General features: G+C 32.5%; 2 protein-coding genes, 1 long non-coding RNA gene, 1 other non-coding gene and 1 pseudogene across 4 annotated transcripts; 2 read left to right on the plus strand and 3 right to left on the minus strand.

The window, feature by feature from the left end:
- Nucleotides 1-22,252: 22,252 nt before the first annotated feature.
- LOC112416123 (uncharacterized) lies at nucleotides 22,253-22,333 on the minus strand (annotated as a pseudogene).
- Nucleotides 22,334-24,579: 2,246 nt separating this feature from the next.
- Nucleotides 24,580-26,494, minus strand: LOC11440660 (uncharacterized). The gene is made up of 3 exons (XR_003012779.2): nucleotides 26,089-26,494; nucleotides 25,469-25,587; nucleotides 24,580-24,742 (listed from the first exon to the last, which is right to left on the minus strand). It is a non-coding gene; the product is annotated as an uncharacterized lncRNA (long non-coding RNA).
- Nucleotides 26,495-46,235: 19,741 nt separating this feature from the next.
- Nucleotides 46,236-46,829, plus strand: LOC11444430 (putative disease resistance protein RGA1). The gene has a single exon (XM_003619391.3). The coding sequence runs from the start codon at nucleotides 46,236-46,238 to the stop codon at nucleotides 46,827-46,829; it is 594 nt and encodes a 197-aa protein (XP_003619439.2).
- A 1,434-nt stretch (nucleotides 46,830-48,263) lies between these two features.
- LOC112416163 (U6 spliceosomal RNA) lies at nucleotides 48,264-48,364 on the minus strand. Its single transcript, XR_003006474.1, has one exon. It is a non-coding gene; the product is annotated as a U6 spliceosomal RNA (small nuclear RNA).
- Nucleotides 48,365-48,530: 166 nt separating this feature from the next.
- On the plus strand, nucleotides 48,531-52,664 carry LOC11445459 (disease resistance protein RGA2). Its single transcript, XM_003619392.4, has 2 exons — nucleotides 48,531-52,007; nucleotides 52,280-52,664. The coding sequence occupies exons 1-2, from the start codon at nucleotides 48,713-48,715 to the stop codon at nucleotides 52,381-52,383; spliced, it is 3,399 nt and encodes a 1,132-aa protein (XP_003619440.2). The 5' UTR covers nucleotides 48,531-48,712; the 3' UTR covers nucleotides 52,384-52,664.
- Nucleotides 52,665-72,089: the final 19,425 nt, after the last annotated feature.

Raw genomic sequence — 72,089 nt, forward strand, 5'->3', positions numbered from 1 at the left:
AAATGAGTTGTTGGTGGTGGTTTTGTAAAATGGCTTGATAAAGAAGAAGTTTGATTTTGATGATGTTGAATGAGATAAGGAAGTTGTTAGAATGAATTAGGATGGTATGATTTTCTGTTTTAATCACTTGGTTTTGGAGAGAAATCGTTTTGGGAAGAAAACGGGTTTTTGAGTAAAAGTGGTTTTTAAGTGCTTTTGCAAAATAAGTCATTTTGGGATGAGTTTGATTAAGTTGTTTTAATGTTTAAATGTCAAGTTTTCAAGTGTGGTATGTATGGTCTAAGTGTTAGGAATGCATTGGCGAAAATGGAACTGAAATCGGATTCGAAAACAAGATTTTATGCGCAAAAACGTAAAAATGCATTTTGCTGTACTGGTGAGGTGACACGACCGTGCGTCTAGATGGCACGACCGTGTCAGTTTCTCCTGTAAAGGGAGCACGACCGTGCGTCCTGATGACACGACCGTGTCAGTTCTGCAGAATTCTGAAACCTCGTTTTTTCGTGTTTTTGTGTACTTTTAAGCATGCCAATTGATTCCAAACACCTAACCTTATTCAATCAATTTATAATTAAGCTTCTAAGAGTATCATAGCTTGATTCTAACTTGGTTTTGTTTTGATAATGAATTCGTTTTGCAATATGGAAGAAATGATATGAACTTGTCGTAATTTGGTAATTTTGATGATTTTGTCGAAATGAACTTTTGTGAACTAAATAGGATTACAAGTTAAACCTACAGCTCTTATAGACTTAGGTAAGACTTGTATGGTTGGTCAAACATCTTAATCATGTCAAAAATGATATTTTGGGTGGGAATGTGAAAGATTGTGAAATTGGGTTTTCTCATACGAACTTAAGCTATTCTTTGAACTAATGTCTAATAGTTTGTAAATGGCTTAAGCTCAAGACTACATGATTGATTAAGATTGTTTGAGAGCTTTTAACATGTCTAAGTTGCTTTGTCTTGGAAATTATCAATGTTGGTCGTTTGCCACTTGATACGGTTTTTGTCGGAAATGTTTCCTTTGAACCAATTTTCTTATAATCTATTGTGACTATCCTTATATGACTAAGTGAAGATGTGTGAATGAATGATTGTATTGGATATGATGTTTATCATGAGATGTGTATGCTATCTTACTTAGAATGTAAGGAATGCTTGAATGGTGAAACTATATGTGATAGTTGATGTTGAATGATTGTATTGGATATGATGTTTATCATGAGATGTGTATGCTATCTTACTTAGAATGTAAGGAATGCTTGAATGGTGAAACTATATGTGATAGTTGATGTTGAATGATTATATGTTGGATATGATATTTGTCATGAGATGTTGTATGTTCTCTTACTTGGAATATGAGAATTGTTTGAAATGGTGAAACTATATGTGATAGTTGATGTTGAATGAAATTGTTGATTATTGATAATCATGTTGAGGTGTGATGGTGAATACTATGATTTAATTGTGTATGGGCATGTTTCTTGATAATGCAATGATGTGGAGATGAATAATATAATTGGGTGTCGTCCTATATATTGTGGAGAAAATTGTGTTTGTTGTCGCATTATCGAGTTCTTATACATGTCCATGCATCATAGTTGTGTTGAGATACGATGTTTTATTCGTTATAGGGCTTCGGCCTGACAGAGATCTTTTGAGATCTAGTTTTGGACTTCGGTCTAGCAGAGATCTTTTGAGATCTGGATACGATATTTTATTCGTTATAGGGCTTCGGCCTGGCAGAGATCTTTTGAGATCTGGATATGGGTGACGACCTTTTGGAGATTTGGTACCACATGCATTTATGTGTCAATAAGTGCATATCATGACATGAGTCATATTTGAAAATGTGATTGGTGATTGGTGATTATGTGTGAATAATTGTGAATTGATGTTTGACACATGTGATTAATGATTGTCCATGAAATGTGATTAATGAATGTTCATAGAATATGATTGGTGATTGTTCATGAAATGTGATTGGTGATTGTTCATGATGTATATGATTGGTGATTGTTCATGAATAACTGTGAATTGATATTTGTTCATGACACATGTGATTGGTGATTATTGATGTGAGATATTGGGGTTTTGATGTAAGTATATATATGAGAATATTATTTGTTGGAACAAAATGTGTTTCACAATAAACCTTAATGAGTTTTGATGATAACAAGGTATTAAAAATTGTCAATTGGTTATTGCTAACAATTGTTCAAGTGTACAGGACCATAGGCAAAGTTAATCAATTTCAAAAGGTCTTGGAAGAACAATGAAGAGCAAAGGAATCCAAAGCATCTGAAGAAAACTGCGTCTGAAGCTAAGAAGTGCTTCTGAAGTAAAAAGTGCCTCTGAAGTAGTGACGTCATCAGAAGCAGAAGTTCATCAGAAGCAGAAGACCATCAGAAGCAAGGTTTCATCAGAAGCTATATCATCACCAGAAGCTACAAGTGATCAGTAAATTTAAACTGAAGATTCAAAGGAGCTGTTTTTCGTTTCAACCTCGTCTAGAAGAACGAAGAATTGAAAGGGAGGTATCAACGGTCATTTGAAGAACACTGGGTACTTATCCTTCGTTATCAGAGTTGACAAAGTACAAGTGTACAACCACTACCTCCACTACTCTGTTTTTGTCTACGCTACAAGACAAGACAACAGCTCTGCCTGCAGAATTGTTCCTTCAAGATGGGAATGAATTTGAAGTTGATCCTTCAAAGGACTTTACCCAAATCAGGCAAAAGATTACTGGTGGATGATCAAAGGAACTCAACGACTCTTTAGACGTGCTAAAAATCTCAACGTCTCTTTCACACCTCTATATAAAGGAGTGAAGACTTGAAGATTGGCAAAAGACATCAACACAAGTTAAAAGTGCCAAAACTCTGCCAAATTTAATTCTACAAAGCACCTTGAATTTCTGCACTGATTTGATACATCTTAGAAATTCATAAGTCTAGAGTCTTTATTGCATTGTATTGTGAACACCACTGATTGTATATCAAGTGTTCAAATCAAACATTTTCTCTGTATTTTTGTTTGAAAAGAAGTCTGTCGCCTGTGTGCTTGAGTATTAGAAGACTCTTGCTTTAGTGCTTGAGCATTGGAAGTCTCTCGCCTGTGTGCTTGAGCATTTTGAGAAATCTCATACTTAGAGAGTATTGAGCATTTGTAATCTTTGTGATTATTAGTGAAATCTCCTTGGAAGTGCAAGGGGGACTGGACTACTTCCGATTTATGGAAGGAACCAGGATAATTGCTTGTGTCTCTCTTTCTTTTCTCTGCTCTGTTTTATTCCGCTGCATATCTGTTGTTCAGTCAGAACCTGAAGCTTCTGGTTCTAAGGCTAAGATTACATCAAAGCCAGAAAAACTCAAGTCTAAGGTTATGACAAAATCTGATCCTAAGACTACAAAGATCAAAATTCTGAAAAGATCAGAACCTGTTCCTCAGAGTCTGATTAAACCAGAACTTAGAATCCTAAAGTCAAAGGATCAGAAGAACAAAACAGTTACTGCTTCTGAGAAAACAATATCCAAAGGTGTTAAACCTAAAGTATTGAATGATCAGAAGCTACTCAGCACTCACCCCAAGGTACAAGGGAGGAAAAGTAAAACCTCCAGAACTAACCCAAAAGGACCCATGAAGATATGGATACCTAAGTCTGAATTGATCAAAACTGCAGGTATGCCTAAGGGCAAGAGAGAAACAAAGGTCATGGTACCTAGACAGCGGTTGTTCAAGGCACATGACAGGAGAGAAAGCTTTGTTCCTCACCCTTACCATGAAAGATGGAGGAGAAGTGAAGTTTGGTGGCAACCAAACTGGAAAGATCATTGGTACAGGTACTATTGGTAATTCCTCCATTTCAATTAATAATGTTTGGTTAGTAGATGGTCTGAAGCATAACCTATTGAGCATCAGTCAATTTTGTGACAATGGGTATGATGTTATGTTCAGTAAGACCAACTGCACTCTAGTCAACAAGGATGACAAATCCATCACATTTAAGGGAAAGAGAGTTGAGAATGTCTATAAGATTAATTTCTCTGATCTGGCTGATCAGAAGGTAGTTTGCCTTCTGTCAATGAATGATAAGAAGTGGGTATGGCATAAAAGGTTGGGACATGCTAATTGGAGATTAATTTCTAAAATCAGCAAGTTACAACTTGTCAAAGGCATGCCTAACATTGATTATCATTCAGATGCACTTTGTGGTGCATGTCAGAAAGGAAAAATTGTTAAAACTTCTTTCAAATCCAAAGACATTGTATCAACCTCCAGACCCTTATATGGAAGTAAATATGGTTTAGTCATTGTTGATGATTACAGCAGATGGATTTGGGTAAAATTCATTAAAAGTAAAGATTATGCATATGAAGTGTTTAGCAGCTTCTGCACTCAAATACAATTTGAAAAGGAAATGAAAATTTTGAAAGTCAGAAGTGATCATGGTGGAGAATTTGAAAACGAGCCATTTGAATCTTTTTGTGAAAAACATGGGATTCTCCATGAATTCTCTTCTCCTAGAACTCCACAACAAAATGGGGTTGTAGAGAGAAAGAACAGAACTTTACAAGAAATGGTCAGAACCATGATCCATGAAAATAATTTAGCTAAACATTTCTGGGCAGAAGCAGTTAATACTTCATGTTATATTCAAAATAGGATCTATATCAGACCTATGTTGGAGAAAACTGCATATGAACTCTTTAAAGGAAGAAGACCTAATATCTCTTACTTTCATCGGTTTAGATGTACTTGTTACATTCTAAACACTAAAGACTATCTAAAGAAATTTGATGCCAAGGCTCAAAGAGGAATCTTTTTAGGTTACTCTGAAAGGTCAAAGGCATACAGAGTGTATAATTCAGATACACATTATGTTGAAGAATCTATGCATGTTAAATTTGATGATAAAGAGCCTAGAAGTAAAACTCCAGAGCAAGTTGAAAGTAATGCAGGTGCAAATGATTCTGAAGATGCATCAGAATCTGATCAACCTTCTGATACTGAAAAGAATTCAGAAGATGAATCAAGTCCAGTTGCTGAATCAAATCCAGAAGCTGAATCAAGTTCAGAAGCTGAACCTAATCTAGAAGCACAGAATGAAAATGCTTCTGAGGATATTCAAGATAACACTCAGCATGTGGTTCAACCAAAATTCAAGCACAAATCTTCACATCCTGAGGAGCTGATCATTGGAAGCAAAGACAGTCCTAGAAGAACAAGATCTCATTTCAGACAAGAAGAATCTTTGATAGGATTGCTGTCAATAATTGAGCCAAAAAATGTTGAAGAAGCTCTCTCAGATGATGGATGGATATTAGCTATGCAAGAAGAGCTAAATCAGTTTCAAAGGAATGATGTGTGGGATCTGGTACCCAAACCTATTCAGAAGAACATTATTGGAACAAAATGGGTATTCAGAAACAAGCTGAATGAACAAGGAGAGGTAACCAGAAACAAAGCTAGACTTGTTGCACAAGGTTATAGTCAACAAGAAGGCATTGATTACACTGAAACTTTTGCTCTAGTTGCAAGATTGGAAGCAATCAGGTTACTTCTATCCTATGCAGTTAATCATGGCATAATATTATATCAAATGGATGTCAAGAGTGCTTTTCTTAATGGTGTCATTGAAGAAGAAGTGTATGTCAAACAACCTCCTGGGTTTGAGGATCTTAAGCATCCTGACCATGTTTACAAACTTAAGAAATCACTATATGGCTTGAAACAAGCTGCCAGAGCTTGGTATGATAGACTAAGTAATTTCTTAATTAAAAATGATTTTAAGAGAGGTCAAGTTGACACAACACTCTTCAGAAGGACTCTTAAGAAAGACATTCTGATTGTGCAGATATATGTTGATGATATAAGATTTGGTTCTACTAATGCATCTCTTTGCAAGGAATTTTCTAAGTTAATGCAGGATGAATTTGAAATGAGCATGATGGGAGAATTAATGTTCTTTCTTGGAATTCAAATTAATCAAAGCAAAGAAGGAGTATATGTTCATCAAACAAAATATACAAAGGAGCTTCTGAAGAAGTTCGAGCTAGAAGATTGTAAAGTGATGAACACTCCAATGCATCCAACCTGCACCTTAAGCAAAGAAGATACTGGAACTAAAGTAGACCAGAAGCTATACAGAGGTACGATTGGTTCTCTGTTATACCTCACTGCATCTAGACCAGATATTTTATTCAGTGTATGCTTGTGTGCAAGATTTCAATCAGATCCTAGAGAATCTCATTTAACTGCTGTTAAGAGAATCTTCAGGTATCTGAAAGGAAAAACTAATCTTGGACTCCTGTATAGGAAATCTCTAGATTATCAGTTGGTTGGATTCTGTGATGCTGATTATGCTGGTGACAGGATTGAAAGAAAATCAACCAGTGGAAATTGTCAATTCCTGGGAGAGAATCTGATATCCTGGGAAAGCAAAAGACAAGCAACAATTGTTATGTCTACAGCAGAAGCAGAATACATTTCAGCTGCAAGTTGTTGTACACAACTACTTTGGATGAAATATCAGTTGGAAGATTATCAGATTAATGCTAACAGTATTCCCATCTTTTGTGATAATACTGCTGCTATTTGTTTGTCAAAGAATCCAATTCTACATTCAAGAGCCAAGCATATTGAAATCAAACACCATTTTATCAGAGATTATGTTCAAAAAGGAGTTTTAGATATACAATTCATTGATACTGAGCATCAATGGGCTGATATATTTACAAAGCCTTTAACTGTTGAAAGATTTGATTTTATCAAGAAAAATTTGAACATGCACTTTGTGTCTGATTAAGATTTGCTTGCCTCTGAATAAGAAGCTTGGTTCTGAAATTTATTCAGAAGCTTTGGTCCATCATAAGCTCTTAACTGAGGTTCTGAGGAAAATGTGCTTCTGAAGATGACGTCAGCACTAAAACTTCAGAAGCTGTATTCTTTACTACTAAATAGCAGGGTTAGTGGGATCGTTGGCAGTTACGTTTTAGTAACACCTGTCCCATTAACCAAGGTTATTAGTCTGAAAAGTTTCTGACGTGGTCTATTTGTATTGGAGTATAACAAAAAGGGCAATGATGATTTATATGCTTTTAAACGTACTAACACGCGCCCCCAATTTGTCATTAATGCTATGTTTGTTTGTTCCCTCTTGAATTGCAAACGTTTTTACTAAAAACACTTAGACAAACACACACTACTCACTTCACAACCAACACTTTTGCTTTCCAACCTTCTCTGCGAAGTAAGCGCATTTCTTCTAAAACCCTAGAAACCTTTTCTCCTTCAATCAATCAAATGGTTTCATCAAGTTCTGCTCCTGGATCATCATCAAACAAGTAACAACAAGAAACTCCTGCATACGAGATAAAAGGAAGAACCATGTCCTTGGAGGAATGGGATTTGAAGATTCAAACTGAATGTCCGGTGGACTTCGTTTCACTAGCTGCTAATAATTGCGACATTGGGAAATTCTACGATGTTAAAGGATTGGGGAGCTACTTCAACTTTTTGAATGGTCCAACTTATCAAACACTGGTGCGACACTTCTGGGTCAGGGCCAGTATTTACGATAAAGAAGCTGCAAAAATTGAAGAAGATGAGAAAGTTCTTCTTTATCCAAAACTGAAAGGGAAATCCAGAAAAGAAATGGGTTTAGAACCTTTCTCAGGGACAGAGATAAGATCAAGTGTAATGGGAATTCCGGTTCACATTACTGAGGATGTTATTGCTTTTGTTCTCAGAAGGCCAGCTACAGGGGAATACAAAGCTGGTATTACGAAAGTCAAAGATAGTCCTTGGAATGAACTTGTAAATCAGACTATCTACAACAAAGCAACCAAGGGAACGTATTCTGATATGACACCTGAAAACAGAATGATGCTGAAGATTCAGAATGAAAATCTGCTACCAAAAGGTGGTGGTAGTGATCAGCCTTCATTGGAGCACAAGATTCTCCTTCACTTTGTCATAACAGGTGTAAAGGCAAATGTGCCTAGATACATCTTCAGGCACATGGTACAACAACTCAGAGAAAACCAGTTGAGAAATAGGTGCTGGGTACCCTATGGGAGGCTTCTCTCTGAAATCTTTCATCAAGGAGGTCTTCTCAACCTTCTTAAGGAAGTGGATTTCTTCACTGATGAACAGCTGGGCACTGTTACAGGAAAGATCATCAATGGAGAAACTCTAAGGTCTAAGCATCTGATCAATGTAAAGGATCTTAAGAAGCTAAGCACAGATATGACAGAATCTGATGCTAAATCAGCTATGATGAAGGATTTTCCTCCAATCTGCAAACAAGACCCTCTGGATGTTCAGATGCACTACATCAGGGAACATTTTGAGAGAACTCAGGTCAAGATCAGCTTGAAGGAAGTACCTGAACAAATGTATGGAGGAGCTCTTCCTGTTGCCAAGAGCAGGAAGACAAAGAGCAAAGCCTTATCCAAGGAAGAGTACTTGGTAGAAGAAGCTCCAAGAAAAGCTTCCAAGAGATCAAAGGCTGCTGATAAGGATGGTGAAGCAGCACCTAAACCCAAGAAGGCTAAGACTGTCAAGACTGAAGGTTCAACTGTTTCTACTTCTGAGGAAGTTATTCAGAAGAAGAGAAACAAAGAGCCAGAGGTTCAAGATGCTGCTAGGGAAGCTGCTCTTCGTGAAAAGGCCACTAAAAAGGAAGCTGCTCTCCAAACTATCAGAAGCAAGAGAGCTAAGGGAGAGAGAAGTGTTCAGGAGCGAATGAAGGAAGTTGCTGAACAAGCCAGAAGAGAAGAAGTAGAAGAGCCAAGTCCCAAGAAGGCTAAGAAGCCTGTGCCATTGGAGATGCCTTGTTTCAGAGTCACTCCTGAACAAGAGTAAAAGGCTAGAGAAATTGTTGCTAATGAGATAGCCAAAAGGAAGCAGATGGCTGAAATCTACAAGAAGAACAGAGATGAACAGCTCAAAACAGCAAGGTATAATCTGGATGCTGAGAAAGCTGTTGTGATTGCTTCTATAGCTGCTGAAGTTGAAGAACAAGCAGTTAAGGAAGGAACTGCTCTGTTAAAAGAAGCTCTGAAAGCTAAGAATGTTTCAGAAGCACAAACTTCAAAACAAGCATCAGAAGCTACTAGATCAGAAGCTCATCTATCAGGTATCTCTTCTGATCCTAAAGCTAAAATCAATGTTCAGACTTCTACCCTTCCATCTTCACCCTCTCTATCCTCATTATCATCCTCCACTGACTCAGATGATATTCCTCTAAGTCAGCACATCAAACAAAGTCTACCAAACTACAAACCATCAAAATCAACCTTTCAAGAAACCACAGACTATGAACAGATGCAGATTGATTTCTCTAAATAGAGGATAAAAATCTGTGACAAACTGCCTTCTGATCATTTCTTCCAACCACCTATGATTGAACCTCTAAGTGTCCAACACCCAGAAACCAACCCAGAACCACAAAAAGCCTCTGAAGTAGCTTCAAAAGCAACTACTTCAGAAGACCCCTAACAACATGAAACCTCAACCCTTCATAACCTAGAAAAACATTTAGGAGGTGAAATGCAATCAACCCCTACAAAGGCCTCTAAAACAGTCCCTGAAAAGACTGTCTTAGAAAACCAACCTGAAATCTCAACCAACCAAGAGCAAAATGTTCCTGAACAAACTGTTCCTGAACAAGTTGCCTCTGAAATACCCCAAACTAACCCAGAACAACAAACATAAAATCCTAACCATTCACCAACTCAGAATCAAACAATTCCTGAGCAACACACTACTCCTGACCAACCATCTTCATCTCATACATCAGCCATTCCTGAACCTTCATCTATTCCACAACCTATACCCATCCCAGATACCATTCTTGAGTCTAAATATATTGATGAAGAGCTTCAAAGGATCAGTGATGAGATTCAAGGACTTGTTCTTCTCAGAAAAGTTCCTTCTCTCTCAATTCACTATGTAGATCAATGGATGAATCTGAAAGCTAGTTTGAAGAAGGTGTTTGATGAGTTGCTGGAACTACTAAGTGAAAAATGCATCATAACTCAAGCTGAAGTGCTTAAGAAGCATCTTGAAGATCTTCACTCAGTTGAGATAGAGAAAGAGCAAGACTCCTTACTTCTGTTAGCTAATGCTCCTTTCTTTCCAGAAAGTGACTACGTATCAAGAGGAGACGGAATTCTTCAAGGGTTGAAAAGAAGACTTAGAGCTAAGAATGAAGAAGTTCAGAAGGTCAAGCAGAAGTCTGATACCCTTGAAGAAGTGGTGAACAAGCAAGCAGAAGAACTCAAGAATCAGTCTGAGCAAATCAAGTACTTGATGGAACAAGTCTCTAAATTAGCCAAACCATAGTTGCACACCAATTTTTGCTTGTTTAGATTTTATTTTAGTATTAACTTGCTCTGATTGTGTATCTTATCTTGCTCATCATGTATCATTCATTGCTTCTGAAACAATTGCTATTAATCATTTATGCTCTGATACTTATATATGAGATATTGGGGTTTTGATGTGTGTATATATATGAGAATATTATTTGTTGGAACAAAATGTGTTTCACAATAAATCTTAATGAGTTTTGATGATAACAAGGTATTAAAAATTGTCAATTGGTTATTGCTAACAATTGTTCAAGTGTACAGGACCATAGGCAAAGTTAATCAATTTCAAAAGGTCTTGGAAGAACAATGAAGAGCGAAGGAATCCAAAGCATCTGGAGAAATTTGTTTCTGAAGTTAAGAAGTGCTTTTGAAGTAACAAGTGCCTCTGAAGTAATGACGTCATCAGAAGCAGAAGACCATCAGAAGCAAGGTTTCATCAGAAGCTATATCATCACCAGAAGCTACAAGTGATCAGTAAATTTAAACTGAAGATTCAAAGGAGCTGTTTTTCGTTTCAACCTCGTCTAGAAGAACGAAGAATTAAAAGGGAGGTATCAACGGTCATTTGAAGAACACTGGGTACTTGTCCTTCGTTATCAGAGTTGACAAAGTACAAGTGTACAACCACTACCTCCACTACTCTGTTTTTGTCTACGCTACAAGACAAGACAACAGCTCTGCCTGCAGAATTGTTCCTTCAAGATGGGAATGAATTTGAAGTTGATCCTTCAAAGGACTTTTCCCAAATCAGGCAAAAGATTACTGGTGGATGATCAAAGGAACTCAACGACTCTTTAGACGTGCTAAAAATCTCAACGTCTCTTTCACACCTCTATATAAAGAAGTGAAGACTTGAAGATTGGCAAAAGACATCAACACAAGTTAAAAGCGCCACAACTCTGCCAAATTTGATTCTACAAAGCACCTTGAATTTCTCACTGATTTGATACATCTTAGAAATTCATAAGTCTAGAGTCTTTATTGCATTGTATTGTGAACACCACTGATTGTATATCAAGTGTTCAAATCAAACATTTTCTCTGTATTTTTGTTTGAAAAGAAGCCTCTCGCTTCTGTGCTTGAGCATTAGAAGACTCTTGCTTTAGTGCTTGAGCATTGGAAGTCTCTCGCCTGTGTGCTTGAGCATTTTGAGAAGTCTCATACTTAGAGAGTATTGAGCATTTGTAATCTTTGTGATTATTAGTGAAATCTCCTTGGAAGTGCAAGGGGGACTGGACTACTTCCGATTTGTGGAAGGAACCAGGATAATTGCTTGTGTCTCTCTTTCTTTTCTCTGCTCTATTTTATTCCGCTGCATATCTGATTCTGAACATCACATCAGAAGCATTTCTAACCAGCTTCTAAAGTGTTATTAGAAGAAGAATTTTTAGTGAAAAAGAAAACTCAATTCAACCCCCCCTTCTTGTGTTTTTCTCACCTTCATTATTATTGATCAAATGCATGATGTTAATTGAAATATTCATGTTAACTGTTATTTGGATTATGATAATGTAATACTTACCCCCAGTGGGTCTGTTATGGACCGCCTGCCTATCTGTATGGATGGGTAGACGTTGTGCAGGTTTGGTTGCTTGGTGAGTATTGTGCTTGGTGGATATCGGGAGCTTTCTCCGATATCGGTGTTTAGATGTTTAGTGGGCTGTGATCTAGGCTTCGTTGTGTCGGTCTAGATTAGTTTCTTTTGGATTTTGTTTTGTTGGAGATTGCCCGTTTGTTTGGGATTTTCGAGATGCATCTATGTTGATGTAATTTATTGATTCATAACATGTATACTTGGATTTACTCTGGTTTATATTCCACTGCGATTGTTGAGGTTTATATACATGTTTATTGGTTTTTGAATTTTGAATGTGGCGTAGCCTCTATTTCTTGAATAAATGTATTATTCGAATGTTTAATTGCTTTAATAGAAATAGGAGCGTTAAAAGTTGGTATCAGAGCCTGGTTAGTCTTGTCTAGACTAATGCTTGTTGTTTTTCCCTGTTATGTGCGAATGGTAGTTTAGTACCTTCGACAGTTGCTTTGTTGTGTTGTTTTCTTATCGGTTAGTGGTTTGTGTTAGTCTGGCAAGGGAATGTATCTTTGGCTGCGGAGGCTCTTTTGGTTGTGTTTTGTGTTAAGGTTCATGTTGATTTTGAGTTGGATCTTGTCTGTCTTCCGTTGAAGCATATGGATGTGATTTTTGGTATGGATTGGATGTTGTCTTTTGGTGTATTCAAAATCTGAGGAAGAGCATGCTGAGCATTTGAGGATTGTGTTGCAAGTCTTGGAAGAGAACCAGTTATGTGCTAAGTTATCTAAGTGTGAGTTTTGGTTGAAGGGAGTGAGCTTCCTTGGTCACGTGATTTCTAAGGGTGGTATTTCTGTGGATCCGTCTAAGGTTGATGCAGTGTTGCAGTGGGAATCTCCTAAGTCTGTTTTTGAGATTATAAGTTTTCTTGGATTGGCGGGTTACTATCAGAGGTTCATTGAGGGATTCTCTAAGTTGGCGTTGCCATTGAAGCAGTTGACTCGGAAAGGACAAGCTTATGTTTGGGATGCCAAGTGTGAGAAAAGTTTCCAAGAGTTGAAGAAGAGGTTGATTTCAGCTCTAGTGTTGATTTTGCCGAATCCAAAGGAATCGTTTGTTGTGTATTGTGAAGCTTCTAAGATGGGACTTGGTGGTGTGCTTATGCAGAATCGTCAGGTTGTGGCTTATGCTTCGAGGCAGTTGAAAGTACATGAGAAGAATTATCCGACTCATGATTTGGAATTGGCGGCCATTGTGTATGCATTGAAGATTTGGAGGCACTATCTGTATGGTTCTAAGTTTGAGGTGTTCAGTGACCACAAGAGTTTGAAGTATCTGTTTGATGAGGAAGAGTTGAATATGAGGCAAAGAAGATGGTTGGAATATCTTAAGGATTTTGATTTTCAGTTGAGTTATCATCCCGGGAAGGCTAATGTTGTTGCGGATGCTTTGAGTAGAAAGACTTTGCATATGTCTGCTTTGATGGTTAAAGAGTTGGAATTGATTGAGCAGTTTCGAGACTTGAGTTTGGTTAGTGAGTTGACACCGGATGGTGTGAGGTTGGGTATGTTGAAGTTGACAAGCAATATTTTGGAAGAGATCAAGAATGGTCAGAAGGAAGATTTGGAACTCGTGGACCGAGTGACGTTGGTTAACCAAGGTAAAGGTGGAGACTTTAGATTGGACGAGAATGATGTTTTGATGTTTCGTGATCGAGTTTGTGTGCCGGATGTTCTTGAGCTTAAGCGGCAGATTTTGGACGAAGGTCATAGAAGTAGTTTGAGTATTCATCCAGGAGCAACTAAGATGTATCAGGATTTAAAGAGATTGTTTTGGTGGCCTGGAATGAAGAAGGAAATTGCTGAGTTTGTTTATGCTTGTTTGGTTTGTCAGAAATCAATGATTGAACATCAGAGACCGTCGGGTTTGATGCAACCGTTGTTTGTGCCAGAGTGGACGTGGGATAGCATTTCTATGGACTTTGTTGGGGCGTTACCTAAGACTAGTAAGAGTTTTGATACGATTTGGGTGATTGTTGATCGGTTGACGAAGTCAACGCATTTTGTTCCTATTAAGACTAGTATGTCTATAGCGAGGTTGGCTGAGATCTACATTGAGCAGATTGTGAGGTTGCATGGTATTCCTTCTAGTATTGTGTCGGATCGGGATCCGAGGTTTACTTCTAATTTTTGGGAGAGTTTGCAAGCTGCTTTGGGAACTAAGTTGAGTTTGAGTTCTGCTTACCATCCTCAGACCGATGGGCAGACAGAGAGGACTATTCAGAGTTTGGAAGATTTGTTGAGAGCTTGTGTTTTGGAGCAAGGTGTCAGTTGGGACGAATGTTTACCATTGATTGAGTTTACTTACAACAACAGTTTTCATTCTAGTATCCGAATGGCACCGTTTGAGGCTTTGTATGGTCGGAGGTGTAGGACACCGTTGTGTTGGTTTGAGTCCGGAGAGAGTGCTATGTTAGCACCGGAAGTTGTGCAAGAGACTACGGAAAAGGTTAAGATGATTCAAGAAAAGATGAAGGCGTCTCAGAGTACATAGAAGAGTTATCATGATAAGAGGAGAAAGGATATTGAGTTTCAAGTTGGTGATCATGTGTTTTTGTGGGTGAATCCTGTGACCGGTGTTGGTCATGCTTTGAAGTGTAGGAAGTTGACTCCTCGTTTTGTTGGACCGTTTGATGTCATTGAGAAGGTTGGGGTTGTAGCGTATCGGATTGCGTTACCACCGTCTTTGTCGAATCTTCATAATGTGTTTCATGTGCCTAAGTTGAGGAAGTATGTGCATGATGCGTCTCATGTGATTCGAGTGGATGATTTGGAAGTAAGAGATAATTTGACGGTTGAGACTTGGCCGGTTAGGATTGAGGATCGTGAGTTGAAGCGTTTGCGTGGCAAAGAGATTGTTTTGGTCAAAGTGATTTGGGTTGGACCAACTGGTGAGAGTGCCACTTGGGAACCGGAGAGTGGGATGATGGTTTCGTACCGGAGTTGTTTCCTTCAGGTAATTTTCGAGGGCGAAAATTCTTTTAGGGGGGGAGAGGTGTAACAGCCCAATATTTCGCTAGATTTATTTTAATTACTTTTATTATGTGTTTTATGTGTGATTAATCACCAGTGGGTGCATTTTCATGGATTTCCGTAATAGAAGGGTATTTTGGTCATTTGGCGGGTAAGGGTAAAATGGTAATTTTGGTGAGAATTTTTTTTAATATTTAGTGAGAACCCTTATTTTACTAAGTTACTAGTGTAGTGATTAGTTTTTACCGTTTAGTGACCGTTGGTTATGTTTTACCGTTGTTAGTAATTACCGTTGAGTGTATAAAAACTTTTTAGAATTGTGTTAGAATGGGTTAAGCCCACTAGGGTCTAGAATTGAGCCCAATTGAGTTGTAGCATACCTAAACCTAAACTTGGAGAGAAATTCATTCATTCATTTCATTTCACAAAGTTAGAGAGAGAGAAAGTGAGTGAAAGGAAGAACAAGGGTTAGCAAAGGGGGAAAACTTAAAGATTGGAGAATTAGAAGCTAAAGTGAAGCTTAAGTTTGGATTAATCATAACCTAAGGTAAGGGGGTTAGTCTTCATCATAATCATAATTGTTTGTTTGCAATTTTTCTTGGTTTGTATGAAAAAGTGCTTAATTGAGTGAGAATTCATATGAACCCAATCTCTAATTTTCGTGCTCTTGTTTTGGTGATAAGTTTGAGTATGTTAACTGAATGATAAATGAATTGTTGGTGATGAAATAACATGTTCATAATGTATGAAAATGGGTTGTTGTGAAATTATGCTTAATTGATGACTTATGACATGTTATTGTTGAATTGGGGTGTGAATCAAGTTTCAATTGATGTTGTTGTTGATATGTCATGTTGTTGATGATAATCCATGGCTTGGGTTTGCATGATTCATGATTGTTGTGGAGAAATGAGTTGTTGGTGGTGGTTTTGTAAAATGAGTTGAAAAAGAAGAAGTTTGATTTTGATGATGTTGAATGAGATAAGGAAGTTGTTATAATGAATTAGGATGGTATGATTTTCTGTTTTAATCACTTGGTTTTGGACAGAAATCGTTTTGGGAAGAAAACGGGTTTTTGACTAAAAGTGGTTTTTAAGTGCTTTTGCAAAATAAGCCATTTTAGGATGAGTTTGATTAAGTTGTTTTAATGTTTAAATGTCAAGTTTTCAACTGTGGTATGTATGGTCTAAGTGTTAGGAATGCATTGGCGAAAACGGAACTGAAATCGGATTCGAAAACAAGATTTTATGCGCAAAAACGTAAAAATGCATTTTGTTGTACTGGTAAGGTGACACGACCGTGCGTCTAGATGGCACGACCGTGTCAGTTTCTCCTGTAAAGGGAGCACGACCGTGCGTCCTGATCACACGACCGTGCTAGTTCTGCAGAATTCTGAAACCTCGTTTTTTTGTGTTTTTGTGTACTTTTAAGCATGCCAATGGATTCCAAACACCTAACCTTATTCAATCAATTTATAATTAAGCTTCTAAGAGTATCATAGCTTGATTCTAACTTGGTTTTGTTTTGATAATGAATTCGTTTTGCAATATGGAAGAAATGATATGAACTTGTCGTAATTTGGTAATTTTGATGATTTTGTCGAAATGAACTTTTGTGAACTAAATAGGATTACAAGTTAAACCTACAGCTCTTATAGACTTAGGTAAGACTTGTATGGTTGGTCAAACATCTTAATCATGTCAAAAATGATATTTCGGGTGGGAATGTGAAAGATTGTGAAATTGGGTTTTCTCATAAGAACTTAAGTTATTCTTTGAACTAATGTCTAATAGTTTGTAAATGGCTTAAGCTCATGACTACATGATTGATTAAGATTGTTTGAGAGCTTTTAACATGTCTAAGTTGCTTTGTCTTGGAATTTATCAATGTTGGTCGTTTGCCACTTGATACGGTTTTTGTCGAAAATGTTTTCTTTGAACTAATTTTCTTATAATCTATCGTGACTATCCTTATATGACTAAGTGAAGATGTGTGAATGAATGATTGTATTGGATATGATGTTTATCATGAGATGTGTATGCTATCTTACTTAGAATGTAAGGAATGCTTGAATGGTGAAACTATATGTGATAGTTGATGTTGAATGATTGTATTGGATATGATGTTTATCATGAGATGTGTATGCTATCTTACTTAGAATGTAAGGAATGCTTGAATGGTGAAACTATATGTGATAGTTGATGTTGAATGATTATATGTTGTGTCATACCCCAAATTTGGACCATTTAAAATCTTTTTTGTCCATATTTTGAAATAGTCTACATTCTCTTTTATTCGTTTTTTTTACCATTTAAAACTTGTGTTTTTTGTCTTTAATCATTTAAAAACTTTTATCTTGCATTTAAGTCCCTGCATGCATTTTTACAACAGTTAAAATCACTCCATCTGCATTAAACGCATTTTATAGTCTTTTTAGTCATAACAGTCAAGTCATTTTATAACACATTTTATAGTGTTTTTAGTCATAACAGTCAAAGGTCTAATCGTATTTTAAAAAAATCGCGTCTTTTTAATCATTTCAAACGAAATTTCAACAGGGAGGTTACTTGGGAGTACCTCATTTTGGCTTCCGGAAGAGACAATTTTTAATTTTATTAATTCATTTTCTCCATCTTTATTATTATCTTTATCCTTGATTCTCATAATTTAATTTCCGCTTTTATTTTTTCATCATTTGATTTTAACTTCCTTCTTTTCTTTGAATGTCATGTTTATCATTTTCATTACAAGTATTTCCTTTTAACTTTTTTTATTGATTTTTCTTAAGTCTTTAGTTTCAGTCATGTCCAGGTGTCCAAAACCTATTGGTCCTTTAATCCAAAACCCTAGTTTTTAGCAGTATAAATAGCTGCAATTACTGCTACAGGAAGAAGGAGTCAGAAAAACGCGTCAGAGACAGAAAACGGGTCAGATTGGTCCCTATCACATACAAACACCTTTTCCCTTTCTCTCTCATCTAGTTACAGATCAAAACACCACCAAATGATGAACGCTTCATGAATCCTCATGAACATTCATGAACACAATCACAGAAATCACATAAACAACAACAATTTTCCTTTGATTCACATATTTCGAATTTCAACAGAAACAACACTAATCATCATCATCGATTCCAACACACAAATCCAACTCAAACCGAACCGGATCTAAGCAAAACGAACCGAACCGGAGCAAAAGGAAAGCAGATCGGACTAGATTCGAACTGGATCGGAGGAATTTAGCAAGAAGGAAGTGAATCCGAGCTTAAAGTAGTAGATCCGGTCTTCTCCGTTTTGAAACCGAAGGTAATTTCACTCAAACTTTCTTTGCTAGATCTAGCTCAAATCTCTCTACCCTTTTTAAAACTAACACCGGATTTGTATAGAGGAGAAGGAGAAGAAGCTTTTGATGTAAAAAAATTTCAAAAAAAAATAAAAAAAAGCTCCGACGCGGCGGCGCTATGGCTGACCACCGCGCCGAAGCAGCTCCGACCACCCCTCCTCATCTTCTCCGGTGACGTTTTTTTAGAGAGAAGGGAGAGCTTCTCTCTCTAAGTTTAACTTAGAGAGAGAAGGTTTGTTTGATTTATGTTGTTTTTTTTTGTGAAACCACTTTATATAGCCTCATCATTTTATTTTAATTCCATGTGTGTTGTTCCATCGTATTATCGTGTATGATTATAGCTAGGCCGTCAGATCGTAGATCTAACGGCCGATGATGCATCTCGTATGTGGTTGAGTGTTTGTTTCTTTTGTGTGGAATACTGCGTGCCTGCTGTTGAACCGTCAGATCATTGATCTGACGGTCACTGTGCTTCCAGTATATCCTTCCTTTTTTCTGTTTATTTTTAAAACCGTTGGATCTTAGATCATATGGCTGTGATGAGATCTTGGGATTCAGATCTGGACCTCTGGATTCATCCAACGGTCCAGATTAGATCCTGCTGAGCCAATATTTTTTTTATTTCTTAGTTTTAATTGTCTTTATTTTTAAATACTGTTTTTTTACATTTTTTTGACATTTTTGTGTTTAGCAAAATTCCAAAAAATATTGTTCTCACCATTTTAATTTTCTCTAATTTTAAAAATCCATCCTATTTGTTTTCTTTTGAATTTTTTTTGTTTATTTCTTATATGATGATCTTAATTGTTGCTTGTCTTAATTACTTGCTTTTTATTACTTATGTCTCATTCACCATGATATTTCTTATGTTACTAACGATTTAATTTTTGTCTTGAATCATAGCATGCACATTTAATTTTCTCATCATTTTGTTTTGTCATTGATTTAGTGTGTATAAATAGGGAATTGATGTAATTTTATTTCTTGCATTTTTATTTTGGCATTTAAAAATTGAGAGTTCAAAGATTGACGATTTAAACCAATTAATGGTTTGATATCCGAAAATCAGGGAGCACATGTTGGATATGATATTTGTCATGATATGTTGTATGTTCTCTTACTTGGAATATGAGAATTGTTTGAAATGGTGAAACTATATGTGATAGTTGATGTTGAATAAAATTGTTGATTTTTGATAATCATGTTGAGGTGTGATGGTGAATACTATGATTTAATTGTGTATGAGCATGTTTTCTTGATAATGCAATGATGTGGAGATGAACATTATAATTGGGTGTCGTCCTATATATTGTGGAGAAAATTGTGTTTGTCGTCGCATTATCGAGTTCTTATACATGTCCATGCATCATAGTCGTGTTGAGATACGATGTTTTATTCGTTATAGGGCTTCGGCCTGGCAGAGATCTTTTGAGATCTAGTTTTGGACTTCGGTCTGGCAGAGATCTTTTGAGATCTGGATACGATGTTTTATTCGTTATAGGGCTTCGGCCTGGCAGAGATCTTTTGAGATCTGGATATGGGTGACGACCTTTTGGAGATTTGGTACCACATGCATTTATGTGTCAATAAGTGCATATCATGACATGCGTCATATTTGAAAATGTGATTGGTGATTGGTGATTATGTGTGAATAATTGTGAATTGATGTTTGACACATGTGATTGATGATTGTCCATGAAATGTGATTAATGAATGTTCATGGAATATGACTGGTGATTGTTCATGAAATGTGATTGGTGATTGTTCATGATGTATATGATTGGTGATTGTGTATGAATAACTGTGAATTGATATTTGTTCATGACACATGTGATTGATGATTATTGATGTGAGATATTGGGGTTTTGATGTAAGTATATATATGAGAATATTATTATTGATCAAATGCATGATGTTAATTAAAATATTCATGTTAACTGTTATTTGGATTATGATAATGTAATACTTACCCCCAGTGGATCTGTTATGGACCGCCTGCATATCTGTATGGATGGGTAGACGTTGTGCAGGTTTAGTTGCTTGGTGAGTATTGTGCTTGGTGGATATCGGGAGCTTTCTCCGATATCGGTGTTTAAATGTTTAGTCGGCTCTGATCTAGGCTTCGTTGTATCGGTCTAGATTAGTTTCTTTTGGATTTTGTTTTGTTGGAGATTGCCCGTTTGTTTGGGATTTTTGAGATGCATCTATGTTGATGTAATTTATTGATTCATAACATGTATACTTGGATTTACTCTGGTTTATATTCCGCTGCGATTGTTGAGGTTTATATACATGTTTATTGGTTTTTGAGTTTTGAATGTGGCGTAGCCTCTATTTCATGAATAAATGTATTATTCGCATGTTTAATTGCTTTAATAGAAATAGGAGCGTTACACCACACTCCATAACTACTTTTGCTGCTTTTGCTTAGATTTAAGCTACTCTGTTTTAGTTTACTTGGGGAACATTCTAGTGATTGCTTAGATTTTAAGTCGAATGTAAACTATAAATAGAGTAGCTAGCCATCACAAATATTCATCTTTTGTTCTCTGAAATAATAAGTGACAATTGTTTCTTTGAATAAAAGTTCACCTTTACTTTCTTGTCATTTACTTTTATGCTTTCTCTCTTCTTCTCCATGTAGACTTCTCTTTGTCTTGGGATTGTTGGATAAGTCTAAATGACATAATCCTAATCAAACCAAACTTTAAACCTTAATCTTATGTAACCCTAATCTCTAATCTAAATTCACCGTTTTAACATGAATTAACCATTATCAAACTGTGGAAACGAAAGTGGAGGGTTTGATAATTGTTAATCCATCATCTCAAATATCAATTCATAAAACGAAAGTGGAGCTTTGATATTCGAACAAGTGAATTTAGACAAAGATTGTAAAGGCGGCGAAATAGTCTTTACAATCTTTGAGACATATAGTTTCGAACTTCAAGGATTCTAAATTGTGATCAAGTCAGCGAAATAGGCTTGGTTGCTAGAGGAACAAAAGAGAAATTGTCTTTAGAAGTTAGGTCTAACATAAGAGAAATAGGCTTGTCAATTAGATGAACCAATAATCCCAAGGCACCTCTTTTATTTTATTTTCTTTTAATTATACAAAAATACAACCTTCTACTTTCTATTCTTTTAATCTAACCATTATTTAAAATTAATTGAATTCATAACTCCCTGTCGAAACGATACTCTATTTTTATTACTACTTCGGTAAGACCGTGCACTTGCGGTTTTATCTCATCAAGTTTTTGGCGCCGCTGCCGGGGAGTTATTGTAATTTGATTAACTTTTTAATAGTGGTTAGTCTAAAATATATATAAGTAAATAAAATATATATAAAATATATATATTTTATTTCTTTTTCTTATCTCTTTATTTATTTTTTTATTTATATATATATATATATATATATATATATATATATAATATCTCTCTCTCTCTCTCCCTTTCACCTTATTTTATTATTTTTTTTATTTTATTTTTATTTTTTTATTATTTTTTATTTTCTATCTTTAACCTTTTTGATTTCAGGCATGGCTCAAAGAAGATAATAACGATATGGATGAGAAACGTGCTCTCAAAGAGTATGCAATCACATCTTCAGATGAGCCATACGATGCTATTGTGTACCCAACGGTTGAGGGTATTAAATTTGAAATAAAGCCTGCACTTATTTATCTAGTGCAGCAAAATCAATTTTTCGGATCACCCACTGAGGATCCGAATCTTCATGTTTCAATATTTTAAGACTCAGTGGAACATTGGAGGCAAACCAAGAGGTCGTAAGGATGCACCTCTTTTCTTTTTCCTTAAGGTATAGAGCTAGTGCTTGGTTTCATTCATTGACAATTGGTTCTATCACTTCATGGGACCAAATGAGGCGAGCTTTCCTTGCCCAATTCTTTCCCTTTCTCAAACCGCTCAATTAAGGGTGAGGCATTTTCAATACACTCAAAAAGATGGTGAATCTATTTACGATGCGTGAGAGCGTTTCAAAGAAATGCTTAGGCTTTGCCCCATCATGGTTTAGAGAAGTGGCTTATTATCCACACCTTTTATAATGGTCTGTTGTATACCACAAAAATTTATGTTGATGCAGCTGCAAGTGGAGCTTTGATGAATAAAACTTACACAGCAGCATATGATTTGATCGAGGGCATGGCACAAAACTACTATCAGTGGACAAGTGAGAGAGTCATCAATGCTTCTTCACCCTCTAAAAAAGAGGCAGATATGTACGAAATTTCCTTCCTTGATCATCTAACTGCTAAGGTTGACGCACTAACACAAAAATTTGATACAATGAATACTAGTGCTGTCACACCTGCCCCTGTATCACCTCCTTGTGAAGTTTGTGGTGTATTTGGCCATATTGGCATTGATTTCCAACTAGGTAGTGTTGTTAGAGGTCCTGAGCAAGTAAATTATGCTCAATATAATCTAGGGTTTAGAAGCAACCAATTTTGTTATCAAACCCCTCAAAATCTTTTTGGACAACAAACAACACCACCCAGTTATGAAAACAACCAAAGAGTCCCTCAAAAATCCAGCTTGGAACTTTTAATGGAAAATTATGTTATAATCAATCCAAGCAACTCCAAGAGCTTAAAAACCAAACTAGATTTTTGAATGACTCTCTTGCCAAAATCACATCCAAGGTAGACTCCATAGCACCTCACAATAAGATACTTGAAACCCAAATCTCTCAAGTGGCCCAACACGTGACTGCTACCTCTCAAACCACCGGGATCTTTCCAGGTCAAACTGGAACCAACCCCAAAGGCCATATAAGTTCTATTACTCTTAGGGATGGTAACCAATTAGAGGACCCCGTTGTGAAAATTAAGAACAATGAGGGAGATATAGGAAGTGATGAGCCTCAAAGTGAGAAAACTATAGGAGAGAACGCAAAGCCATTTGTTTCACCACCTCATGAGCCTAAAAATCCATTAACACAAGGTTTTGTCAAATCCAAGTTAGATGACCAGTTTAGAATTTTTATTGAAATACTTCCAAACAAATTGCCATCTAAACTTAAGAATCCAGAAAGTTTTCCTATACCTTGTGTCATAGGATCCGAAAGCATTGAGAAAGTCATGTGTGATTTGGGAGAGAATGCCAGGTTGATGCCATTATCCCTTTGGGAAAGATTGGGTATAGGGTAGAGAACCTCTTGATTGTCAAGCTAATGACTCTAAACGAGCGCTTCGTGGGAGGCAACCCATGAGTTTTATTGCTTTTACTTTGTTTGTTTTGTGTTATTTTAATTTATTTTGTAGGTATTTGTCCAAATATGATGCAAAAAAGTGAAAGAAATTTGAAGCTGTTGACCAGAAACCAAACCCACCCAAAAAAAAAAATCTTCACTCTTTTTCCCAGAGAGTTGGCACGGCCCGTGCCTGTGGTAGCATGGCCGTGCCAACCCATCAGCCAAAACAAAATAATTGTTTTTTTCCCTTATTCAACCAAAATAACCTCTTTCATCCTTCCTCCATAAACTTCACCAACATTCATCCACCCAAAGCTAAACCAAGTCAACTAGGTTAATGGCATCAAAGAGGAAAAGTGAGGAGATTGAAGCCTCCGAAAGTGGTGCAAGCAAGAAGCAATCAACAACCCGAATAATGGGATCCAATTCAAGAATTCCGAGCTAAGAAATAGGTATAAATCTCTAGAACTATCTCTCCTTCACAACAACATTTCCATCGTATGAGGACGCTAAAAAACTGTTCTGTAATGTGAAAAAACTGTTTCCGTAGAATACCTGAACGGTTTTCAGGTCGTGGCAGACCGAGGCGTTGTCTTATCCTACCGAGACGGTTTTTTCCACAAACAGCAACGACATAGATAAATCCGTAGTCTTAGATACCCTTTCACAACCTCGACGGTTTTAAGTCGTCACCAACGAAAAATCCGTTGCAATTGGTTCATATTAAGAACAGTATTTTTGGTGTTATCCAAACGGTTTTGGATTGATGTTATTCCTGAAACCGTTCTCTAAAGCCCAGTTTTAAATATCTATTGTAAGCTATCGCAACGGTTTTTCACCGTTGTGAATACATTTTTATTTTTTTAAAATATAATTTGCATTAAATTATATTATTATTACACTTACTCTATTCGTCAAAAATAAAACTTTATTATTTGACTTAGAGATCAATAACTTCAGTAACATATTATACATCCAAAATTCTAATATAATCCTAAATTCAAAATTACATACCAACTACTTGTCAATAATATATCATTCATATATGTATCAAAATAACATTGATCACAATAAAGTATTCGAATATTTAATTGGGTATTGTTAACTCAAAATGTCAATTATCATTTTCACAATCCAAATAACGTACACTTGAACATAAACATCTGTCTTCATCTCTTGTACTTCTAAATCTTGAAATTCTTCATCGATATCATCATTAGCCATTCATCTACAAAATAAAAGAAATATGTTCAATAATTAATTAAACTATATATGTCAAACACTGAGGTAGTAATTTCAAAGCCACTCCCTTCCAAAGAGACACAACAATAGAGTATACTAAACTATATATTTTAGACATTTGTTATCCTTCTTCTCATATGAGAATACTAAACTAGTAGGTTTCTCTACTCTAACACCAACACACACTAACACAAAATTGATATTGCATCACAACTTCTCCATTTCACACATTATTAAGTTTCACTCATACCATCAACATAACTATATTGCACTCCATACTATAGTGGAGATATGAGTCTTACAACCACCAATAAAAGAATCTTAAGAATTAAGAGTAAAAGACCAATTTCCTATTTCGGAACTATACTTCTGCAAACCACCTGTCAGCTACAACAAATCATAGACACTCACAGAGGAAAAAAACTTAGTCTTCTTAAATTAGAGGGTTTTTTTACATTGTTGCAATTATACAAAAGGTAGAAGCAGACCGTATAGTGTTTTTGCTCTACACCATAATATCCAAAAAAATATCAACTATTAATAGTGCCAGCAGTGGAAGCATGAGCCTTATAATCCCTAATTTTATGTGATTATCTTAACTTTCTAACATACATGTAACTGTTCGAATTAAAAGACATTAAATGCAACCAACAATACCAAGATCACAACATCAACAATATGTAATTCTATATCAAAGTAATTGAAAATTTACCTGGACTGGTTTTCAAAAGTTGTCTATTGTTATAAACCATAAGCCTTGCTCCAACTTACTAGTATGTAGGTCCTGATCAGATAGTAAAAGCTTTTCTTTTATTTGTTCAATAACCTTTCCTGAAATCATGAACTAGAGAAAGTCAAATACTTCTCAATCATATATCTATCAAAATAACATACTTTAAAATAAAAGACTTGTCTTTAATGTACAGTATACCCTAAGACATGATATATGGAGAAGAAATAATTAAGACATACTAAAGTACTTATAACTAAGAGTAAGCACACAAATCACTACGTCTTCTGAAGTATGGGTACTTGTAAAATGGTGAAGTACCCGTATCGGGTACACACCCGTACCAGGTACGCGTATGGTTATCGTGGTACTCCATTTTTACTAATTATTATACTGTGAGTGTTATTTGTGCATTTGAGTTTCTTTGTTGTTGTAACCAACTCTAAATTTCGAATTTTTAAACTTCTAATGTGATTTTCTTGTTATGAATTGAAGAATTTAACTCCTTCATGTTATATTCTATGACAAAACTTATGATTTTATTGACGTACTCGTCCCTTACTTTTTCTAAAATTGTCGTATTCGCGTACCAAGTATCGTACCTGTACCTATGCAACATAGACTATGTCCAATACTCCAACATCCTTCGCCAAAAACCATATATCAATCACAAGCTTGTACTTGACCCAACACAAATACAATACATATAAACAAAAAGAGAAGGTTAATTACATGACTCAACAACAAGTTATATGGGGAAAAAAACATATAAACCTAGTTCTTTGGCCATTGTCAATCACAAAATTGTTGATCTTTTAAAGAGCTAATAAAGTGCATCAATTCAATTGTCTTTGATTTTATACAGAAGCAAAACAAATACGTCACTAAGACACAAACATGAACAAATCTGCTCTTCAACACAATTAAACTAACTCAAGTGAATCTGTTACTATTAATGAGTATATCTAGGGCTAGGCTATTATAGTTGATTAGAGAATCAAGATTCATAAAAAATTTACACCAACTTAACTGATTTTGATACTACTAACTCTCTTACAAGAGGAATTAGAAATATGGTGTGAAATATTTTATTAATCATAGTTTTATTGATAAACAATGATAAACAAGGAGATAGTGCTTGAAATTAATTGGCTCTTGTCCAAACTAGCTCCTATACTCAGAAGCTAAGGGAAAGTAATGTGTGGCCTTGATTGGAAATGGCTAGGCCGAAACGAGTAGTGTTGAATCTGTGGTCATGGGGAAATTAATTTGATTCCTCAAACAAATCAAACCATTCTCTGGTTGCAACAAAACCCAACTCCCCCATTTACCAGCTAATAAAAATAAAATTACAAAGTTTAAACTATATAAATACCTTCTTAAAGAGATCAAACTACTCTTGACTGTCCGCAAAATCTAATTTCATCCCATCAACGCCATTGAATCAGCTAGTAGTCTCAATCTTCTCACTTTAGCAGCAGCTCTTCAAGTTTATAAACTAATGAACCACTACAGTAATTAGGTGGTTAATTAATAATGTAAAAACCAAAGAATGGTGCCAGTTGTTAAATCAATTAATCACTTTATAGATCAATTATAGAATTTGTTCAACCACGGATACTTGTCTTGAAAATTTTATACGTATACACACATGAATGTGCTAGTTTCTACACACTTTATGTAGCTTTAGCTAACTATATGTGGAAGTGTAATAGGAAATGTTCACATATATAAAGTTTATCATACAAAGTTCTAGCATATAAAACCTCCAATCTGAACAGTTGCAAAATTCTACACTAGATTATCATAGAAAGTTTCTAGCTTCCTCTCAACTTCAAATGGTGGAAAGTATTGACGAACAACTTTTAAGAAAGGGAAGTAACTTTCATTTTCTAAGCATATGAACACTATTCTATGAAGCACGGACACTCATTGGATTAGGCATGTTAGTGTCTGTGTCATGTGCAGTATCCATGTCTATATCCGTGCTTCATAGACACTAGTTCAATCACAACTCTGTTTTAGAGAAGGTAATTAAGCTTCCTAGTTTTATAAATAGTTGAATAATTTAGTAACTTGTGATTACCCATGTTATTCAACTACTTTGTCTATTAACAAATTCAAGTCATTACTAGTTAAGTGAGATAAATGTGCACAAGGAAAAAGCCTAAATTTTAAGTGAGATAAAAATTGATAAAAAAAATTGTGCACAAGTAACTAGCTTTACACAATTAAAAGGCCATCGATTACAACATGGTTAATGAATATTGAAAAAAATTGATACTTTAAAAATTCAAAGCCATCGTACAATCACAATTCACAATGTTTTTCTATCAATAGACAATACAAAACAAACAACAACATTAGAGAAGGAGAATTTGTTTAACATTTAAGCAAAAAGAAAAAACCTAACAATCTATATTGAACAGAGGCAATTAAAGCAATAATCACAGCAACAAATATTCCTTTGTGGATCCGTTACGTTCGTCAATCACAGCAAACGTCGTCGTCGCCGCAACGGCCTTCAGAGATTGTTTGAACAAGATGCGGGCTCTGAAATTTTGAAACAACATAGATTTCCCAAAGGATTCGTAGAATTTTCGGAAGAGGTGTGAGATTATTCGAGGGTAGAATCGAAGAAGTAAGAAAGGGGATTTTCAGGGTTCTGGGAACCGTGAAAGATGGTTGGAGATTTTCAAAAGAACTGAATTCCATGTTTGAGGATTGGAATTCGAAAGCTTCAGGGATTGAGTGGTTCACCTGGGCAAAGAAGGTTTTTCGTTTTGAGATTGAATTACTTTATTTTTTTATTGATTTTTTTTTTTCAAGAAGTTTCTTTGTTATTATTTGAACTGGAAGGGGAAAATTTTGTTTCATATTGCTCGATCTATTCTAGTTTATTTTACCATAATTTTTATTAAAATAATTAAGAAGTATATCAAAACGATTATTATTTGTTTACAAAAATAACCTACAAAAATCCGTTCTCCTTCCATATTCCACAACGATTTTGAGGGGTGGCATACAAATTGAAAAAAGTCCATATGTTACCAAAACAGAATACAATAACCGTTGTATTTAATACTCTACCAGAACAATTTTTTTACCTAAGAAAAATTAGGCGTTCTCGTAGAGTCAAAATGTTGTAGTGCTCGCAGGTACCTTGATGTTAATGCTATGGATAGACTAGAAATAGATGAACATGTGATTAGGCTGTTGAATAAATTCACAACCCTGTGCTTAGGTACCTTCACATGGTTATGGCTTGCACCATATGGGGTAGAAAAAAAGGTAGGACTGATGAGGATTGTTGAGCTGTTTATGTTGTGGGTTATGCTTTATAACCACCATGTTAACATTTGCTATTATTTGATTTATTATCTAGTTTCAATCACTAGAAAGAAACCGGATATAAAGGTGATATAGTGGTAGGTGGAATCATCACTTTCATTGTTAGAAAATTTGAGGTAAATGTGAACAAAGGGATAAATAGGATTGAGGGAAACTACTATCTTTACTTAGAAACCCTCACTACCATGTTTTTTTCAAGAATCCATGGCCCTTCTCACAATTACCAATATGAGTGGAGAGTAAATAATGTTATTTCTTGATTATTCTACCTAATTCAGATATTACTAATCCGGAGATGGTAGAAAATTTTTATGTTGGCACTAACCCACAGGTACAAAATGATGGTAATGATGGTGGTGATGAAGAGGAGGTAGGTGCAAACTTGCACCATTAACAAGAAGCCGGTGGAAACCATAATGATGAACGGTGGGCATGGATGCAAACCAAAGTTCAAAGAATATGTACCGAGCAATAAAGACAAGGTGTTGAAATGATCGGGCTAAGAAACGATGTCCTAAGGGGCAATTAAATAAATGAATAAAACAATCAAATGTTCTGATACATGATGCAACACCTTCACCTCCAAGGTCCACCTTATGGACTTCAATAAAATTGTGAGCTCTCCTCTTCCTCTACTCTTCTCTACTTCTCTTCTTTCTTCATCATCTTCTTCTTTTTCTTCTTCTTCTTTTAAATCATTGAGGACAATGCTTCTCCTAAGTGTGGGGGGAGCCTAATAAAGTGTCTTGAGTCGTAGTGTTTCCAAACTCCCTTGAACTTTATTCTTTTGTTTTGTTTTATTGTGAAAGACATGATTAAGTAGCTTGTTTTTATTGAAAAATATCATGACATAAATTTTTATTGTCTCCTCTTAATTGGTTATTTCTTGTACATGAAAGTAAACTCTTGTGTCTTAAGTTTTCTTGACATACCCACATCTTGTTTTAAAGTGACTAAATTCTCCAATGAGAAAAACACAAGTTGCTTCCCTTGAGTAAGTGTATGAATAGGTATTTTAAGGAAATGCGTTCTAGTTTTAGTGGTATGTTGACCTTTAAAAATCCTCAAAGTAAAAGTAGTATAAGTTAGTATAAGGGAGTTTATAGAAAGCAAAATAGCCAAATTGATTTCAAGGTTGCATCATTGAATCTAGATTGAGGAAGGAGGTAGGCCCTCCGACTTCCTACGTGAAAGTGATGTTATCTTCATAAACTTTAAAAAGCTTCATTGAATTTAGATTGGGGAAGGGGGTAGGCCCTCCGACTTCCTACGTGAAGATGATGTTTTAAGGGGCACCATTGAATCTAGATTGGGGAAGGGGGTAGGCCCTCCGACTTCCTACGTGAAGGTGTTGTTTCCTTAAATAAAGTATGTTCAAATGTGTAAATGGCAAAGATCAAAGAATCGCAAACACTCCCATCTCTCTTATATGAAATGAAGAAAGAGTTTTTCTTGGTTGGTTTAGTACTAGGATTAGAACATGTTTCCTCATAATATATATCTTATACAGGAGCAAGAAAAGGGTTGGACTACATATACGCACTCACTTGAAACTTGATTGTTGGGTTGAATAAGGTTTACAAGAAATGCTTGAGTTTGTGATTAGTGTACGCTGGAAATTAAAGCCCTTGAGGAGACATGTGTATTAATTAAATTGTCATATGATAATATTGTTTATGCTACCATATTTATGCCTTTTGCTTGAGGACAAGAAAAGATTCAAGTATGGGGGAGTTTGATGAGTCATTTATTATCTATTTTAATATATTATTTAGTTTCATTTTAATTAGATTTAAGTTTATTTTATATTAATATTATTTCTTTTTTGAACTATTTTACTACAATTGCATATTGTTATATTTCAGGAACGAATATTTGATGGATTGAGTCTTGGAGCAAAAGAAAGGGGTTTTGGAGCTGATTTGGTACGAAGATTCGGAGACAAAAATATATCTCTCTCAAGTCAAAAACTTGGCACGGCCCGTGCTAGGCTTGGCACGGCCGTGCCACACTCTAGAACTACTTTTGCTGTTTTTGCTTAGATTTTAAGCTACTCTGTTTTAGTTTACATGTGGAACATTCTAGTGATTGCTTAGATTTTAAGTCGAATGTAAACTATAAATAGAGTAGCTAGCCGTCACAAATATTCATCTTTTGTTCTCTGAAATATTAAGTGACAATTGTTTCTTTGAATAAAAGTTCACCTTTACTTTCTTGTCATTTACTTTTATGCTTTCTCTCTTCTTCTCCATGTCTACAATGAACGTTGGTGAGTAGACTTCTCTTTGTCTTGGGATTGTTGGATAAGTCTAAATGACATAATCCTAATCAAACCAAGCTTTAAACCTTAATCTTATGTAACCCTAATCTCTAATCTAAATTCACCGTTTTAACATAAATTAACCATTATCAAACTGTGGAAACGAAAGTGGAGGGTTTGATAATTGTTAATCCATCATCTCAAATATCAATTCATAAAACGAAAGTGGAGCTTTGATATTCGAACAAGTGAATTTAGACAAAGATTGTAAAGGCAGCGAAATAGTCTTTACAATCTTTGAGACATATAGTTTCGAACTTCAAGGATTCTAAATTGTGATCAAGTCAGCGAAATAAGCTTCGTTGCAACTTAGGACCAAAAGCTAATAGTAATCAAGTCAGCGAAATAGGCTTGGTTGCTAGAGGAACAAAAGAGAAACTGTCTTTAGAAGTTAGGCCTAACATAAAGTTATAAGTTTAATAGTTTGGTTTGTGAAAGACTTGTCAATTAGATGAACCAATAATCCCAATGCACCTCTTTTATTTTATTTTCTTTTAATTATACAAAAATACAACCTTCTACTTTCTATACTTTCAATCTAACCATTATTTAAAATTAATTGAATTTATAACTCCCTGTCGAAACGACACTCTATTTTTATTACTACTTCGGTAAGACCGTGCACTTGCGGTTTTATCTCATCATTTATATTAATATATGATGATGATTATGATTTGATTATTATGTGCTAAATGTTGGTGTATAAAACGTGATGAATAAGGAGTTAATAATGAATCGAAATTGATTTGAATTGTTAATGAAGTGCTATATGATTATATTACTATCTATGATTAGTTTATAATGTTGTTAAATATAATTGTTGAATTATATGTTTAATATTATTGTTTTGTGAAATCTCACCCCATCTGCTTGGAAATGTTGCTCTTCGTATGAGTAACTTGCAGGTATTAAAGATTAGTAGGAATGGTCGCTCAAGTGTCTTAGGGCTCTGATGCGTAACGGGATGGGAAATTGTTGCTATGTTTGATAGAATTTTGGCAAGTGTACCAAATACTATCGAAGTAGTAAAAATATCGTTCCACAAGGACTGGTTTTAATCTCAATAATTCAATTCCGTTGTAACTTAAGATGTATAAAAGTTCTTTTAATTGGCCGCTAGGCAGTTGATTGGTTTGTTTGCATAAGCAATAACAGAAAATAAAGATTGGTTTAAAGAATAAGAGAGAGATGAGTTTAGGTCTTTCGAATCATCTATGTTCCCCTAATTGGTATACTGCACCTATTCTTGTGAAAGAGTCACTAGTTTTGCGATAGTTAACAATATAGTCCTAATCAATCCCTTGAGTTAGGAACCTCTTCTAGGGTTACAACTCCTAATTTCTTAGGTGGTCTGCTAACCTTTGAAGGTTTAAGCACGTTAACCTAATATCACTAATAAAGGATTATCCATTCCTAGACTAACCATGTTTATTAGAACAATTCAATTAGGTCTAAGTCGAAAGCTATGGTCAGTAGTCATTCGTTCTCACTAAATCATATTTATATTTGATCAGGATATAAAAAGCATTAAGAACAATTGAATTGAATAAAAACTAGATTGTCATTCACAAATAATAGAGTTTCACAGCAACATGAATCAATTAGGGTTACAAAGAATCATCTCAGACCTAACCTCTAATGGATTTAGCTACTCATAATGGTGTTTACAAATAACATAATCATTAGAGGAATCAATACATACATGAACTGGTAAAAGAGTGAAGAAATCGCCCTTCTCGCCGTCTTGTAGTCTCAAAATCGCACTTTGCTCTCTCCAAATCGTAACCCTTGTTTTCAGAATAGTCTTCAGCTTAAATAGGCACAGAATTTCGCCAAAAATCGTGTCACGATTTAAGTTAATCGTGGCACGATTCTCTTTGAATCGCAAATTACTGAATTAGGGTTTCCTCCAATCGTGTCACGATTCGCCCATCGTGACACGATTTCTTCAATGTCGAAATTGGATTTGGTCTTCTCAAATAGTGGCACGTTTTTTGGAAATCGTGACAAGATTTGCTTCTTTGTATTTTCTACAGAATTTCTACTTTTCTTGCTACATAAGTTGCTTTGTGAACTCCAAAATGTGATAAAAAGTACATAAAAATTACGTAATGACGAGATTTCATCAATGTTTATCATTCCTTTATGTATCAATTTTGGAACATGTTGTTGAAGCTTTTATTGTCGTTGAATTAATTCCGCTGCAAAGTTCTAATTATTACATTGTTGAAATTTAAAGGATAATTATTTAGTTATTCCATTTATGATTTTCAAGAAAATAAGTGTAACATTCCGTTTAAGGTGTTTTACTCTGATTAATTTATGAAATTTTAATGTTGGGAAAACGGGGTGTTACAGAAATTACCACCTAAAACGGATGTCATTCCACCGAAATGTCTAAACTCATTTTGGGGATCATTCTCGAGTGCGAGGTTCTTCCACTTGGTAATAGAAGAGCCGTTATACCGCTAGATGCAACATTCAATACAATTAACCCCCCCTTCGATCTAACAACAGCTGACAATGTTTTCCATATAAAGGTTTTTCCAGTACCATCGTACCATATAAGAAAAAGAAACCACCGTCGTCAGAACAAACGGACTCCATGATCTTGTCATGCACACATCTTTGTTCATCCGTCAGCATCAGTAACATATCAGCGTGTGCCTTTTCCAGTTCATCTTTGTTGTAATTTAGATCATCAACGATAAGCTTGTTTTTGAAATTTGGCATGTCTGCTGCGTTTGGCCTAGGCATAGATTTGAAATCAATAAGCGACAACCCGTTTTCCTTAAGCAACATTTCAATTTCAATCAGACACATGTTCTTCAAGTCATCGTCACCAATATGCAGATCTACATATTTAATGTAAAGTCACGAAATTAATATTAACATTTTGCATGCATATGTGTGCATGTTGAAGAGAAAGAAAAAAATATTAGCTTTATATGAGAATCCTTTATATTTAAACATATCAGCTTAAAAAATGTGGAAAATGTTGAATGGTATCGTAGAGTTAGTAACTCTTAGTTTGTTCTTTACTATATCCTAAAAAAAGTACCTCTTAACTACTTAAACTACTCTAATCAGCCTTTACTATATCCTAAAAAATACACCCCTCGAAAAACAAACTTGTCATCAAGGTTTGAATGTACTAAATTTCTTAATGTGTAATAGTCTTCAAATGTATCACCCTTATCCCTATTTTTTATTAGTGAAGAACTCTTTTGATTCTCACTTTAATTTGAACTTTTTGGGTCCACCAAGATTCTTTACTCCTAGATAGGTCCAAAACCTATTAATTCTTCTAGTTTCTCATTTGCTACTTTTCTAATCTCATATGTCATCTTGTTCCACGTATCATTTTCGCTTCTATGTAGCTTAACATAACCTTCCTTCAAATTTTTTTGTAGGAAAACACTTTGGTTTTGATCCTTTAAATCTCACCACTTGATCCTTGTATCACAATCATGGCCTCTCATCTCCGCTCTTATCTTAACCCTTACATCCATAACCAATACTATATGAGAAATAAGAAATAAGAAATAATTCCTCTCATCTCTCCATGTAAAACTTTAAATTCAAACAAACATTTCTGTCATAATTCCTAATAAGAAATAAATATATTTGAGAACATGAAATCCCACTCTTGTATGTAATAAATTTCCTTTTTATTTTCCTAAAGTAAGATTAAAAGACAACAAAAAATTTAGGATGGATTTACCCTATGCATTTATGTCCCCGATGCTATACCCTCATTCACGCCTTTAAAACTTATCAAACACTCCTTACATTCCCATTTAGATCCCCTCCTAGAAAAACATTTTTTCCTTGTGGTATATCTTGAATTAAACCTTTCAAATCCTTCCAAAATTTAACTGTAGAATATTCTTCCAAACTTACCTAAGGTGAGTAAACACTCATAACATTAAAGATGTCGTATTTCCTTTAAAAAAAAATAAAAAATAAAGATGACTTATTAAACTAAAAATTTGTGGGATACAATCAAATCTCACATCCTCTTTACATCCACAATATTCTTTTTCAATTCCTTATCCACAATAATGCCTACACCATTTCTCGATCTAACTTTTCCAGATTATCAATGCTTAAATCTTGAACTATCTAGTTCTTTTGCCTTTTCACATATCCACATAGTTTCTTGTTGGGACATAAAATTAATCTTCACTTTAGTCATAGCCGTAACTATTTCCATATATGTTCAAGTAAGGGTGCCTTTATTCCATGTTCTAAAACGGATCATACTCTCATTAACTAACTTCTTTACCCACACTCGTTCACAAAGATGTGGAGAGCCTTGTTTATTTTTTACTGCATTCAGACAGCGATGTATCCATCCTTGTTCATCTAACATTGTATCTGAGCTATACAACGCGTTTCTTCTACGCATTGACCTAGTGTTTACACTATTATATACTTGGTCCATGTCATAGAGATTCAAAGTGTTTCAATTAAACTCAAATGTTTAAATTTTAATTAGTAGAGTCTAGTCCAAGTCTTGAAATTTTTATAATATAGAATGTCATTTTTTTTTAAAAAAATTACGTGTAATTATTTATTGATCCAACTTAATGAAACTTGATTGCATCGGGTAATAGATTACAATGAAAACCGACTCATCCCGTGAACACTTGTAGGCGTGGATGCTGAAGCATGTTTGCTTAATTTTTTTTTTTTAAATAGGTATCATCATCCATAATTAATTTTTTTTTTATACCCATGACGATCATAAACTTATGTTTGCTTAAATTTAATTTTTTTTTATTGAATAATTTTTCTTACAAACGACGAAGGAATTAAATGATTGTATTTCCTATGTTAGTGGTCATTTACTATTGATTGATTTTATTTCCCTCATCAATGGAACTCTCTTCAGTTCATTAAAAAATAATGACATTTTGAAAGTGTTCATCCCACTTTTACTTAAAAAACAGTTATTTTTTAGGACAAAAAACAGGTATATTTTTATTTTATTTTTCAGAAAAAGGAGATGGTTTGCATGGTATAATATGAGTTAGACTACCCGTTGTACTCTCTTTTATTATGTATTATTTTCCTTATTAAAACTCAAACATTTAAATATCCAATTGTCATTCTTTATCCTTTGATAAAATATCTTTTTTAATTCTGATTTAATGCACATTAGGATTATAGAAATCAATACTTTTCAAATAATTTCCATATATGCACCGGATCCCATCAGAACTCTGCAGTTAAGCGTGCTTGGGCGAGAGTAGTACTAGGATGGGTGACCTCCTGGAAAGTCCTTGTGTTGCACCTCTCCCACCAAAGTAACAAAAAAAAAATACTTTTCAAATAATTTATATAATAAAAAAATCTATAATAAAAACAATAAAAATTGAAATTCCTGAAAATAAAAAACTATAATAACCATTTATAAGTATAGTAGAAATTTCCACAACTAATTAGTTACCTTATTTTTAACTTTCATTTAAAATTTAAGGTTGACCATAATTTTTTTCGGTTAAATTTTAAATTAGCAACCACATAATATCAAATAAGTTATTTGTCCCAAATTTTTTATTTTATACTCTGATTGATTCTCTTGATTCCGAGAACTTGCTTGGTTTGATTTTTTTTTTTTTAATGATGGTTCAATGATCTATTGTTTACCAAGAATAGCAGAAACATGAATTGAAGAACGGGATGAGGGTTAAGATTAAATAGAAATAAGAAAATGAGACATACATATTCATTATTGAGTGATTTAAAGTATTCCTTGAATTTGTTTTTTGCGATTACCTTGATTGAAGCATTTCAAATTTTCTACAATTTGTTTACTTTTAATGCAATTAATTCTTAATTCATGAGTTTTATTTTTTTAAATAAAACATGATTTTTTATGATGGCTTAGAAGCTATTCAATGGTTATCAAAGTATGTGTTTATTTTTTTTAAAAAGAAAATAGGATTTTTTTATGCTTATTTAAAGATTATTGACAGTAAAAAAAGATAAATATTAGAATTAATGCATATATATCTTGCACATTAATACATATACAATTCTACAAATGTAAAATTTATCTGCCGGAGTGAAAAAGATATAGTACAAATGTCATTCTTTTAACATTCACCTCGAAGCAAACCCTTACCTTCAAAGGACATTATGTTAATAAATTGGTTCGTGAACCCATCCATGACCATGCATACTTGATTCACCTCTAAGCAAACCTTGAACCCATTCTTTTTTTGTTGAGCTTAAAGATATAGTACATTTGATCATGTACGAAAATTTTAAACTATAATTTTTTTGTTGGGTGATGTTTATATTTTTAACATTATATTTATACCAATAAAGTTCGTAAAATATATTTTAATTTATTTAACGTTTTTATATATGCTTAAAATTATGTTTGTATAAAATTTATTTAATATATACAAACTTCTCAAATAAGTTGACTATCTAGGAAAAAAAATAGTTTACATATCATTAATGCATAAAAATCATGTGATTCTCCTTCCTTTCTCCAATAAATGTATAAGACCTTCCTTTCTCCAATAAATGTATAAGATAATATATTAATGATTTTAAATTAATTTAATCAAAATAATATGATTTACATTACCTTTTAAAATTAATAATGGTTTTATGTGAATATTGAATAATTAAGTTTACTGATTGTTAATACGGATTGACTGTCAAAAATTATCTACAACAATTATCTTCTTATTTTTTTACAATAAAGCAATTATCTGTCAATGTATTATCTTTTTTTTCCCAAATACGTAATCATAATGTATCGAATCATTAATAAGAATGAATTGTAATAATTGTTTTTGTTAAAAATTGATTTGTAAATATTTGATAATGAATCCTTATCAAGGACTCAATCAATACATTATCTTTATTTATTTGACAATAAATATTAGTACACCATCACAATTATGACAAAATATCAACAATCTTTTTTTTTTTTTTGGTAGATAGACGAAATGGCAAAGCCATTATAAACTCACACACACAAGTGGAGGTACCAGGGTTCGAACCCCGGTCATGGCATCCGGCCTAACAATTTCGGCATTTTGCCAGTTGAGCTAGGACTTCTGAATAAATATCAACAATCTTTAATATATAGTACTATTTTTTTTTGAAGTATAGTAGTATTTTTTATTACTATTTATTAAAAAAATTAATATTATGAACATCTATCAGTACATCTTTTTTTTAGAGAGAGAGAGTTGTAGAAGCCTTGCATCTCAATAAAAATCTTATTTTTTCTCAAATGAAAGTAGTTAATAAGATTTACATATTAAGCAAAATATTAAGCAAAATATCTCCCATCAAAGATGCCCTTAGAGACTTAAAAAATTGGAATTCTTTTAATATATAGAATTTTTACGCATTAAAATATATTGATTTTATAATAAGTATTATTCTATAATACTTTAGTATTTAATTTAGTCATGAAAAAACAGACTATGATTATAAAAAAAAATCATAATATGATAATGAGGAAAATATTTCATTTGCAAGTGAAGTAAGATTGATAAAAACACATTTCTTATTATTTTTTTGAATAAATACATCTCTTATTATTTTGAATCACAAATAATTAACATCCGACATAAAGATCAAAAAACTTGGTTGAAAAAGTATGTGGAAACGTCTTTGTTTTTAATATTTAATTGCAAGTGCAAACTTCTGAAAGCTAAAATTTTGACACATTTCTTATTACTTTTTTGAATAAACACATTTCTTATTATTTTGAATCACAAAATAATTAACATCCGGCATATTTTAAAACATTCTAAAGATAAAGATCAAAAAACTCGGTTGAAAAAGTATGTGGAAACGTCTTTGTTTTCAATATTTAACTGCATGAGCAAACTCTCTAAAGCTACATAGTTTGATAAATTATTTTCAATATTTGGATGATTTCATATGAAATCTTTCATGTTTACCCCTACCAGGCTATCACCACTAAGAAAAACCACAAAATACAACTAATATTCGTAGTATTAGCCAAGTCGGATATAAACATGACAACAAAGCTCTTGTCATTAACTTCTCAATAAATAGAATACAATGATGGATAATGAAACATTGCATAGATCCAATCTTTATCTTCTTCCGATGTTCTTTCCGGTAGAATGAATAGAGAAAAAACATGAGAATTCAATTGTTTCCCTTTGATTTCATACACCATTGAAAAAAAATCAAACAAATGAGAAACTAAATGAAAAGAAAATTTGAAATAATAAAGAATTGTATTACAAATCAAAATAGTTATAATTTGTACAAATCAATACATAAAAAAATAAGAACTGAATTTTTTTAGAATCATAAACGATGGAAAACCCCAACCATCATAATATCATATGTTTCTTTAGAAAGAAAAGTTTTGCGTTATAGAAAATAGATAAAAATAAACATAAATAAAAAAGAAGAAATAACAAAGAACATGAATGTAAAGCAAAATTAACGTTTGAAGCATTATGATCTGCAGTGTTTATCCGAATGATTTATTTATATAGACATTTTTGCAAGGATACGTTAGTATTTTGCCGTATCATGTACACATTCAAAATTACGTCATCAATAGTATTATCACGGCAAATCTTTATTTAATTATTATAAAAATAAACCCATTTATCAGTGTTAATGTATTTAAATGTATGTGAATGCAACCAAATAAATTTGAAACAATTTTCACGATAAATGTGTTTGGGCCATTTTAATAAAGACCATTATTAATTTTTTTTGTTGTTGGGGTGGCAGGGGTTAAACTCCAGTCCTTGCATATATTTATGCATTGTCCCTATAAACTGAGTTAAGCTCACGTAGACAAAGACCATTATTAATTGATTTGATATTCATCATTCTAAACTAAAATTTAAATTCCATATAGCAATTTAAATGATGATAAATATGATTAAATTTAAAGGCATGTGTTAAACTACATTTTAATGTATTTTAATATACATTTTTTCAATAATGTATTTTAAAATACATGATTGTTCATAATGACATAAATGATATGGGTTGATTTAACTAATTTAAAAAAAAAATATGTGCGGCTGTCCATACTTAAAAATAAACATATCTAAACTGTTTCTTTTACCGATACTTAAATATGAATTTGTAAAGAAAAAAAAAATATTTGTTTTTGGAAAAAAAAAGTTATTTAATAATTTTAGTTTTATTTTGAATTTTGAGTTTTTAACTGGGATATTTTGAAAATCGTATGTATTTTTTATTATAACTTTTAACTCGGTTCAAACAAAATAGAGGTATATGTTTCTTTATTTTTTTATTATATTTTCTAACTCGGTTTTTAAAAAATAAATAAACATAGGTCATGTAAAAAAAACGATATCATGTTAAAATTATTTCAATGCATAATTCTTTGACCAAATCATATCAATAATATTTTTAATCAATATGAAATATATATTGCCATTTTTGGTTCATGTCATATTAATAATAGTATTATTTTTGGAAAAACAATGCATCAATTTAGAATATTTCATAAAAAAATAAACATAAGATAATTGCAATAAATATCAAATGCATAAGAATGCTTGGTTTAGTTTATGGTGTCACGTGTCATAACCATACTTTGATGGGTTCGTTAGCATTTTAATTTATGATGTCACATGTCATAACCAAAAGAAGAGAAAATAACTTCCATAATGGAATATGAAATAGGTCCTAAATTTATATTATATAGAATATAGATATAGATTTACCTCCCTTCAAATACATTTACATGTATATTGTGATTTTATCTTCAATATTATTCTTTTTTGCAAAATTACATTAGAGACCTTTTATCTTATTTATTTGTAACACTTAAGTCATTTATCTTATTTTTCTAACATTTAAATCATTTATCTTTTAAAGAGTATACAAGTTTATCAGTTTTATATATTTTTTATTAAAAAAAGATGAGTTGGCTAGCCACGTAAGATTATTAATAATAATTTTATTCTTAAATAATTTATTATACTAAAAAACTCCAAAAAGGCAACTTTCATAATTTTCTTCATCGACTTTCACCACACTGATCACAAAACCTTCCCGATTTCAATGGATCATTGTGCATAATTGAAACCTCACATGGCAAGCAAGAAATAGTGGAAAAAAATTGAAAGGAAAATTTGTTATTTTTCGAAAGATCAAGCTTTCAGCTTTACTGAAAAACCAAATCCAATCTCCAGAGAGCATGCTCATAAAGGAAAAACATTCATTCCTCACACATTCATTCCCTAATCCCAAACCAACCCGGATTCAATTATTAAAAAATCTCCACATTTTGAATAGAAAAAATTAGGCTTAAATAGGTCTTTAGTCCCTACAAATACAAGTCATTTGAATTTTCGTCTATAAAGTTACTAATCCTTCCAAATTGCCACTGCAAATATTAATCTTTTAAATTTAGTCCTAATCATTTTTTTTTTGTGAGGTGGAGGGGGATTAGCTAGGTGGTAGTGACGTCACACCAACTGACTGGGTAAAAGACTTGATAACTCAGCAAAAGCCACCTAAAATGACCATTTTACCCTTAATGACTTCAAATCCATGTGAAAAGACAAAAATATCCCTTTCTTCCTCCTTCTTCATCCCTCTCCAAAATCCAATCCACCCTCTTCTTCAACAATTCATTCCTCTCCTTCAAACAACTCAAATGGCGTAGCAAACATATTCCTTCGAACCAAACACAAATTCACTCATTCAAACACATCACAAGAATCCAATCACAAAAAACGACGCAAAATCAATAACCTCACCCTCATCGCGGTTCAAAATCATGGCGATTCAGCTTCGACAACGTCTTAGGTAAATCTTCAAGAACTCGTCCTTTGACCATTTCACTTCCGTTTTCGATTTTGAAGAAGTCGTTGAAACCAACACCGACGGTGTAACCATTTGTAGCTGGAAATTGAAAAAGGGCTCCAAAAAGACCAAGATCGAGTTTAGTTTCTTCACGAATCAAAGAACGTGAAGATGTCGATAACTGCAACCTTATTTATTTCACCCATTGTTGATGGCTATTCCATCTTCTTTGGCGCTCTCAAACAATATGAAGAAATAAAGCCTCCACTGGACAAATTTTGTTATTAGAATCTCAAAAGTTTAATTGAGGAGTAAATTGTTGCGATCTTTTGTTTAATTTAATTCCAAGAAGGGTCAATGAAATTGAGGGATTCCGTTTTGCTTAATTTAATTGAGGAAGGTGAAGTAGCAATAAACGTCGCAAGAAAGGGGGAGTTTGAATTGTGACCCTTTTTAATTTTAATCTTGAAACTTTAAATGAGTTTATATACTCAAGAATAAAGTTCTTGGTAATGGTTAGATAAACAATTTATAATACACAATTATTTTTTCAGATTTAAATAGATTTAGATTAAATGTATTTATTATGATTTAAACTATTTAAATAAGCACAAATGTGCTAATTTCCTTTCCCAAACTCACACTTTTATCTCCCTCGCCCACTTGCTCCCTCATCACAGATGTGCTAATTTCCTTTCCCACACCCACATGATCTCCCTCATCCTTCTCATCTTCCACACGGTCAACTGAACGATCAAAACGAGCTAACCTAGCATTGACCCGAAAATTACCAAACCAAACAGCATTAACCGCTTTCAAAAGTTTACCGACATCTCTTACTTGAGAAAATTTAACAAAACCATAATATTCCCCACGTAAGTTACGCCTACTAGGAACCACAACATCCTCATGAATGCCACAGACTTCAAAACCTTTCCTCAGATAAAAATTGGACAATTGCGGCGGAAAATTTGTAAAATAGAAAGTAGCAAACCGTTTTAATGAGGTAGCTGCAATGTCTTCCTCCCTGCCAGAACTGATCACAGTCTGCTGCCCACAATAATCCTTGCGGTTGAAAGCATCACTCTGGTGCGGTTTCCAGAATGTAGAACGTCCTCGTAAAATGGTTGCACCACCGCGATACCCAAAAGAAACCCTAGATGAACCCCTGCCATCAGCTGTCTTCCACAAACCAGGATTAACCCTAAACCTAGACTGTCGAATTCCATTGCCAGAAAAACCTCCACGCTGCTTCCTCTCCTGCTGTCCGTCATGACCAAGGTCAACCTGTCGTCGCGCTTTCCGACGTCGCAGTCTCACAACCTGTCAATCATCCCCATCCCTCCCCGTTTGTGGCACCCCGCCAGGACCCCTTACCCCCCGTAGAATCTCACCTCTGGCGAACGGTACCGGTACGATGACCCTTGGCGCAGCTAAAGAGCATCGCGTCTCTCACTCACTCTCTCGTCTCTCATCTCGTCTCATATCACATCACATAATTAGATATGCATAGTCAACATGCCAGTGCCACTCAGCTCGCCACGTCAACAATTCTGCACAGTCACATGGGTCAGGGGCTAAAATCAAATAATCTTATTTTACAGGGTTGGAATCTAAATATTTTTTTTATAGCGGGTAAACCGAAACTCGTCTAAATTACAGGGGGTAAAGATATATTAACCCTTAAAAGAATCACATATTTGTCATACCCCAATTTTTGACCTAAGATCCCATTTCATTTGTCTTTTGGCCTAGAATTTTTTGCCTTTTTAGGAAAAATTTCGGTAGAGACATATTTTAAATACCTCATTTTTTGTTCATTTTTTTTACCACTCTTTGTAGTCATTTTATTCTAGTCCTTTTCGTTATTATTATTATCATTATTTTATTATGTTGTTTGTTTTTATTTTTATTAAAAAAGGCATAAAATAAAATTTCATCAAGAATAGTCTACTAGAACGTTCTCCAGAACGTTCTGGTCGTACTACGAGTGAGATAAAGTGACCTCATTATGTCCCATCAAATATGCCCCTAGATTACAGCTGCAGAACACCACACATTTTGCTTCAAAAGTGCATGGAACTAAAAGAATGTTCTTGAGAACATTCTGGTGAAAATTCAAAGGGATAAGAATGACATCATCATGTTCCCTCATGTTGCCACCAGATCACAACTGTTTTTTCATCACGTGTGGTTGTCTCAAAAAGGAAAGGAACAACAAGAATGTTCTTAAGAACATTCTCCATGTCGAAAATTTTGCAACTTGGACACTCTTTCTCTCAAAGCAACAAAGGACAACACTTGTAGCTTCCAAAGAAGTGCCAAACAGCTGTAAAAAACAAGTGGCCTCCAAACTTCTACAGCTTGCATTCACGTGTCCACCTTTTCTCTTTGCAAGTTGGAAATTCCAGAACGTTCTGTCTGAACAAAGTTCACTTTTTTTCTCATTCTTGCGCACCAAGCAACAAAAACATAAGCACATGGGCTGTTTTTTAGCAAGGAAAACACAGCTGTTTTTGTCTGTGAAGCTCCAAGTCTTTCACCTCTATAAATACAAGCATACCTCAATGGTATAAGAGAGGCTTACACACAAAAGAATTGAATCTCTCTCAAAGTGAAGGTGCTCACTACTTTCAAACAAAGCTTTTTTTCTTCTTTCTTTCTTTTTTTTTCTTTCTTTTCTTTCTCATCACCATCAACAAACAAACAAACAAACAAAAAACAACACACCCTCATTACCAAAACAAACAAAAATCAAACAAAACAACCTTTCTTTTTCTTCCTTTTACTCTCCCAAAAAGGTATATCATCTCCCCTTTCTTTTCTTTCCTCCTTTTTCTTTTCCTTCTCACCTTTTCCTTTCGTTCTTCCTCTTTCTCTCTCCATATATATATATATATATTTTAATTTATTTTACACTAAAATACACACCTCAATCCAGAGTGCTCTGGTCCTATATTAACTGTTAATATTATATTTTTGTTTAATTTAATTATCCTCCAGAACAATCTGGTCCTTGTTAATTAAATTAATCCAGAGTGCTCTGGTCCTAACTTAACTGTTAATATTATATTTTTTGTTTAATTTAATTATTCTCCAGAACAATCTGGTCCTTGTTAATTAAATTAATCCAGAGTGCTTTGGTCCTAAATTAGCTGTTAATATTATATTTTTTTAATTTAATTATTCTCCAGAACAATCTGGTCCTTGTTAATTAAATTAATCCAGAGTGCTCTGGTCCTATATTAACTGTTAATATTATATTTTTGTTTAATTTAATTATCCTCCAGAACAATCTGGTCCTTGTTAATTAAATTAATCCAGAGTGTTCTAGTCCTAGGTTAATTGTTAATATTATATTTCTCCAGAATGTTCTGGTCCTGCATATATTAAATACTATTTATATTGTTGAACTAACAATCTTTCCTTCACACTCACACACTTTTATTTTTTATTGCTCTATTAGTTTAATTTTCAGTTATTATTTAAAAACAACAAAAACATTCAAATATCAAAAATTCATAAAAAGAACTTTTCACAATAAACCTTGATCTTAAATCAAGTGACCGTCTTTTTATTTTATTTTTCTTAATCAAATCTCAAATCAATTTTAATTCTACTTCAAGTCTATTTCCTTCAATCTAAAAAACACATATCAATTCTCATTTGCCACTTGGCTTTTTATTTCAAACCTTTTTTTTCAAAAACTAATAAAAAATACAAAACCAATCAAACGTCAATTTCTACACCGAACTACGAGGTTTTGATCCCTCACGGGTACGTAGGCAGAGGACTTTGTCCTTCCAAATCAACTAAAAAACAATTTTCTTTTTTTCTCTTCAATTAAAATCAATTTTCTTTTCCTTATCAACTCATCAGTCAATTCCATTTTCATCTCTTTAAAAGCAAGTAAGTTGAAGCACAAAAAGTTAAATAAAATCAAGAGGTTCTCGTAGAGTACTACGAATATTTAGGGTGCTAACACCTTCCCTAAATATAACCAACCCCCGAACCCTAAATCTCTTCAAAATGGGTTGTTTGGAACTTTTTCCCCTTTAAAAAAAAATTTGTTCAGTCGTGAGATAAAAAGTGAGTCAAACGCCAATCAAATGGCCTTGACCTCCGAAAAATGGCGCGACAATATTCATATAGATAATCATTGAAAACAAATAATTTAGCATATTCATCTTCCTAAAGCAAACTTTGATTCATATCCTCATTGTCCAAACTTTGATTCATTTATGTTCTCTTATCTGGAAAATGGCTGATGTTTTACTTGGAACTGTGATTCAAAACCTCGGGTCGTTTGTTCGAGAGGAGCTTTCGACCTTTTTGGGTGTTGAAGAATTGACACAAAAGCTATGTGGAAATCTCACCGCAATTCAGGCTGTCCTCCAAGATGCTGAAGAGAAGCAAATAACGAGCCGTGTTGTGAAAGATTGGCTGCAGAAGCTGACTGATGTTGCTTATGTTCTTGATGATATATTGGATGATTGTACAATAAAATCAAAAGCACATGGAGACAACAAGTGGATCACCAGTTTCCATCCTAAGATGATTTTGGCTCGTAGGGATATTGGAAAGAGGATGAAGGAGGTTGCTAAAAAGATTGATGTTATTGCTGAAGAAAGGATCAAATTAGGATTACAAGTGGTAGTCATGGAGGATCGCCAACGAGGAGTTGATGAAAATCGCCAAACTACTTCTGTCGTCACTGAACCAAAAGTTTATGGAAGAGATCGTGATAGAGAGAAAGTTTTTGAGTTTCTGCTAAGTCATGCTCTTGACAGTGAAGAACTCTCTTTCTATTCCATTGTTGGTGTTGGTGGGCAAGGAAAAACAACACTTGCTTGAAATGGTGTGGAAACATGTTACTGAGATCGTGTTTTACCTTTTGTGAGGTTTTTCCTAAGGATTTTGAAATGGTGAAGGAAGAACTGATCCATCTTTGGTTGACTAATGGATTCATCTCTTCCATTGGAAATTTAGAGGTGGAGCATGTTGGTCATGAAGTGTGGAATGAATTATATGAGAGATCATTTTTTCAAGAAGTCAAAATTGATAATGTTGATATTGACTTCAAATTACTAATTCTGTAAAAGCCAAAATCGTGGAATGTTTTTGCCGAAGGCAAATCGCGTTCATATGTTAATTGAAAGGTAATTGAAGCATGAAATTAAATTGGCCTTTCACTTTTTCCTAGGGTTATGAAGTGCCGAAGTTCCATTAGGTTAGCCCATCCATGAGTCTTGTTAAATAAAAACTTGATAAAAAAAACTCTATATACAAAATAAGAAAGGCAAATTCTATGGTACATCCAATAAATTTGGGTGTATCGGTACACCAAGTCATAAAATTAATAATAAATGAGTTGTTTTTTTTGATGAAAAATAATTATTTTCTATCATTGACAACTAAGATAATTAAATTTTATATATCAAAAGCTTCGACGAAATAAAAATTAATTTTTAAGAATTTTTATTACTCATAACAATGAATATTGATTATTTTTTATGACAAAATGTAAATTTTGTAATATGATCCTTATAAACAATGAAATGATGGTTTTTCTTATGAAATGATGTTTTCTAAAATATAAATATTGACAAATACCTTTTTATTTCATTAAAGTGATCTTTAATTTATATATTTTTTGAAAAAAGAGTACCGGTACACTCAAAATTGTGAGTGTACCATAGAAGTTCCCAATAAGAAAATATTCCTTAAAAAAAAAAAATATTAACAAATATCATTACGAAAATGGTTTTACCATCTAAACGTGTTTAACTGCGCATTTTGTTGTCGATTTGTGTTTTCACTTATATGTAATTTTTATATATATACTTCCCTTCCAAAAATTATTCACATGAAGAAGAAAACAAAAGAAGCAGCACTACAAATACAGCAAAGACTTTGGAATGCTGTCAAGTAAACATGATTTGCGTGTAAGGTCGTGATCCACCATGAAGACAATGACAATTTCAAAAAAGCAGATTTACAAACTTTATTAAAGTATCTTTCTAAATAAATGTATTAAACTTACAAACCATAAGGAGAAAAAGGAAAGAAAGTGAAGATAACGCTAAAGACTTTGAGAGTCTTTCATAAAAAACAAAATAAGGTGACTTGGAAATTTCTTAGTCTTTTTTCTTAATAATCCTTTTTCTTTTTTTATTATGTTCAAGACAAATGCTAATTATTAATTATCTTTTGACAAGATGTTAGTAATTATTGTTAAATTTATAATAAACCGTAGTCAAGAACCATTTCTAAGAAAACGAAGAGAGTAAAGATAACATAGAATTGTTTTGTGCGTGTCATCTTTGCGCAAGGGGCCATGCTAATCTTGTCTGTATCATTTCAACTTTATCAGATGTCCCCAATGGGACAAGATAATGAAATCATACACTTGAAAGTGAACAATTTTACTACTCACAGAGCAAATGAACGGACATGATGAAAAGATTCCCAACTTTGTTTTTTCCTCACAACTTGTAACACTATAGTACTAATATTCATTGTTAATATCCACTACACAACTTGTTCTAATCCTCACTCTCATGTACAATAATTATTGTTTTTTTAGAGGAGCCAGGTTTGAAAAGTAACACGAGAACCTTTCAAAGATAATAGTTAAAAACAAATAATTTAGTATATTCATCATCTTCCTAAAGCAAACTTTGATTCATATCCTCACTGTCCAAACTTTGATTCATTTCTGTTCTCGTACCTGCAAAATGGCTGATGTTTTACTTGGAACTGTGATTCAAAACCTCGGATCTTTTGTTCGAGAGGAGCTTTCGACCTTTTTGGGTGTTGAAGAATTGACACAAAAGCTATGTGGAAATCTCACCGCAATTCGTGCTGTCCTCCAAGATGCTGAAGAGAAGCAACTAACAAGCCGTGTTGTGAAAGATTGGCTGCAGAAGCTGACTGATGTTGCCTATGTTCTTGATGATATATTGGATGATTGTACAATAACATCAAAAGCACATGGAGACAACAAGTGGATCACCCGTTTCCATCCTAAGAAGATTTTGGCTCGTCGGGATATTGGAAAGAGGATGAAGGAGGTTGCTAAAAAGATTGATGTTATTGCTGAAGAAAGGATCAAGTTTGGATTACAAGCGGTAGTCATGGAGGATCGCCAACGAGGAGATGATAAATGGCGCCAAACTTTTTCTGTCATCACTGAACCGAAAGTATATGGAAGAGATCGTGACAGAGAGCAAGTTGTTGAGTTTCTTCTAAGTCATGCTGTCGATAGTGAAGAACTCTCTGTCTATTCCATTGTTGGTGTTGGTGGGCAAGGAAAAACAACACTTGCTCAAGTGGTCTTCAATGATGAAAGGGTAGATACACACTTTAACTTGAAAATATGGGTGTGTGTTTCTGAGGATTTTAGTATGATGAAAGTTTTGCAGTCCATCATAGAATCCACCGATGGAAAAAATCCAGATCTCTCGTCTTTAGAATCAATGCAAAAGAAGGTTAAAAATATTTTGCAAAACAAAAGGTATCTACTTGTTCTTGATGATGTGTGGAATGAAGACCAAGAGAAATGGAATCAGTTCAAGTATTTTCTGCAACGTGGAAATGGCACGAAAGGTGCATCAGTTTTGGTCACAACCAGACTTGACATTGTTGCATCAATCATGGGAACTTATCCTGCTCATCATTTGTTAGGCTTATCTGATGATGCCATCTGGTATTTGTTTAAACAAAAAGCTTTTGAAACAAATAGAGAAGAGCGTGCAGAGCTTGTGGCAATAGGCAAGGAGTTAGTGAGAAAATGTGTGGGTTCTCCTCTTGCCGCAAAAGTACTAGGAAGCCTTTTGCGCTTTAAAACTGAGGAACATCAATGGCTTTCTGTAAAGGAAAGTAAGTTTTGGAGCTTATCCGAGGACAATCCTATCATGTCTGTATTGAGACTCAGCTACTTTAATTTGAAATTATCACTGAGGCTGTGTTTTACTTTTTGTGCGGTTTTTCCTAAGGATTTTGAAATGGTGAAGGAAGAACTGATCCATCTTTGGTTGGCTAATGGATTCATCTCTTCCGTTGGAAATTTAGAGGTGGAGCATGTTGGTCAAGAAGTGTGGAATGAATTATATGCGAGATCATTTTTTCAAGAAGTCAAAACTGATAAAAAGGGTGAGGTTACATTCAAAATGCATGATTTAATTCATGATTTAGCTCAGTCCATTACAGGAGAAGAATGTATGGCTTTTGATGATAAAAGCTTGACTAATTTGTCTGGTAGAGTTCACCATATAAGTTTTTCCTTTATTAATTTGTATAAACCATTCAACTACAACACCATCCCTTTTAAGAAAGTTGAATCTTTGCGAACTTTTCTTGAGTTTTATGTGAAGCTTGGAGAGTCAGCTCCATTGCCATCAATACCTCCTCTTAGAGCATTACGTACAAGGTCTTCGCAACTTTCGACACTAAAGAGTTTAACACATCTGAGGTACTTGGAAATTTGTAAAAGTTGGATCAAGACCTTGCCTGAGTCTGTTTGTAGGTTGCAGAATTTGCAAATTCTAAAACTTGTTGGTTGTCCACTTCTTTCTAGTCTTCCCAAAAAATTGACACAGCTTCAAGATCTCAGGCATCTTGTGATTAAATATTGCAATTCATTAGATTCAATGCCTTCCAATATCAGTAAGTTAACTTGTCTCAAAACTTTGAGCACTTTCATTGTGGAATCGAAGGCGGGGTTTGGTTTAGCACAGTTACATGACCTACAACTAGGAGGCAAGCTACACATCAGAGGCCTTGAGAATGTATCTAGTGAATGGGATGCTAAAGAAGCTAATTTGATTGGTAAAAAGGAGTTAAATCGCTTGTACCTGTCATGGGGTAGTCACGCTAATTCGCAAGGTATTGATACTGATGTTGAGCGAGTACTTGAAGCCCTTGAGCCTCACACTGGTCTCAAGGGTTTTGGGATTGAGGGTTATGTGGGAATACATTTACCACATTGGATGAGAAATGCATCTATTTTGGAAGGCTTGGTCGATATTACATTCTACAACTGTAACAACTGTCAGCGGCTTCCTCCACTTGGTAAATTACCTTGTTTAACCACTCTTTATGTATGTGGAATCAGAGATTTAAAGTACATTGATGATGACATATATGAATCTACATCCAAGAGGGCTTTCATTTCATTGAAGAATTTAACTCTGTGTGGTTTACCAAACTTAGAGAGGATGTTGAAAGCTGAAGGCGTAGAGATGCTACCACAACTTTCCTACTTTAACATTACAAATGTTCCCAAGTTGGCATTGCCATCCCTTCCATCTATTGAACTCCTTGATGTTGGTGAAATAAAATACCGGTTCTCGCCTCAAGATATTGTTGTGGATTTATTCCCAGAGAGAATTGTGTGTAGTATGCATAATCTTAAATTTCTTATCATCGTAAACTTCCATAAACTCAAGGTATTACCTGATGATCTTCACTTTCTTAGTGTCCTTGAGGAGCTTCACATTTCAAGGTGTGATGAACTTGAGTCTTTTTCGATGTATGCGTTCAAAGGTTTGATTTCTCTTCGAGTTTTGACCATTGATGAATGTCCTGAATTAATATCCTTGTCAGAAGGTATGGGAGACTTGGCTAGTCTTGAGAGACTTGTAATCCAAAATTGTGAACAACTTGTTTTACCAAGTAATATGAACAAACTAACTTCCCTTCGTCAAGTGGCAATTTCGGGCTACCTTGCAAACAACCGGATATTAGAGGGCTTAGAAGTTATCCCCTCCCTTCAAAATTTGACTCTATCATTCTTTGATTACTTGCCTGAATCGTTGGGAGCCATGACTTCTCTTCAAAGAGTAGAAATCATTTTTTGTCCAAATTTAAAGTCGCTACCAAACAGCTTTCAAAACCTCATAAACTTGCATACGTTGCTTATTTTTCGATGTTCTATGTTGGTGAAACGATGCAAGAAAGGAACTGGGAAAGATTGGCAAAAGATAGCTCACGTTCCTGAATTGGAGTTAATTGCAGAAGACACATACTATAGTAATATACTGAATCCCTTGCTTATTTCATCTTTGTCTTTATGTAGCACCGACACATTTCTTTTAAGGCGTATCCCGATGTCTCACACTTACACCGAACCGACGTATGTAGTTACATTGAATCACTTGACTTCTATTTTCTCAAATTATTATCAGTGTCTAATGTTTGTGTTAGTATCGTGTCTAATATCCATGTGTCACTCAGTGCTTCATAGATCTTGTTTTTCTCCCAAATGTATGATGATTTCTGACATATTGAAACTCTTGATGCAGTGCGTAATTGGAAGGAGGAAGATAGAGATATTTTGCGCCATCGTTATCAGGCTATCGATATATTTTTCAGGAATCAGTTTAAATTTATAGTTGATGCATTGTGAATGAACTTAATGGCATATATAGATAACATGTAGATTGAACTTATGATAGAGTAGTTCTAAACATGCATATTGTGCAGAAGTGCATTATATAGATAGATTCAGGATGAAATATAATCATAGAAAGATGTCAATTATTTATAAGATCAACACACTTGGGTCTTATCATTAATTGTTGTTCCTACTCAGAAGCACTGTGGTCTTCAATTGTTTTTTTTTTAACAAACTGTGGTCTTCAATTGTTGATTTTAAGAATCATTGTTGACATATTATCATTTCATCAAGGTAGCTAGTTTTGATTTGTACTGATATTTGATGCAAGTGAAATGTAACTAATTGGTTATTTCATCAATGACCTTTAAACTTATTTTTTTAAATATCGGTATCCAACCCTAAAATCGACATATCTAAAGGATTTAATTCCATCGTACACTTGTTAGGCCTCATTTAGGCGGTGTTTGGTACAAGAGAATTTTCAAAGAGAGAGTTGCCTAAGAGAGAAATAGCAGAGAAAGGGTACAAAAGTCATAGCCAGACTTAGTTCACAAAAATTATCCTCATTTCATGAGAGCACTCTCCAAAGTTTCAAGCCAACATCATTAGACCAACCCAAATGACTTAATCATCATTTAACATTATTCGTCATTGTTGTTCAAAAAACATTATTCGTCATTCTTTGAGTTTAAGATTGTAAATTATAATCAAATCAAATCAGGTATGAGGGTCCAAGTGTTGAATAGTAGGAACTATCCATAATACATTGACTACATTCAATGCAACAGGAAAAAACTGGAGGAATATATGAGATGAAAAAAGAAGGAAAATGAAGGTACTACTAGGACATGTTAGGTGTGTAGATTAAGAAATTCTTGAGTTTACCACCTTGATTAAATGACAATCTAGCTCTACATGTTCTCTCTATTATGGTGAACATAATTGTTTATGGTACTTAATGCAGACAAGTTATCACATAAAACTTTCATAGGTTGTAATCTTTTCAAAGCCTGGTGGATTGTTCATGTACACCACTTCTTATAGGACAGGGGTTGAATGTGGACAGAAGATTAGGACTACAGTGCTCAGTTACATTTGGTCTGTTCGATCTAGATCCTATTTTCCAGATTTTAAGTTTGGATTTTATATTTATAAACGATCTTGTTGAGTGTTGCACACATATCTTTAAACTTTAATATCTTTAATTATCTATTATAAAAAGTTATAAAAATTTGATATTTTGAAAATATTTATTGAAATAAATCCAACATCTTACATGATATCACTTGTTTTTATATAATCTATATCTATCTATCTATATCTATCTATCTATCTATCTATCTATATACATGTATTCTAACCTACATTTTGCTTAGGTGTCACCTTACCAATGCCTCCCTTTCTAACTATTTCTTTACATGCATTCTCTCTTATTCTAGGCTACACTTTGCTTATGTGTCACTTCACAAATGCTCCCTTTCATGTACAATAATTTTAATTCTTTACTCACTCATTCTATGCTAGCTTCTCCATTATTTTTCTTCTAATCACATTTTGCATCCACTTTTCCTATTACTAAGTAACCGTTACCCACTCTTCCATTTTCTCATAATTAATTAGTAACCGCCATCACACAAAAAATGTTAATGTTCTTCAACGTTTTCTTTTATGTCCCTTCACTATTTCTTCTTCCGTTTGTTTCCATTTTTTTGTTATATATTTTACATTAGTTTCATCCATGTATTCTAAGGTACAAGTTACTTATTTGTCAGCTCACCAATACCCCATTTTTAATCTTAAGCATTCTCCTACTTTTCTTATGTGTCTCTCCCTCAAACAATTGCCTCATATTTTTAATCATTCATAATAACATAACATTTAAATCACTCCTTTATAACTCTTTTAATTGAAATGGCTAATTTAATTGCTAGACTCTATGAATTCTAACGTGCATAATTTTTGCAATCAAAAAGTTTTTACATTTACCATGACATAAATCATTATCTATGGATTTCATAGTATATATTGTACCTTCTCCAAGAGAAAACACGGTGGTTCTTAATTCTAAGTTTCGGTTGGTGTATTTGGCAATTAGCAATATAGTTTTTGAGTTTACTCTCTATGTTGTAACCAGGCGAGTAAAAGGATGTATTTTAAAAAGTTGTTCTTTTAATTCTTTCTTTTGCTGCCCATACAAAGACTAGGAATATTGAATTATTTTTGGAGATTTCTCATGCAAAACCAGAATAAGGAAAAGCTAGCAACTTCATCATGCATGCATCTTAAGCAACAATGTAAGACGGTCGCATGATTTTTTTTTCATCTCCAGTTTTATTTATACTATACGTATAATTTGAACAATAATAATTTTTAAGCTTTAATTTTCAGATTTGGATCTCATTCTTAATCGATAAAATTGGGACTTCGAGAATCTCTTAGTCATGAGATTACCAACACTTGATCAATGCACATTCTTCCTATCATATGAGATTTTATATACCATATTTTACTACACTAATTTTGTGTTTAACAATTTTTTATTGTTTAAAAAAAATTAAACTGATGTTTAACTTTATCACGGGCAGGCCATCTCATGGGTTACTCTTTATACTTAATGTATATTCTTTTTACTAATATGTGATGTGATAGAAAGGGAATCCTTTGCTAAAAAAAAAGGGAATCCTAACATCAACAATCGATTAATTCAAGTTGTAAGTGATTTGAACTCCTTAAGCAATTTAGCAATATATTTTTGTCATAGAGTTTTTTTAATGGATTTTTGTCATAGAATTATTAACTGGGTAGGAAGATAAAAAATTCAATGTTTTTTTTACAAGAATAAAAAATGCAATGTGATTGCCAAATGAGTCGATCATACATGCCATTGAAAAATATTTATTTTAATTAACAGTTCAATTTATGCAGCTTATCTTTTTTAGAGATAAAACTCTATTACTTACATTTCAATTTTATAAAACTCCTTATTTTTTTTTAGAAATTATAAACTTTTATCTTTACTTTATAATAATTAATTAGTAACTTCCAAATAGTTTTCTAATAAAAAATTCAAGTAAATGTAACGATGATGTAAACGTTTCAGAAACTTCCATGAAAAAATATGCCAAATAATAAACAAATTGATTATAGTGCTATGTGCATATGATTTAAAGTCCACAACTCTAAACATTCAATGTATGGTTCAGACACAACTGAAGAGACGGTCAATCATAGTTATAAAATTCATTTAATCGAAATTATGGCCTTTGAATTTTGACGCACGCATTATTTTAGTTTACTTTCTCCATTCAAGAAGAAAAATGTATATGATTTTGAGATTTTTTTTTTCTATAATACCAATTTTCTTAATGATTACAGCAAGAATTAGAAGATATCATGTGGGTTTTCTCTCACCAGAGAGTGTCCAATTGATCCCTCACTCTTCATTTCTCTTTGACTCATGTGGTAGTCACAAATTAGTGATTTTTGACACAAACCTAACTCTGTTTATTCCCACCCTTTATATTTCTATTCATTCAACTAGGAATGAAAATCTACAGGCCATTGGAAAGACAAGAGTTGAGAGATATAGAGAATAATGCCCCTAAAATATGATATATAGAGAAGGGCAAAGGAAATTATCCAAATTACACGTTGTGGTAGTAGTTTGCTTAGGATCCTATAAAGTGGTAGTTTACATGTCTTTCCACTACGTACCCGCATATGTTTTTTTCACCTACCAAATATTGTTTTTTTCGCATTATACTCTAATTTTAATTTACTAATAAATTTCTACATTTTTCTCTCTCTCTCTCTCTCAATTTGATGCTTCTTCTTTTCTCTCATACAATATCTCTCTATCCAATAAATTTTTAATTTTTTCCAAACTATCTCACCAATAAAATTGATGGGTCTTATGACTTCCACTCTTTCTTATTTTTTTAACACTCATAGTCTTTTGTTTTTTTCATCTGAATTGTTCTTCTATTTTGTTTTTTAATTTTTTTAACATGTTAGTCATCTTATTTATAGAATTTAAACTCTTTATGAAATTATTATTGCAGGTAACAAAATATAGATATTAAGTACTAATCCTTCAAATTCTCTAATTAGTTAAGGATAGACATTTCATTCACATGTTATTCTTGAGTTCATTCATGTATGAATTTCTCTAATTCGTAACTAAACCGTCTTCTTAATTATGTGTTATCTTTATAAAACTCTGATGCTTTTCTTTTTTAGAGATAAAATTGTATTACTTATATGTCAACTCTATAAAATCCTTATTTTAATTATAAATTACAAACTTTTATGTTTATTTTATAATCAAAAATCAAACGACACTTTAAAAAAAAGTGTAAGGAGTAATATTTTTACTAAAAACCATGCAATGATACATATGAAAACATTTGATCTTTTTATAAATTGTGTTATTTCATTTGAATTTTTAAATAAAATCATTTATTTGACTCAAGTTAGAATAAAAATTTGAGAATATCAAATTATAATTGAATATCGACAATTTTTTCTAAAATTTAAAATATATTAAAATAAAGGAGAAAAGTAAGATATAAACTAAACCACAGAAAAGAGAGAATAAATGAAGTTTTTACTATAATAATTCTACTGATTTCTAAAATACATGGGTGACACATTATCTATATTATATATTTACTTGATGTGTGAAAAAAAAATTAAAATATTTTGACAATCATTCTTTTTAAATAAAAAAGTTCAACAGATCAATAAAATTTGTTATTTACAATGTATTCAAAAAAACATTATAATCAAGCCCGTGCAACGCACGGGTTATATACCTAGTCTATATGTATTCTAAGCTACACTTTGCTTATGTGTCACCTCACCAATTCCCCCCTCTCTAACTAATTTTCTAAGCATTCTCCATGTGGCTCTCTTTTTCCTTCATTTTTGACTTCTTTATTATGTAACTTCCAATTAATTTGTGTGCTTCCTTCCACTACCCATTTTTTTTATTTATAACCTACAAATTAATATGTAACTTCCAATTAATTTGTTTAACTCTTTCCACTACTCATTATTTTATATTGATAACCTACAAATTGAACAAATTTAGTGCATAATTTTATTTTCTATAAAAATCATTGCAAGAACATGCAAAAACTTGATTACTCATTTTTTCAAAGGGTGAAGAATATTTGGAGGAGAATGAAGGATGTGGATTTTGTCTATCCCATGAAATAACCATGGGATAACCATAGTTCATTCACAAACACATATGCATAAGCCATTAGGTATATCGTATTTATATTACCAATTTCATTTTTTTTGGTAGTTTTTATTTTTCTTTTCCAACTTCATGTACATTTCTTTCTAATATTTTGTTATCTAATGGATATCCTTTCGTTTGTAGGATTTTCAAAAAAGCAGAGTTTTTGAAAGGGTGTTTCTTATGTGAAAAGGTGGTTATCATCATACATTAAAATAGAAGTTTTTTCATTGTGATTTTAGTCTTTTGTATCGGTGATCTTTTAACTTTTATGCTAACTATTTTTGCTGATTTTGCAATATGGTGGATGGTTATATTTATCAACTAATTTTTTTGTAATATCTGAAATTATTCCAATGAAATTATATCTACTTTTTTAGTCATTCTCTCATTCCTTTTATTTATTTCCCCGGTCTATGATATAGCTTTATATTTCACTCCATACATTGCGTGGTAAAACTTCTATTGTCTTTACGTTCTGTATTTCAATGTGTTTTTCGTTGTTTTTGGAATTAGATATGAGAGGGTTCCTTTGCAACAAGGTTTGTATTTTATCACCTATTTAATTACATGCATTTTAATGTATAAGCATATAAAATTGTTTGTTTTATTGTTTTTATTTGTCTACTAATATTTGTTACCTCATAAGAATTGCTTTGGAATCCTCCATATCTTTCTATCTGTTTATTTATCTTTATGTTCATGTCTTCTTCTTCTATATTGTAAAGTAAACTTGAGTCATTATCATGTAAGCTTTGTGATGATTTTGCAACCCTAGAGAAACTTTCCACCCCTTAAAACTTTCCACTCTCTTGAAAACTTTTCATTCCACTAAAATTACTTAGTGGAACAATGAATGTCAATATATTACATAACCTTTTTCTAATTTTTTTTTTCTTACATAACATTTAAGAAGAAAAAAAAAGGACTCAATCCCTCTCAAATTCTATCTAATCTAATAATTAATAATGGAGAACTATCTCTATCTCTTCTCTATGTCTATCTATCTATCTATATCTCTATCTCTATCTCTATCTCTATATACATGTATTCTAAGCTACACTTTGCTTAGGTGTTTTTTTACAAAGCTCTCCAATAATTTTTGAACTTTTGATCTAAGCTTAGCAATGACTTACGTGTCATTCTATGCAAGCCTCTCCATTATTTTTCTTCTAATTCGCATTTTGCATCCACTTTTCCTATTAAATGATCCCAACCTTCTGTATTTCTTTCTAATGTAACTCCCTATTAAATACTCTTCCTACCCCTATATTTTTACAAGGCTCCACATTTTGTATCCAATCTTTCAATTTCTCTCAATTAATTTGTAACAGTCATGTCTTGACCAAAAATATTCTTCCAACGTTTTATTTTTTATGTCCCTTCAATATTTCTTCTTCCGTTTTTTTTAATATATATTTTACATTAGTTTCATTTTCGTCTATATATTTGTTCTAACGGGCTTTGGCTTTATAAAATGGATATTGTTTATTCGGAATCGTGTTTGCAAGTTTTGGAAATAGAGCTCCTCATTTTTTTTCTAAGCTTATATATATATATATTGCTTATTTTATCCTTTTCATTTCTTCTTCCATTTCATTTTTTTGATAGTTTTGATTTTCTGTTCAAGCTTCGTGTGTGTTTCTATTTCTATAATTTTCCGTATTCTCGAATAGATATTCTTTTCTTTGATTTCAAATACACGGGTTTGGGAAAAGAGAGAGTTTTGTTTAAAGGACATTTCATATATGAAATTGTGGTTGTATTTTTTTCATTGAAATTAAAGTAATTTTTCATTATTATTATTTATTTAACATTGTTACGAGATCAAGAGTTCACTAAACCTGTGGAAGGAAACATTGTTATTAGAGATTTTTCCTTCTCAACTAATTGCCATAAGATGGACGAGGATTTGGATGGATCTTACAAGAAACTCAAAACTTCTCAACACCAAAAATCCTAAAGGGTCGAACAAAAGAAAGTAAGAATCTTCATCCATAGATGTTAGTTTAATTTGATCAAGTATTTGTGTCTTTGTAATAAGAGAAAATACTCTTACTATGTTTTTAATAGAATAGTTTCTTATAAGAACAAGTATCCTAGGTAACTAATTGTAGAAGCACACATCTATTCAAGGCCTACATAACTAATTGTAGAAGCACACATCTATTCAAAATTTTAATGGCATGTTCTTGATCTTCGTGAAATTGGAGAGACAAAATCATGTTTTGATGATTTGAACGCACCAACATGGAAATTTAACCCTATACCTAGGAATTGGTTGACCTTCATACTTTCCATCAACTGAGTTTCCTACAATTAAAAGTAAATTTGGGTGCAGCTTATGGAATTGTCTAACTATACCCACATTCTTTTGGGGAAGTTTTATGAATACTTTATTTTAAAGATAATTAAATGACTTATTTCCATTTAGTTGCTTTCTTTTGATTAAGGTTTAATAAATTTATTAGCAATATTTTTAGATTTAATTTAATAAAGTTTATATGGATTTTATATATTTGAAAGTGTGAGGTTAAGGTTGAATGTATAAGTGTTTCTATCAATTATATATTTGTCTTCTATATTATATTTTAAAGTAAGTTTGAGTTACTCTTGATCTAGCATTTGTGATGACATGGTACCTTTAAGACCTTCCCATAAATTAAATTTGATTCATTATTCTTAAGCTTATGATTATGCATATGCGTCACCTCTAAAAAAATATTCTCACATATAGTATAATTTCTCACTCTTTCTTATTCTATCTAATCTAACAATTATAATAATGCAAGTAGTTTTAAGTTACAAAACTTATCATCCTTTCTTAATATATTTGTAGTTATTATTTTATACTCAATTAAAAAAGGTGCAGAGAGTAGAAAATGTGAGAAAGAGTTAGTAAAAAAAGAAGAAAAAAAGAATTGAGAAATAAATTAAAAGAAGTGTTGGGAATGATTTTTTGGAGTGCCGTGTTGGATTAGAGGAGGATCTGTGAGGTAATTATGTAGCGTATAATTGATGAGTTTAAACAAATGATTTTGGGAAAAGAAGATAAGTTGTGGGAAAAGAATATACGAAGATTATGAACTATATTAAATAAACTATTGTTTTTTACTTGAATTATTTGAAATACAATGTAAATCAAGAAGAAAAAAAATTATAAGTTATCATATTTTTCTCCAATCTAATTGTTAAACTTAAATTATACACTATGAAACTTTACCTATCTAAAAAAATATTGTCATTTTACCGTAAACACATTGAGACAAGGAATCAATGTATTAGAGATCAAGTAAAGAAAGGGTGGCTGGAACCGCTACATTGTCCTATTGCTATATACGAAGCAGACGTTCCTACAAAAATTGTGAAGCATGACAAGTTTGAGGAGTTGAGAAACAAGATGGGTGTCACATCTTTGGAGCATCTATCTATCTATCTATATATCTTCTTCTCTTTATAAACTAAACTTGACTCACTCCGATGCTAGGATTGTGCCTCTGTGGCACCTATAAAAAAGACTTAATTTTTACTCTTTAATTATTCTATCTAATAAACTAATCTAATACGTAACTTCTCACTTTTTTTTCTCATAATAACGCTAACTCAATCATAGAATACAACGAGTTATGAACTCATTCTAGACAAAAAATAACAAAGATGTTCGTTAATGAACAGAAACATCATTGTTTTTCTATAGCCATGTTTTAAGAATCTAATAGTAACGGTTTATGGATCTAACAAACTATTTAAACATTCCATAATTTCATACACCGTCATCATTGGATGTATCTCTTAACATTCCTTCAATTATAACCTACAAAATGGAATCAATTTCACAACAAATACTTTTCTACACTTTTTGTTGAAAATTGGTTGGTTATAATTTTAATTAAGGGTCATTGTCCCATCCTTCTGTATATAAATTTCGGCGGTATTATTTTGATTTTGGATCATTATTATCACTTTCTTCAATCAACTCTTGGATAATACTCTTCAATTTTGTATCTTTATATATTGAAAGAGCACATTATTTTCTTAACAAGATTGATGCTGTTTTTTATTTTTAGTGAGAGCACATTATTTTTTTAACAAGATTGATGTTGTTTTTCTTTTAATTTTGTTTTCAGGTTGTATGCATAACAATTAGAGATAACATTTTAGAGCTTTGTTATAGCAAAGTCGCATAAAGAAATTTAGGCAATTGATTTGATTGGCAACAATATGGTACATTTAAAATATTAGAAACAATATTATATTTCAATGTGGGGTGGATAATGTGGGAAAATTGGTGGATCAAATTAAAAATATTGATTGAATATGGTTCTTGGGTAAATTGCAAGCAATATTTTGATCAATCCTGTGCAACGCACGGGTTATATACCTAGTATTATATAAATTTAGGACCTATTTCATGTCCCTTAATGGAAATAATTTTCTTTCTCTTCTATTCTTGACATGTGTCACCACATTTCAATGTTTTAGGATTTCATTCAAGTCACGACATGTGGCACTCTAATATTGTTTTACTGTTATGCATTATTTTTGGAACTAGTTTGGACACCCGTGCCAAGCACGGGCTAGATTGTCGTTTATTTACATTTATTATATAAACATTGATTAAATGTCAAATTCATTGTTTTTATACATAATATATTAATAACACATTGTTATTGTGTTATTAATTAAACATTGTATATTAATACTAACGCATGTAACACTGAAATAATAATCTTTTAACGCAGGAAGATCTCACGCGGATAACTAATATCAAGCCGATATTTTTAATATGGATATTGATAATAAATAGATTTATCCAAAAACAAAGCAAAATTGATTATGGAGATGAGTTTTTTTTTGTGTTCTTCCTATAATTGAAGGGTTGGGGTCTCAAATTCAACCACGCATATACAATGAATTATCGCTACCAATTAAGTAAAGCTCACATAAACTTAATAAACTTTTCCGTTAAAAAAAATGAAAGCGACATTCTATATTTTTGGTCAATTGGTCTCCATACCAGATACCCTTATATATATACACCCTCCAGTCACTATTATAAGCAAAAATTAATATTTTAGATTCATTCATTAAATGATATATGTGGTCTATAATAAAGGCAATATACGTTATTAATTGAATGACTCTAAAATATAAAGTTTTGCTTTTATTAGTGACCGGAAGGTGTAGTTTCTTTCAAATTCTATGATTTCTTTCACGCATATAGTGCATTCACTTAATATTTAACATGAATTTGTAATTATTCAATCGTGTAAAAAATAAGTATAACAAATAATAATAAAGACACCAACTACTTGAGACCAACAAAATATCGTCAAAAAGAGGTTAAAATAATACTCAATAAAACATAATAAGTTCCACATATAAAAAACCTATATCATCTATAACGACCAGTTAAACATTCTGAAATACACCACGATACACAACATTAGTGTCTTAGTGGACACACGGTCTTCTTCCTCCAGTATAAGTATTTTAAATCCTTTTTTGGAAGTGACTTTAGGGAAAAACGGTTTGGAAAGATAGTTTCCAACATTAGATGACAATTGACCTTGACTTTTATTTATGGTGATTGGGAAACATAAAGTCGGCGGGAACTGTCTCCTCGTTCCACATAAGGAGAATTACTTGATGGACCACATCTTTAATATGATCCCTCACTTGTCAAAACACATAGTTAGTGAGAACTGTCTTAACCAAAAACTCATTAAGTGATTGACTATTATTACTCGCACTGTACAATGAAATATATATATATAGACACACACACACACGTTAAAAATATTCGTTTGGTATAGAACAAAAATATGAAAATAAATTTAAACAATATCGTATCGGAAATGCTTATATTGATTTTTCGACTCGTTTTGCGTGTCGTATATATAAACTTATGCAAATTTCGGCGTAGAATCCGACTCTGGCATCATACTACCCTTGTGATGATAGTTTTGACCTCTAAGAACAATGTATGCAAGTCCATCTCCGTCATTTTTTGTACGGTCAATCTTACCTCGCATTTATGTGAATGGAAATATACTATTGTAATGTCTAATATTATCCAAATAGTGCTTACTCTTTGGATGATCGCCGCGTAACAATTTAAATAAAAGTTTCAGAGGTTTCTGAAGGTGGGGAAGGTGCACCTTTCCCTTCGTGCAACATAACAAAAATTCAACATTACCTTCACTTCCGCTTCATTCAACACGTTCACCAAACAACATCTTTGCACCGCACCAACGACAACACATAATAGGGTCTTCAATATCAAACAATATCATACAATTGTGAAAATTCGATGTCACTAATCGCTTCTGTTTTTTTTAAACAAAAGTAAAATCATATGAAAATAATAACTATATCTAAAATAATAGCATTTGAAAATCATACATTCACACTAAGCCATTTCGTACATGAGTGATTTTGTGTTGATGGTAGATCCATCTGATGTAATAAAAATGTATATGATAAGAAATTAGTTTGTAAGTAGGGAAAATCTCTAACATTTACAGTTCAAATTTCCAACCAAGCATCACAACATATAACCTTAATTAGTCTTTGTGTTGATACGCTAATTTTACTATGATATACCTTGAGTGGTTGGAAAAATATCTAGTAATTCATCATAAGATATATTGTTGATATCAAGAACCATCGATCTTAATAAATCCTCTTGATTGGACATGTGAGTAAAATGTATTTATATGTAGCACTGTCACTGTCACTGCTTCCAACAATGACCTCATAATTCATATTTATATATGCTTTTTTAAATCTCCTTGATTGGACATGCGAGTAAAATGTCTGTTATATGTAGCACTGTCACTGCTTCCAACAATGACCTCATAATTCATATTTGTATATGTTTTTTTTATGCACAAACAAATTGTATATTTATAAGAATGATACAAAATATTTTTCAATATATTTGATATAGTTACGTCGGATGGTAAACATGTTATATATATTTTTCCTTGAATAAGGTATACATTTTATAATTGTCAATAAGTATTTATATATAATACGTAAACGTACTTATTCAAAACAAATTATAAAAATGAGCCAATGATAAAAAAAAATGCACAAACGTATATATCGTTCCGTAGCAAAGTTATTGCACGACGTTGTAGGATGACTTTTGGTTTTATTTATTTTACGACGAAAAGACAATGGTTCCTCAACATCGATGTCTCTATCACGTTTAGATGTGCAGGTTAAGATACTTTTAGGATCCTTTGATGTATGTCTCTCAAAACGTGCTTCCGTCGTGGTCAAATCTAAACATAAAGAATATAAAATGTTAATTATTAATAATAACTAAAAATGTAAATTAGAGAAACCCTATGTGGACGTGGTAAGTAGCAAGCCTATGTCGATGTCCTATGAGTCGAATTCAAACTACATGATTTTTTCATTTTGCATAGGCGATCGTTTTGCACTTGTCGTTGCTATTGTGAGTTGGTTGTTTGGTGTGTCAGTTTTGCGTTTATTAGAGCAACCCTATGGGAGTATTTTGTGGGCTGCATTAAGCCATACCATCATGAAGCAACTCATTCGATTTTTTCTCCAATGGTGCATCAAATTTAACTTATAATAATATTACAGTCCTCCTTTTGGGTCTATCGATGTTCAGTTATTTGCAATTTTTCTAAAAGATTATATTAACTAATGGGTTGATTATAATTCGTTTAATTTAAAAGCCTAAATAATTACAAAAATCGAAAGCAAGAATGTATATATCCAAACAACCAAAGACCCCTTCAAAAATCAAAATTAAGATAATAAATAAGGTACTTGTTGAAATCTGCCTGGAATTACGATGTTTTTGTTGTTGTATGAGCTTCCTTCTTGCTCGGGCTACTCTTGCAGCTAAAATATTCATATCAATTCTTACTATGGACACCAAAAATATAAGGGGATATCAATATTGGCGAAGTTGTGAAAGAATCAATATAGATGAAGTTGCTAATGATTTTTTTTGTTTAGATTACATGAAGCTGCTAATGATTAAGATAAAAAAGAAAAACGTGAACTATAAAGGGAGAAAAAAAAGACTCTTGATGCCAAAATAAGGTCGGGTGTTAGCAGGTTGCAAATTAGTGACTATTTGAAGCTTTTTTTTTTTTTTGTTTGTTAAGGGAATGAAGCAATGTCTTCATGTTAGTTGTAAGGAAAATGCTAGATATCAAGAATGATTCAAGAATGACATGGCACAATAATCACCTTTAGATTTCAGTCTCATTTATTAATCTTTCATAAAAAAAAATACATAAAACCCACCACCCCATGATTTCCGGCAAGGCTGAGATTTTATTCTGCCATGTCATTCTTGAAATTTTCTGCCATGTCATTCTTGAAATTATTGCCATGTCATTTTATTCTGCCATTATTGGCTAACATTAAAATCTAAGGGTTATTATTCTGCCATGTCATTCTTGAAATTTTCTTGATAAATCTTTCTTGATATATAGCATTGCTCTGGTTGTAATATGTTAGCTAAAAAAATTGAGAAATCTTGCACATTCTTTCGGAGAGTTTTTTTTTATAGAGAATGATAAATAAATGTTAACATATTTTTAATATTTAAAGTATTCTAAAATATAAATTAAATTTGAAGAATTTATCCAAGTCTCCAACACTTCTCATCCAACACACAATTTTTTAATTGTCCCACATTAGGAGAATTTTATACCATAACAAAATAAATAAGCCTTCAAAAAGACTGAGAGCCAATTTTTTTTATAATTGTAAAATAAAATATAATATCCATACTGGTCAGTTGGTGACTTTAAAATTGAAATAATTTTTTTTAGGGAATTAAAATACTTTTTTTGTTGGTCAAATGAAATATGTTTTCACTACAAAAAAAAATGAAATATGTTTTTTCTTTATCAAGAATCGATATATTGTATGCATTTATTAGGTTATTTAATTATGAATAAATGAGGAATGCATTTTCTATTAAAAATAAATTATGAGAGAATGAGAGCCGGGAAATAAGGAGAGAATGTTAATTCAAAGAGAGGAGAAAGAAGGAAAGCATGTTAATTCAAAATGTGTTTTCAACACCTAAAATTCGGATTTCTCCCTTAATGTATTTTAATTCAAAATTTGGGAGATCATTTCCATTAAATAATTTTTTATGGTGAAATCTCCTTTAAAGCATTTAATCATTACAATAAATCCCTTTAAATAATGAAATAAAAGAAAAAATTGAAATAAATAAATAAAAACCACCGTGAGCATCTACCTAAAAAGAAATTATGCTTGAGCCATAAGGTTTTGTTATTTTTATGTCAAGTAGCCTAAGTTAAAAATTAAGTATTTTTTAGGTGCATAAGCGGAGAGTCCAGAGACCTTGAGTGATGAATGCTAGTTCTCTTAAAATTCACAAAAGTTGCAAATCCAAATGTATAGGAGTGTCATGATTGATAGCATATATAGCCTTAGCATACTTCTCTACAAAAATTGATTGTTATCGTACTAATTTCTAAGGTATTAAACTAGTAACAAAAAATGGAGAACATCATGTATAATTCAAAACATAGAAAAAGTGAAGCACTCATACCAAATATCAAACTCCATTAAAAAAATTTCACTTACTGGTCAAAGTAAAACATTATCTAAAGTTCGAACATCCACTTATGTACAACCAAAGTAAACAACATTTATAGTCTTAGAAAATCAAAATTGCATTATTATCATTATTTTTACTTCTTTACCACCGCTAGAAACCATCACATCTACCCAAAACATGCAAAAGAAAGGGGAAACTATATAAATATAATTCTTTTAGTATTAATGTATGATTAAATGGATATTTTTTCTTGTAACAAAAAAAATTGGACATTTCATAACCAAATGAATCACGCATGTCCAATTTTTTTTTTTAAACACAAAATATGGCCAAAAAATTTGATTGAAAAATTTGCCTAGCTTGATTTATTTTTCTAAAAAATAAAACAAATTTTTGGATAATTATTTTTTTAAAATTCTCGTAGGATATTAAATAGTAGTTGATAAATAAATAATTATTTTTGTTGGGTTTGGTTTAATATGTAGAAATGATTTTTTTTTCTTTCTATTTACTTGAAATAGGGAAAAGTGACATGAATTTTGTTATCATAGAAATACATTAACATCCTTTAAGTCTTTCTCAAAGTCAGTTGTAGTCAATATTTATTTCTCTCCTTAAAGTTTTTCTCAAATTCTATATATCAACGTCATACATGACGACTGAATTCTATTAGCTTGAATATAAAAATAAATAAATACAAATTTAAAGAAGAAATAATCAATAACAAATAAATAATAAAAAATGTTTATGTACGGTGGTATAAATTTCATTACATTTTATTTGTAGGGATTCACATTTATATATGAATATGAACACCAATCATATATAATTCCTAAAGACTATGTTTCCTAAACAATGAACACCAAACACGTGTAATTCGCACAAATATGGTTTATAATTCTATGACTGGATCGACATCAGGGATATTGAATAAGCAAGTGAAAATGATGTAAGATGGACCAACTATATCAAACATAGTATTAAAAACGCAAATAATCCATTTATTATGTTGAACGAATCGAATGAATTATTTTTTAGAGGAAAAAGGAATTGAAGGTTAATTGATGATCACCATTAAGGAATTGAAGGTAAATATGTTATTATCTTTGACCATGCATATTATCTAATCAACTAAAATCAATGCATATAATTTTCATTCAAAATATAATTTTTGTAGTATTAATGTATGATTAAATGGACATTTTTTTTTTGTAACCAAATAAAAACATTGGACATTTCTTAACCAAATGAATCACGCGTGTCCAATTTTTTTTAACAAAATATGGCCTAATAAGTTTGATTGGAAAATTTGACTAGCTTGATTTATTTTTCTAAAAATTAAATCAAATTTTTGGAAAATTATTATTTTTTAAATTCTCGTAGGATATTAAATTTTAGTTGCAAAAAGAAATAATATTTTTTGTTGGTTGTGGTTTAATATGTAAAAATGATTTTTTTTTCTATTTAATTAAATAGGGAATAGTGACATGAATTTTGTTATCATAGAAATCCTTCAATCAATATATAAAAATGAGTTAGGATTAAATGACATTAATGTGTCAAAGTTAATTTGATACCAAATTTTAGCAATTGATTTATTTTAATCGAATGATGATATTGATTCAGTTAAGGAGGTCACATGATCACCATGCTGCCATTAAGAAAATGAAAATAAAATTAAAACACATTGCATGCGCATCCATCATAATCATATATATATATATATATATATATATATATATATATATATAGAGAGAGAGAGAGAGAGAGAGAGAGAGAGAGAGAGAGAATGTGTGCGTCACAATGAAAATAGATAGAAAAGATGTGTGTTACGATGAAGATGAAAATGATGACAAACATAGTGACTATATATAGATTTCATTGTTCTAAGCCGGAAGAATTACCAAACTTCATCTAAATGAAAAGTGTCCAACTTTTTGGAGTAACATTATTTTTATTTTTGAATATTAATGAAAAACAAACTTTAGAATGCAATGTCCCAAAAGAAATTGAAAGCAAGGCAGTTGTATAATGATAGAATAGTAAAAAAGAAATAAAAGAATGTGATAAGAATTGATTAAATTACTATTCAATTAAAAAATAAAAATAATGATCACAAACTCCAATTGATCAAGTATTTTATTTTGATAGTCGATTTACAATAATAAGCATAGTAAAAATGAAATAGAAGATTGTGATAAGAATTGATTAAATTACTATTCAATAATAAGAATATAAAAAACATGATCATAAATTCTATTTTATTTTGATAGTCAATTTACAACAATAAATATGGTAAGTAACAATTTACATGATGTTCTTGTTTTACACAACGAACAAACCAGACATGTATAATTCACGCGACTATGCTTCATGATTCTTCATATGAATTAATTTATGAGATGTCATCAAATGAAAGGAGTAATGAGATGAAAATGATGCAAGTTTGATCGAATATATATATATATATATATATATATATATATATATAGGGAAAATGACAACCAAATTACTTTTAAACCTTTGATCATAATCATAATACATAATAATATGATGATGGAAAAATTACACATGTTAGAATTTGGTTGGCTTAAAAATATCATGTGACACTTGTTATTATTGGATTAGTTTTATGATCACATTGAAACATATGAAATAGAAGAAGCATATAAACTATTTTCCTTTGTCATATTTAAATTTGTCATAAATAAAAAAGGCGGTGCTAGTTAATAGCATTTACACACCATAAACAATTCATTTTAGTCAACAATTTTATTTTAATCACTACAAAAATGATAAGGATAATAGATTTAGGAGTTTTTCTACTTGCACCCTAGTTAATCATGGTTACACCCCAAAATGACAAGATTATCCTTTCATAAAATTTGATTTTCAAAAAGCATATTCCTTCTTTTTTGGTTACACCCCAAAACCCTTCTTCCAGAACCATAATTCTCCAACCGATTGATTGTGTTCTGCGAAGATTTTCAAAACCATACTTTCTCACGTCCATTCATGATTTCAAAGAAAATTCGAAGCAAATCAGGTTAGCAAGTGTTGTTCTTCAATCGATTGTGTTTTTCTTGTTATGGGTTCTCAGTTCTGATTTTGTGTTTTCCTTGTTCTGCGATTCACAGTTCTGCGATTTTGTAAACTCAGTTTAAGTAGGTTCATGTAAACTCAGTTTAAGTAGGTTCATGTAAACTCAGCTTAAGTATGTTCATGTAAACTCAGTTTAAGTATGTTCATGTTAACTCAATTTAAGTAGGTTCATGTAAACTCAGTTTAAGTAGGTTCATGTAAACTTAGTTTACATTAACCTACTTAGTTTACATTAACCTACTTAACCTGAATTTAAGTTAACCTTGCCAATGTAAATTAAAACCGTAATCGTACAGTGCATCAGTGCAGTTGAAGGAAAAAAATTGAAACTAGCAAATAGAAGAAGAAATTCACTTACTTATATCCAATTGAGTATGGATGAAAAATATTTTGATTCACTCTTTAATTTTCATGGAGATTGATATTGAACATCAAATTGTTTGATCGATCGCTTTATGGGGTGAAAGAGGGTGAAACTCACTGACAATGAATAAAATTAGGATTTTAAGAAAATTTATATAAAAGGGCAATTTTGATATTATAAAATTTTTTTAAGAAAATTTGGGTGTAACCAGAAAAACATGGGGTGTAAATAGAAAAACTCTAGATTTAGATGAGAGGGAATATAATGTTAGAAAAACATTAAACGAGTTATTGCATTTTAAAAGAAATCATTGGTGCATTAAATAACAATTTCAAATTATGATTTTTTGCACAACATTTTTTGTACATAAGAAATAACATTAAATGATCCTTTCACTATTAATGGCGAAAATGTTACTTTTAATGGTCAAATTAATATTTTCTTAATCTACTTTAATTGTTGCCCTATCAAAATATTTCTTAAACGTTAATGGATTGTTGGCAAATCTAAATGGTTCCAATTATTTTTTTTTAAAACGGTACAAGGACATGATAGAGATTAATAAATTATGGTTATGGTTATTTTACCAAATTGCACCGTGAAACCGACTATAAATTAGACCTATGGATTAGCATATTTTTACATCACAACTCAATTACTATTCTTTCTTTTTTGTTTAGTTTTTTATTGTTTGTTCTTCGATCAAAAATACGAGTTTTTTATAATAAAAAACATTTGTACGTTGTTTGTTCCATGTCTATGGTTATAGCTTTTTTATAACATTTTTTATTCAATTACATTTGTCTTCCTCTCTGTAACGCCCACTTTGATTTATTTAATTATTTTGTTGAGATTAGAGTCTATTAAGATGATTTATATGATTGATGTAATTTTAAATGATTATGTGATGTGTTGTGGCTTATTTTATTATTTCATAGAATAAGATTTGAAAATAAAATAAATATTAAGATGAGGGGTTGTTTTGAGAATTTAGAGATTTTTGTGGGAAAAAGAGGAAATAAGATAAATAGATGGGAAAAGATAAATAGGAGAGAATAGGTTTAGAAAAGTTTTAACGTACATTCAGTTTTGGAGAAAAAGGAAGAAAAGTCAAAAAAAGAGAAGAGAACCAAAAGAGGCTGCTGATTTCGATTTTGATTAAGGTAAGGGTGAGACTAACATTCAATTTTCTTAAGCCTATGATTTTGATTAGATTTAACAAGTTGTAGGATTAGTTTTTGAGAATTGGAAATTAGGGTTAAGAGTGAGAATTGAGGATTAGATTATGAAAACTTGTAGAATTGATGTAGAAAGTGTTTACAGACCTTCGATAATCCATAGGGTGATATTTAGAATCAGTTTTAAGCTTTGAACCATGTGATTAGGTGAATTTTCGTACAGAACTGCATTCT

Source organism: Medicago truncatula, chromosome 6, assembly GCF_003473485.1.
Source record: "Medicago truncatula cultivar Jemalong A17 chromosome 6, MtrunA17r5.0-ANR, whole genome shotgun sequence".
In the NCBI taxonomy this organism is placed as follows: Eukaryota; Viridiplantae; Streptophyta; class Magnoliopsida; order Fabales; family Fabaceae; genus Medicago; species Medicago truncatula.

Bases quoted from the DNA above. Each gene is read 5' to 3' on its own strand.
- LOC11445459 (XM_003619392.4), top strand. From the start codon at position 48,713: ATGGCTGATGTTTTACTTGGAACTGTGATTCAAAACCTCGGATCTTTT. The intron at 52,008-52,279 runs GTAATATACTGA...CTCTTGATGCAG, and splicing joins TGCAGAAGACACATACTATA to TGCGTAATTGGAAGGAGGAA.
- LOC11444430 (XM_003619391.3), top strand. From the start codon at position 46,236: ATGGCTGATGTTTTACTTGGAACTGTGATTCAAAACCTCGGGTCGTTT.